The sequence below is a fragment of the Cricetulus griseus genome (assembly GCF_003668045.3).
Source record: "Cricetulus griseus strain 17A/GY chromosome 1 unlocalized genomic scaffold, alternate assembly CriGri-PICRH-1.0 chr1_0, whole genome shotgun sequence".
Lineage (NCBI taxonomy): Eukaryota > Metazoa > Chordata > Mammalia > Rodentia > Cricetidae > Cricetulus > Cricetulus griseus.
In genome coordinates this window covers 69,923,302-69,995,078 of record NW_023276806.1, presented here as the reverse complement: position 1 = coordinate 69,995,078, position 71,777 = coordinate 69,923,302, and the positions used below count along the sequence as shown (strand labels likewise).

At 46.8% G+C, this 71,777-nt stretch overlaps 1 protein-coding gene across 3 annotated transcripts; it reads right to left on the bottom strand.

Moving 5' to 3' along the window:
* Positions 1-32,660: 32,660 nt before the first annotated feature.
* Fhdc1 (FH2 domain containing 1) lies at positions 32,661-71,533 on the bottom strand. Of its 3 annotated transcripts, none has more exons than XM_027392964.2 (12): positions 71,396-71,533; positions 64,353-64,987; positions 55,037-55,098; positions 54,148-54,250; positions 47,330-47,415; positions 47,131-47,231; positions 44,959-45,029; positions 44,762-44,869; positions 43,399-43,469; positions 41,190-41,307; positions 37,485-37,649; positions 32,661-35,158 (listed from the first exon to the last, which is right to left on the bottom strand). In XM_027392964.2, exons 2-12 carry the CDS (start codon positions 64,848-64,850, stop codon positions 33,095-33,097), a joined length of 3,447 nt encoding a protein of 1,148 aa, XP_027248765.1. In that variant the 5' UTR covers positions 64,851-64,987; positions 71,396-71,533; the 3' UTR covers positions 32,661-33,094. The 3 variants fall into 3 exon arrangements, with proteins under 3 accessions (XP_027248765.1, XP_027248764.1, XP_027248763.1); XM_027392963.2 differs by lacking the exon at positions 71,396-71,533 and adding an exon at positions 70,490-70,605; XM_027392962.2 differs by lacking the exon at positions 71,396-71,533 and adding an exon at positions 69,450-69,758.
* Between the last annotated feature and the right edge of the window lie 244 nt (positions 71,534-71,777).

Genomic DNA, 71,777 nt, shown 5'->3' with positions numbered 1-71,777 from the left:
TTAAGGGCATAGCTTACACTAGTGGGGTAAAGAATGAATTTGTGGGGGCTGGCGAGATGGCTCAGAGGTTAAGAGCACTGACTGCTCTTCCAGAGGTCCTGAGTTCAATTCCCAGCAACCACATGGTGGCTCACAACCATCTGTTATGAGATCTGGTGCCCTCTTCTGGTGTGCAGATATACATGGAAGCAGAATGTTGTATACATAATAAATAAATAAAATCTTAAAAAAAAAAAAGAATGAATTTGTGGCATGTGCAGTGCTAGGGAGAGAACCCGGGGTCTTGTGTGTGTTGGGCCAAGTCTCTACCATTAAGCACAATACTTAATACTCCGAAGCACAATAATTAATTTTTTAAGTCTTGGTAAAAACAACAGAAACTGAAAAAGATATCAAAATGGCTGCCGAAGCACCAGCCAATTAGAAAACATTCCAGAGCATTGATGATGAGAATTAAAATGCAAGGCTGCTTTGAAGCCTGAAATTGTAGCAATGCTTTAGTTTAAATAAATCTCAAAGCAAAATAACTGCAGATTTAGACATAAAAACCTTTGTAAAACTTCTCTTCTAAAAAAAAAAGATAAAACTAACATATTTAAAGCTGGGCTGGAGTGATGAACACATGCTGTTCTTGCAGAGGACCCAGGTTCTCTTCCCAGCACCCACAGAGTGACTCCCAACTGCCTGTAACTCCGGCTATAGGGATCTGACACTCTCTTCTCACCTCTGTGGGCACTGCACACATGTGTACATGTAAACAAAAGACTCGAAAAAATAAAATTAATCTTTTAAAAATATTTAAAGCTATATCATGTAATGAAGGACTATAAAACTAAAATGTGTGCAGAAATCATCAAATTTATGAGAAAAAAAAATAACCAGACCCTAACTTACAGACCAAAGAGTATACAGTGACCTCTCACTATATGAACCACAGAGGCTGAACAAGCTACAAGTAACTAAAGCAGCTGCTATTTATTGCAGTTCCATTAGACTCTTCAAAAACAGTCTCAATCCCTACACAAATTCTGCGACAGAAGTCTGATTAACCCCATTTTATGGACTGGTAAACCAAGGCCTCATCTGACTAGTGGCTGCCCAAAGATATCACTGGGTCCTCATCTTCAGAACTTGGCAATGTTACATTATTTGGAGAAACGGGGCTTTGCTGATGCAATTGGAACTTGGAGATGAGAGTCGAGGCAAAGTATGAGGAGATGGAATCTGAACCTATGTCTCAGAAATAATCCTTGCAGGAAACTCAGCCATGTGCTGAATTAGTATTTGTTTTGTTTGCTTGTTTTTGTTTTTCCATACTAAGATGGCGAGATGTTAAAGATAGACAAGACACTTCTTGTTTTCTTGGTGACCTGGAGACCAAAAGAAGCAGGTAAAACAGTCCATTGTCAGATGGCAGCAAGAGGGGAAGCGTGTGAGGCAGTGGCCTCCCACAGAGGTACTGGCCTTAGAAGCAAAGTTTGAAAATGACTGCGATTCAGAGCAAAAGCCAAAAGGATAAATATGTCATTTGACCCAGTAAATCATACATGGGGATGGGTCTTGTGACTCAGAAGAAAACAAAACAAAAAACTATGACAAGATGTATACGTCAGTGGTGGGGACAGAGCCCAGGGGCTTCCACACAAGATAAACATGTACTTTGCCATTGAGCTATACTCCAAGCCATGGTAGTACAAGCCTAGCCTTTAATCTTCAGCTACTCAGGAGCCTGAGACAAGACACTATCATGTTTAAGATCTTCCTCAGTTACATAGTGAGTTCAAGGCCAGTCTAGGCAACTTGGTCAACCCATGTCTCAAAATAAAATGTTAAGAAATAAATGTAGGGATGTGATTCAATGGTAAAACAGTTACTTAACATGCACGCAGTCATAGGTTCAACCCCAGTACCATCAAAAAATCAAACCAACATGTAACAAAATAAATAGTGTCAGGGATGTGAAGACACTCTGGGACAAGAGCTTGAGAATAGCTGAGAGAAAGTTCCAAGGACAAGTGTTCAGTGGGCTAATCAGGCCCTCCAGGGGCCACAGGCTACCGAAGAGAATACCCAGGTGGGAGGGGACCAAAGAGTCTCCATTTCTCCATTCCTCATGGAAGAGGGCAGCCAAGAATGAGAGGAACTTCAGGCAGCCTTCATAGGGACCAGCTAAAGGTGGCTTGAGCCTGGTTCCTTCACAGCTCCCTGGAGCAGTATTACTAGACAGTTTATGAAGATGAGAAACAAACAACCAAAAACCAACTGCTGCCTCTACTGAATTTGGACAGTTGAAGCCCTGGCCCCCTGAGGATTAGGCCATTGCCACTGTCCCAGATTAGCCTGTCCGGGCCTCAGCAGGTGTCTCAGGGGCCAGCTTCCTTTCTGGCCCAGTCTGTGCTCACAGCAGAATGTCCAGCACCCAGAGAATGTGTTTTAATAGATGAGGATGATAAACATGATGAAATCGAGTTTGCCCATTACAGAGAGAGAGAGATAAGCAGGATGGATGGTTAATGTTGAAACAAGGAACAGATGCCTCCCACCAGAAATGCCTAGGTGACCAAGGGAAAGATGGGACAGGACTATGGGAAATCAACACAATGGAACGTCACAGTGCTACTAAACAAGGTCCATTGTGAAAGCCCTGTGGGGACACGGAAAAAATGTAGAACTCGATAACCAGCAAGTGCAACTGAGACAATCACCTGGGAGTGAAGGGTTATTTGTTAATAATACAATATATATGCCTTATGCATAACCCTTATTACTACCAAGTGACAACTGTAAAAAATGGAAATATAAAGATAATACTATGCCAAAGTTTTGAGTTTTGGTGGGATAAGTGATAGACAGCTTTTTCATTAACACTGTTTTGGTGGGTTTCCTTTTAATGTATGAAAAAGGCTTTGACAAGAGAATACAGTTCTAATTTTAGAAGAACTGCCCAAACTCAGTAGAGGCAGCAGCTGGCCTTTGGTTGTTTGTTTCTTATCCTCATAAACCATCTTGTAATACTGCCCCAGGGAGCTGTGAAGGAACCAGGCTCAAGGATGGGCTCTGAGTTTCCTGTCTGCATCCTTTGCTGGCTCCTCTGAGGACTGTCTACAGTTCCTCTCATCTTGGCTGCCCTCTTCCATGGAGAAATGGAGACTCTGGTCCCCCTCCCACCTGGGGGCCCTCTATTCTCTTTGGTAGCCTATGGTGGAGGTCCCATGCTTACAAGCCTAGTTTGTCCTCATGAAAGTCAGTTTCCCTGTAAACAAATTTGACTATTCAAGGAGGTGGGGGCAGGAAGGAAGAGGGCTCAACCAGCCCTCAGCTATTCCATCCACCCACGCTGAGGTGCCAGGCATGTGAATGAGGCCAACCAGCTTCTCCAACTGGAAACACCCCAGCCAAGGCTATATAGGGCAGAGATGAGCTGTGCACATGAGCCCTGCTCCACATGCAGAGTGTTGAGCAAATGAATCCCTGTTGCTGGTTTAAGCCACTAAGATTGGAGGTGTTTCATTATGTGGCAATAAGTAACTGAAACATCTCTAACCTCCAGTAAACTGAAGGATGCTAGCTAGAATCAGGCTCAGGTCTGTTCTGGCTTTGCAATCCCTTGTCTTGCTCAGACCCTGGCACTTTACAAATGTGGGCAAGGATGTGGGGTGGGGGAGAGACAGAAACGGGGGGAGAGAGAGAGAGAGAGAGAGAGAGAGAGAGAGAGAGAGAGAGAGAGAGAGAGACACACACATCGTGATGGCTCAACCGTGTACAGCATAATCTAAATCTAAACCCTTTCCCTACAAGGTTACAGCTGATTTTGACCACCTTGGTGCTGAAGGAGACGGACAGGAAGCTCACCCAAGGTCACACATAGTATGAGATTGAGCGTCAAACACTGGCAGTCCCAGCTGGTGCTGCAGCTGTTTTGTTGTGTTAAATAACATGATGAAGATTAAGGAGCCTAAGTGCTGGTTCTTCACAGGCCCTTTCCTAACTACAGAGAGAATCCGGACAGGATAATTAATGGGTGAGGGCCTATGGCTGGGTTTGGTCTTGGCATGGGAGCCCATGCCTGATTCCAAGGGGGGCAATTCACAGGACAGGCTCTGTATGCACCTACAGCCTCCAGATTTCTGGGTTTTGGCCTTTTTTTTTTTTCATGCTCAGCCTTGGAAGTGGAGTTAGAATTGAAGTAGCCTCTCTCACTTTGGCTTCTGTTTTACACAAACTCTGTAGTGGAGGAATGGAAAGAAACCTGAACATCTCACCCAAGGGTTGGGAAACCACAGCCCAGGGAGCTAAAGCCTGCCTGCCACCTGCTTGTCAATGCCCTATAGGCTAATGGTATTTTAACAATTAAAAAAAATTATTCATTTTACATACCAATCACAGTTCCTGTTAGGAATATTGTGCAAGGGACCTTGGTGGATTCCATGAGGAGTGAGGGACAAACATGCCAGGCAGACAGAGCTCAGGTGAGAAGGCAAAAGACAGAGACAGAGATGAGGAGGGAGGGAAAGAGAGAGAGAGAGAGAGAGAGAGAGAGAGAGAGAGAAGAGGGAGAGAAAGAAGAGGGAGAGAGGGAGGTAGGAAAAGTCCTATCTGCCCCTTCAGAGGAACAGTGGGAAAGAGAACAGAACAGAAGCGGTTGGAGCTTTCCTTTTAAAGAGCCAGAGTACATACACACCTGCCACTCGCAGGTGGGTGAGAGGCAGGACCAAGTTTGTCTGGATTACAACAGTTCCCCCTCCCACTCCTCCTCTTGTCCCCCCACCCCATATTTTAACATTTTTTGTGTGGTTTTTTGAGACAGGGTTTCTCTGTATTGCTTTGGAGCCTGTCCTGGAACTAGTTCTATAGACCAGGTTGGCTTTGAACCCACAGAGATCCGCCTTCCTGCCTCCCAAGTACTGGAATTAAAGGCATGCTCCACCCTCCTGTTTATTTTAACAATTTTTTTTGTTGTTGTTGGTTTTTCAAGACAGGGTTTCTGTGTGGCTTTGGAGGCTGTCTTGGAACTCGCTCTTGTAGACCAGGCTGGTCTCGAACTCACAGAGAACTGCCTGCCTCTGCCTCCCAAGTGCCGGGTCTAAAGGCATGTGCCACCAACGCCCAGCTATTTTAACAATTTTTAATGGTTGAAAAAAATGAAAAGAACAAGGGCTAGAGAGATGGTGCAGTTAATAAAATGCTTGTCACACAAACCCCAGTTTGGATCTCTAGCACCAGTGTAAAACGCCTGTAATCCAGCACTGAGGAGGCAAACACTAAGATCCTTGGGTCTCACTGGCCAGCCTGGCTAGCTGAAGCAGTGAGTCCTAGGTTCAGTTTCAAAACAGACAGACACAGATAGACAGACAGACAGACAGACAGACAGACAGACAAATAGGCAGACAGTAGGGTGGAGAGTAATTGACAAAGATACCTAATGATCTCTGGCTCACCAACACACATACACACAAATCAAAATAATACTGTTTTTCCCCTGTGAAAATAAGAAATGCAAATTTTGATGTCCATAGATAAAAATTTTGCTGGAATGTAGCCACACCCATTTGCCTATTCCTTTGGGTGCTTCGATGACAGAGCAACAAGAACCAAGTGGTTCACAGACTTACTAATAGTTACTAGTTATCTTTACAGGATCTTTGTATGATGACACTAATTTAAACAACTCAAAAAAAAATATAGTATGGATAAAGCCTGCAGGTAGACTGTCTAAACAGAAGACACCAGACAGGGACAAATTCCTGGCATATACACTTTTAGTCTCCCAAGCAGTCTGTCTTCTGAATGAATCATCACAGATTCTGATACTTTGTCACACTTTTGTCCCCAGATGAAGAAGAAAACAAATTGAGTTCTAGGAACAGTACAGGAGGACAGTTTTTAAGGGTTTCTGGCCCATGGAGTTATTTTCTTCTTCAGTTCTGGGGATGGAACCCATGACTGTGTTTGCTGGCTGGGCAGTACTCTACCACTGAGCTACATCTCAGCCCAGGACCATTGGATTTTGTGTGGTCAGGCCTACACCTACAAGGAAAGAACCAACTAGCTTGGTTGTCTGTTGATCAAGGTTTCTCCACATTGTCTAGACAGGTCTAGTCCATTTCTCTAGACAATACCACACTGATTAATGTAGGATGAGCTGGCCTCCACCATGAAGATACACTGTGGACACAAATGAAAGAGGAAAGCAATTCTTACCCACACAGAACATTGGCCAGTGGCCAGCAGGCACATCCAAACCCAGATCACTACCCTGGGTCAAGGGAAACTGGATAGGCCTGTGGCCCCTCCTACTGCAATTCAAACCTACCCAGGACAGGTCACCTCAGGTGCCTGGTAGAGATTCATTTGCTGTTTGTTTACATGCAAATGGCCCCCTTTCCTTAACCTACTGTCTGAGCCACTCAATGTTTTCAGGAACTCAGGTGAGCCCCTCCTAGGGCTGCAGTTGGCCTCTTGGGTGGGAGGCGCAGCAGGGACCAGTACTTACAGCTCCTGAAGCTGAGTAAAGCAGAGAGATGCTTACCTCCAACCATGCACGCGTGTTTTGAGGACTAAATGAGATGAAGCAGGGAATGTTCCTGGAGGTATTCTATGTCCTGTTATTTGCTCTTTTCTTTATTTTGGGGACTGGAGCCTCCCACATGCTATCCAGGAACTCTGCCACTGCACCACAGCCAGGCCTAGGGTGCTCATTTGGCTATTTCTGAAGCAACTGAGAAATCGTTGGGTCTCTCACTAGATAAGAAAGCGAGGGTGAAAACAGATGGGGCTCTAGGAGGGTGGTGAGCAGTCTGGCTGCTTGGACTTCTGGCCACTGGGATGATTTCCCAATGCTCCCATCCCACCTCCAAGACTCAAACACTCTGGTGGCAGGATGGAGTGAAGGGACCAGCCCCTTGTTTTAGCAGCCATGACAGGTTAACATGTGCTCACCTGACATTGCTGGGCCTGCCCTGGTCACTAGGAGGTCAGATGCCCTCCTTGTGGCAAGGAATCTGTCAGAGGTTAGCTGGCAGGGCTGTGTTTTATGGCTTTGGGTGTGCTTTACAGACGAGTGCACAACAGTGATGTGCAGAGCATAGCAACTGCCCTGGGAAGGCCTATGGGCCATAACAACCAGTTGACCAATCAACACGTGGCAGGTTGTCCAAGCCTGGAAACGCACCAGTCCTGAGACCGTGCATACCCCTAAACACTTCCCTTATGCTGCCCTATAAGATCCTTGTCTTGTGGTTTCTCAGGGTCTTTCTCCAGCAAGAAATGGATGGATGAAAGGCCTGAACTAATGGGGTTAGCTCTTTAAACAACTGCAATAAAAGGCTCTTTTCTTTTGCATCAAAATGGGCCTCTTGGGGTTCAGAATTTGGGCACAACAGAAGAATAGGGCTGAAGCTGACAACTCCAAAGCTCCGGCACCATAGCTGATCTTACTTAACGTTTTACCCAACTTCTAGTAAGAAAAGTTCTACAGTACAGCCTGCCCTGGGTTTGCCCATGTGGTCAGATAACCTTTGCTGTACAAATGTGGAAACCGAGGTAGGGAGAAGGTCAGTGGCCTGGTGCCAGCTTCCACAGCACAGATCTCGCCCTTTCCTTCTCTCTCTAAGATCAATGAACCTAATTATATAAATGAGGGGCATTTCCCAGCATTCGTCCCTGCAAACACAGTGCTCACAAATTATTTGTTTGTGGAGGGGGGTACATGGATGTAAAAATTCCCCGGTCCTGTGTGTGGGGGTACATGGATGTAAGAATTCCCTGGCCCTGTGTGTGGGGGCACATGGATGTAAGAATTCCCCGGCCCTGTGAGGTTCTTTTTGGTGCTTTCCTATCACACTTGTATCTGAGGCCACCATGGGCCCAGTGTTAGCACACTAGCATACTTCATCTGCTCTCTGAAGGGACACTAGCCCATTCAAATAAGTGGCTCTGGCAGGCCTTCTCTTCTCTCCCATTCCCTCTGCCTTGCTATAAACAGATTACATTTCTAAAGCTAGCCACCAAGGTCTACTCCCTTATTTGGCCACTTCCTCCTCCTGAGGCTGACTCCCAAGGTCCAGCAATCAAAAGTCCCCTTTGATTCACCTAATTAACCAACCCAATTAAAATTAAGCACCTCATCCTAACATGGGGTTTCCCCATTTATCTTTATAAACCATTTGCCTATGTGCTACATCTCTCTCCTCTCTATCCAGAAGCAGTCCTTTGTCCCTTTGGGACAAATACCCCTTCCCCCTTTCCCTTGTCCCCTTCCCCTTCTCCCTCACCTCCTATCTCCTTTATCACTGCGTCCTAGCCCATTCTAACACAGACCTCCCCTTCTTCTCCGCTTAAAAATGATACCTGCAAGGTCATTTGCTGCTGTTTTTCTGCCTGGGTCAGAAAGCAGTCACTTTAGCTTTTCTTCCTCACTTAATGAAAGATCTCTCTGTGAAAACAAATGTTTGGGTGTGGTTTGTGCCTAGTCCGGGATTCAGGAGGAAGCCCCACTGTTTGGGGGGGGGGGTTCTCCTTCACTCTTGAACTCCATAAAAATAGTCAGACAATAGGAGCCGTGTGTCCCTATGCTCACAGGTCCTAAAGACTCATCCGTATTGTTTTGTACATCAGTAGACGGCTTCTTACTATTGAGTAGTACCATTCCATTGTGTGAATACATCCAGTTGGTTTACCTGGTCTCCTGTTAATGGAGGTTTTGGTGTATTGTTCATTTTGGAGATTTTTGTGAATAGAGCGAACACAGACATTTCCAGATAAATCTTCTTGAAGACATGTGCTTTCATGTTTCCTGGTACATTACCTAGTAAGAACCTCTGGCATCTATGTATGAGTCAGTTTCTATTACTGAAACAAAATGCCCGTCAGTGGTTTTCAACCTGTAGGTCACAACTGTTGTGGAGTGTTACTTTAAGGTGTGTTAACATATGTTTATGCTGTGGAACATTTAATGATGCAAAGATGTGTTGCATTCTTTTATATTTCATTTGTTTAATTCTGTGAAGCTGCATTACTTTGCCTGTCTAAAACACCTGCTTGGTCTAATAAAGAGCTGAACGGCCAACAGCAAGGCAGGAGAAAGGATAGGTGGGGCTGACAGGCAGAAAGAATAAATAGAAGGAGAAAAGGTGATCAAGGAACGAGAGAAGGAGCGAGCAAAAAAGGGGCCAATCACCCAGCTACACAGCCAGACGTGAAATAAGAAGGAAAGAAAAGATTACAGAAACAGACAGAAAAAGTCAAAAGCCTAGAGGCAAAAGATAGATGGGATAATTTAAGAGAAGCTGGCTAGAAACAAGCCATGCGAAGGCCAGGCATTCATAAGAAAGAATAAGTCTCTGAGTGTAATTATTTGGGTGCTGAGTAGCAGGCCCCCAAAAGAACAAAGAGCAAAGAGGTAACTAGAGTAAGAGCAAAGAGTAATAACAACCAACAACCCAGGACTCATTTGGAGGTTGAATGACACTTTCACGGGAGTGACATATCAGATAGCCTGCATATCATTTTATGATATTTACAATATGATTTATAACAGTAGCAAAATTACAGTTATGAGGTAGCAATGAAATAATTTAATGGTTGGGGGTCACCACAGCATGAGGAACTAAAGGGTAGCAGCATTGAAAAGGTTGAGAACCACTGCCTTAGATAGTCAACTGAAGAAGGGAACAGGGCTGGGCTGGTGTTGTCATCATCGTCACCCCTGGGTGGGAATTGCTGATAATCGGTTACGTGACTTTTGTGAGGATGCCCAGGGTCCAGGTGCACCTGTGATTTAGAGACAGGCTCTCTGCACCATGGCTGTCAGTGTCCCTCAGCCTCTGCCCCACTGTCCTCCCCCTCCCCCTTTCTGCCAGATCTATCCTGAAGTTGCAATTAGGAAGTGACATTCCTGCCCTGCAGGGAATTCAGGTGCACAGCTGCCATTTTCAGGCTGCTGCCCAGCCCCTTCCTGGTGGTCTACTGACTCAGTCTTCCACTGGGAAGCTACGTGCAGTCAGGAGCTGAGAGTCAAGTTGCCAGTGCACGAAGGGGTTGTGAGGAGGCTGGCTTGTCAGCTCAGGCCTCGGTGAATTAACTTTCCAGGATTTCCCACTTCAGGCTGGTCTGAGGCGTGGAAGAAAGGAGGCTGGCTCATGCTGCAGATGTTCACTCCAAGCTAGACTGGCACGGATTGCTGCTGGCAGGATCCCTAAGGCATATACATCCAGCACTCCACGGTGGTACTGACAAGAGACCTCAGTTCCTCTGCACCCTGGCTCTGGTGCCATTTCTGGATACAGGAGTATGGACAGTGAGGCCGCAGGTCCTGGGCCAGCCTCTGCAGAGACCACCTGCCCTGGCTGTGCAGCTGTGGCAGCTAAGGCAGGCAGTTAAATGATTGAGGAGCCAGGACCCATGATGCAAATCTCTGGTTGTGATTTCATTTTCTTGGTGGAGGGATGTGTTATGGAGTACCTTGAAGAGGAAAACTGCTGAGAGGCCTGAATAAATCGATTGGAGACTATTTAGCATGAGCACAGCCCAGGCCTCCAGTTGCTTTGAGCTTTTAAGGGCAAAAACCACGATTGTGAAGTGTACAGAAAGCAAGTGTTTACAGAAGCTGTTTACAGAGGCAAAGCGATAACAGTAAATGGTCAGGCGGTTGACCTTTAGCTCAAGGTCTCATTGTATAGGAATTTAGGGCTGGTCCAGAGACCAGTTTTGCCCAAGGTAGTTTAAGTACTTAATATATTCTTGGGAATACTTCCATGAGGGGGCATAAGTACAGTTCAGCGGCCCTACAGCTGGAGCCTAGTACCTCAAATACTGAACAAACACTGGACCACAGAGTCACCTGCCTAGTCATGCTGAGGCTTGGAAACAGTACCTTCTCTCTCTAAGAGGTATATTCAAGGAACCAGAGTGTGCTTCCTAAAGTGCCCAATGGAAAAGGCGTCCCAGTAGCCAGCATATAAAACATCCTCCCCATGTTTACACAGGCTCTGAGAAATCTGAGGTCAAGAAAATGGTGTAGCTAGTTTGTTTGCTATGACTGCAATTAATAAGTACCATGAACTCTGTAGTTTAGAAAGATGCAGGACTGAAGATACAGCTCCATGGCAGTGTTTCCTTAGCATTTGTGCAGCCCTGGTCTCCACCCTCAACACAAACACATATGCAAACATAAATCTAGGTGCAGTAGTATGACCTATGGCCTCTGCTACTTAGGAAGCCAGGCAGGAGAATTGCTTGAGCCCAGGAATTTCAGGACAAACTGGGCAACTTAGCCAAATGCAGGCTGCAAAACAAAAGAGCAGAGTATGTTGCTTCCCTGTTCTGGAGGCTGAGACTGAGGCAGAGGGGCCGGCAGGGCTGGTTCTTCACAGGCAGGCTCAAAGGGAGGACCTGCCACTCCAGTTTCTGGTGGTTGCTGGTGACCGTGGGCAGCTCTTGACTTGTAGATGCACTGCCAAGCTCTGCCTCATCTTCACATGTGTGGAAGTCTTTGTCTAAATTTCCTTTTTATAAGGATGCAAGTCATATTGCATGAAGGGGCTACTTCCAGTGTGAGCTCAACTAACTGCACCTGTAATGACCTATTTCTAAATTGGGTCACACTTGAAGGTCTTGAATGTGTATATTTTGAGGTGATTCAATTCAACCCACTGCACTAGAATTTCCCACCTGTAAATTAGATTTTTTTTTGGTAGGAATCCAAAAGTTTGATGATATAGTTTAGAGGAACTGGAAAACAAACTCCTAGGGCTGGAGAGAGAGAGGGCTCAGTTGATAATGTGTTTGCTGGGAAAACAGAAGGATCACATTTGACTCCACCACCCACCCAAGTTTAAGAAAAAAAAAAAAAGGAGTTTAACATTTGTAATCCCAGTTCTTGGGAGGTGGAGGGAAGAGGATCCCTGGAGTTTGGACAGAGATTAACGGAATTGGTGAGCTCCAGGGATACTGAGAGACCCTGTTTCAGAACAAAGGTGGAGAGTGATTAAGAAAGATACTCAGTGTTGAACTCTAGACTCCATGTGCCTAAACACGCACGCATGCACGCACGAGCGTGCACACACACACACACACACACACACACACACACACACACACACACACACACACATACTTCATATCTAGAGCCCTACCTTTGAATCTTCCTAAAGTCAGGTGTTACTGGAGAATCTATCATTGCCTAGAGGAGTCATCTAGACATCCATCAGCCTCTGGCTGGCAGGTACAGATGTCCATCTAGACATCATCACCCCTGACTGGCAGGTGGAGATGTCCATCTAGACATCATCAGCCCCTGACTGGCAGGCAGAGTTGTTCATCTGGACATGTCCTCCCTGACTGGGAGGTGGAGGGTCATCTCAGATAGGGGACTAGGAGAATGCAGACCAGCCCCTGCTCAAAGACAAAATGATGACTCAGCACTTGCTTCTTCTTCAGCACAGGCCAGATCTTAGAAGAAGGCACTATATCCCATAGTGTGCCTTCCAAACTGAGCAAAACAAACTCCATTTCTCAATTCACACTCTGAAGCCCTGGGCCCTGTGTCCCGGTATGCCAGGGAACTTCCACTCTGGACAGGTGGGAATTTGTCACATGTCTGAGGCATGAATTTGATACCCAGTCCTAGTGCAAAGGGGACATACCCAAGTTACCAAATAGTGAATGGAGCTAGGTGAGCATTCACCAACACAAACACTTCCCTCTTCTGTCTCATGCACTCTGAAGAAGTGACCCAGGCTTTCCTGAGAAAGAATAGCCCTGTTGGAACACTCCCTTCTGATTAACTCGGGGAACCCAGAGAATAGAAGGGTTTTTATTAAAACTCTATGTCCAGCTGGTTCTCAACAAATCACTGAATCTGACATGAGCGTCTTAATAACCAGAGGCTCACTCAAATGCCACAATAGGGGGCTGCTTTGACATCTTATTGACACAAAGAGTCACATTGAAGGAGACCAGACGGGTGACATTTAGATGCATTTAGATGAGAATCAACCAGGCAGACAAGAGCAGGGACCTTGGGTCCAGAAGAAGGTCGGAGGGAGACTGTTAAATTTAAAATTGTAAAGAAAGATTTCATTAGTCCAGTATATAATGCAGGCAGATGGTGTGATAAATAAGTTTAAAGAGTTAAAATCAATAAACAATGAATATGGAATAGGCTTAAACAAGTAGGGGATAGCATGGCTCAAGGGGTTGATGGGTAAGGGTCCTAAAATTTCATCGGCTACAATCCTCCTAGGTATCCATCAACAGAAGGAAAAGTGGAATGAACAGACCAGAGTATTAGTCCGCCATAAAGGAGAATGGAACCCAGGCATTCACAGCAAAACAGATACAACTGGAAGATGTTGTGGTAAGTAAAGTAAGGCAAACATTAAAGACAAGGACCATGTGTTTTCTCACATGTGAAAGCTTAAAAAGTCAATTAAATGTAGAATAATAGTCACTACAGGTTGGGGAGAGTACAAAATGGTAAAAGGTAGTAATATTTCAGTCTTTTTTTCTAATTAAACATTACCCCTTCTGTGTGTGTGTGTGTGTGTGTGTGTGTGTGTGTGTGTGTGTGTGTGTGTGTGTTTCTACTGTGTGGGTTCTAGTGACTGACTCAGGTCATCAGACTTGGGGAGACTTAACCTGCTAAGCCACCATGCATTCACACTGGCCTCCACAAGCTGCCTTTGAACCCAATCCCAAAGCTAACCCATAATATTTATAAACATGATTCTATCATCTTAGAGATGCTTTTTCCCCTACCCCCTACCTCTTCTGCCTGGCTTCACTTCCCTTTAGCCTAGGAACTATAGCACGGCTATATTGGAAAGAGGGTCCCAGGCTTAGGGATAGGAGGTCAGTTCAGATCCTGTTGGGCCCCTCACAGGTGGGACTTCAGGTCAAGCAGGGAGGACCTGAGGCAGGGACCTGTCAAGGCCTTCCTTAATTATCAGGTCACAGGAGTGTGGGACACGGGGAGGGGACCAAGGGAAGGAAATGGGTCATGGCCATCTGTGCCTAGGCCCCGAATTTTCAAGTGGAAGAGCAAGAGAGCAGAGTCTGTGAGGGTGGTTGGTCTCTGGCCGCCTGGCCACAGGCTGGTGGGATCAGAAGATGTCCAAGGCAGGAAGAAGGCACAGAATTCCGAGTCTGGGTAATGCAGCACCACCAAGTGCGGCCCCGCTCCCAACAGCACATGCATGGCTGTGCAGCTCCTGCAGGAAAACCTGCATGTGATCCCTGGCTTCCTGGTGGGGGTCAAGCAAATCCTGCTTTTTTCTTTCCATGAAGATACAATTGTCCAAAAGCACTTCCCCGTAAGCTGGAGTGTTTAATAAAAAGGGAATTAATTAATTTGTTAATTAAGAGCAACCCCACTGTGCCTTCCTTTCAGCTCCCTCCCCCCCCCCACGTCTCCACTGAGCATCTAGCCATTTGGGACTTTCTGGCCCTAGTGACAGGAGACTCAGTTTGCCTTTGTCTGTCTGTCAGTCTGTAATCTGCCGTCTGTTTGTCATCTGTCTTATTATCCAGTAGTTCTGGGGATGGAACCCAGGGCCTCACATGTGCCGGGCAGTGCTCTGTCACTGAGCCACAACTCCAGTTTGTTGTTTCAGATACTGTCATAAACAATATTTCTTCATTCGAGGATGGTGGCTCCCCTTAAGCTGAGCCCCCAGTTTCTGCGGCAGTGAGAGGACCGGTAGGGTGCCCAGCTCATCTGGCTTTCCTGGGCTGCCCCATTGAAAGCAGTAAACCCGTGCTCCTCAGTCCCGTGAAGCACACGCCATGAGAACCCCCAACTCCACCAGAACCTCGAACTGCCATGCACTGGAGGCTGTCCTGAGGGCTCCTTCAGGCACTATGGTGTCCTAACCTCCCATGACAGAGTCTCTTCCGAGGACCTTGACAGGCAAGTTCCTCAATGCGTGACTCTGCACTGCTCCCTTCCCACCCTGACTCCTGGCCACTCTGTCATGGAATGTGGGGTGTTTGTGTGTGTGTGTGTGTGTGTGTGTGTATGTGTGTGTTTTTAATGCTACCTTGAACTCAGAGCCTTGCACATGCTAAGCAAGTACTCTGCTGCTGAGCTACAGCCCAAGTCCAAATGTATATTTATACACACATACACACATATGTTTGTTTGATTTTTTTTTTCTGAGATAGGGTCTCATGTAGCCAGAATGGCTTCAAACTTACTCTGAAGCCTAGGACTTCCTGAACTTCATCTTATCTGACTGCCACCTACCAAATGCTGAAATTGCAGGTGTATGCCATCATGCCTAGTTTAAGCAATACTAAGGATCAAACCCAGGGCTCCATGCATGCTAATAGGTCCCCAAATACATGTCTATCTTCAGATGCTAGAGCACTTTGCCACTCCTAGCTAAGACTCATGGAAGGTTCTGAACCTTCTAAATAAGAAGAGATGGCTATGAGCGTCTGTACTATGCTTCATCTTAGGCTATCCCATGTCACTGTAACAGAACACCACAGACTTGGAGAAATACAAACAAGAGATTTATTTCTTACAGTTCTGAAGGCCAGAAGGGCCAAGATTACTGGGTTGGCATCAAGCAAGGAACTTCTCACTGCTTCATTCCAAGGTTGAAGGCAGGAGAGAATTGGGGGGTAGGAAGGGGCTGAATTTATCTTCTCACCAGGAACCCACTCCAGGGGTGACCACCTCAGTCCCATGGTGGAGTACTAATCCAATTGTGAGGCACAGCCTGAAGACCCGGTCCCTTTTGAAAGGCCTGCCTTTAACACCATTGGCTCCTCCTGCGAAATACTTCTCCAGTGTGTCAACTCTGCAGGATGCATTTGAACCACAGCCATTTAAACGTCTACAACTACAAATCTCCCAGAGACATTCTGCAGCTCCCTTAGGGTTTCTACTAGTCATGTCACATACCTCCCATTGAGGATGGACCATGCTGAAGGTGGAGTATCCCAAAGACAGCAATTGCAAATATTCACAGAAACATGATGCCGTGCAAGTTTCCTTGGGGTCTAACTTGAAATGGTTGCTCTTGAAAATGAGCCAATCCCAAAAGTCCAGAGGAAGTTACGTTGAGCCTTTAAAAGCAAGAGTCAGGCTGTGTGCCGGGGTGACACACGCTTGCTATCCCAGCACTCTTAAGCTGAGGCAAGACAATCCTGAGTTTGAGGTCAGTGGGCTACATAGCAAGAAACTCCCTCAGAAAACAAAGAAGAAATTAAAAATAAAAAATCAGAGTTGGTCTGGGGGGTCTAAGCTTGGTGGGAGTGGGGCTCAGAGGTAGCATGGATGCTGAGCAAGGGCCCCGCTCTAGGCTGTAGCTCTGAAAATGAAGTCACAGTAAAGGCCATGCCAACTCAACTAAAGGCATTCTTTTTTCTCAACTTCCTCATAAATGTGTCAATGTGTGACTGATGTAGACATTTTTAGGGGTGCTTGGAGTTCAGTTGTCACCAGCAACTGGGCATCACCAGGCCTAGGACCTCAGGTCAAATTGTCCAAGAATCTCTTTTTGCTACAAAATGATCATTCTGGGAGTCTCTATAAACCAAGGGAAGAGTTTCTTTAATAATGTTTAACTCTTATCATTGTAAATCTGAGACGTCTCCATTCCTTCCCATAATTCCAAAACATTCTTTCTTCATGCATTGCACCTGCCTTCCAGACTGCCCTGGGGCTGTGGCCAGCTCTTAAGCTTCCCTGGCTTCCTGAGTCCCCTCACCCAGGGCACTGAGTGCCTGTCCAGGGCCTTTCCACTCTGTCCATGCTGTGGCTTCTTTCACTTGCTCTGAAGTGCCCTAGGCTGGTCACATGATTAGCACACACTCCCAGTGTGGCTTATTATTGACCTTAGCATGAGCCAATCTTTATCAAAACCTTGAAGTGGGCGACTCCTTCAAGGTGCCACTGTGGCTCACAGCCCAACTCCTTACAAAGTCATAGGCACCACAGCTGGAATTGTGGTGTCACGGGAGGGTGATCTGAGAGCTTGTTTGATTGGCTTGTGTTTGATCGCTGCTGAATTACTCACTAGTCCTCAGACTGCCGTTATGAATGAACATGAATCAGATAGCAGCCAAAGTTCCCCGGGGGTAGCTTCCTTTTTCCCCTAAAGTGAAAGCATGCCATGAGGTACTCTCACCTCCTTGCCTGGGCATCACAACTGTGGGGCTCAGGAGGGGGACCATAATCTGGGTGGAACCACCTGTTGAAGTCTACAAAGTTCATAGCACCAGACCCCTGGGCATGGAGGCCTCTTCCTAAGCAACGTGTGACCCTATGAATTATAAAAGGAAATCATATGAGTCACTGCACGTTACAGGAGGGAAGGTGGGGCCTCTCCACTCCTTCCTCTCATCTCTGGTTCTCAAGACCTAAACGGGTCATTTTGGCCAAGCAAGATTTTCTTGGTGTGGCTGAACTTGGGTCCCCTTGTGGGCTGGCCCTGAGAGCTCTCAGCAAACCAGATCTGCTCCTAGGATTGTGGTGGAGCCACGCCAGGGCATTGCTTTGGTGGAGTCAGGATGTAACAAGTGGCTTGGGAACCTCTTTAGCCTGTGGGACTCTGGGTCCTCAAAGCTTCTGCCACTCTCTTTGACAGGGCCTCCATAACCTTCCTCCCAGTTCTCAGGGCTCTGCCTCACCCTGTGTTCACTGCTCTATGTTATCAGTTCTGCCTCCCACCAGGGCTTCTAGCAAGTTGGGTGGGGCGGGTGGTGGTGGTGGTAGTGAGGCATGCAGCCACTCGGACCATGTAAGGTGTTGATTTGGAGCCTGGGCCCCTCTTCTGTTGGCCTTTGTCTCTAGAGTTCCTGCTATCAATGGATAAAGGATTTTTAACAAAGATCCTGCTTCCTAGAGGCAACCATGAAAAAGATGCTCTGGGAAGAAACAGCCACAGCACCCAGTGTTAAGTTCTTCCGTGCTCTCTATAGAAGGAGGCTTGAGGTGACCTGGCCCAACACCCTCATTGTACAGGGGAGGAAAGGGATGTCCGGGCAAAGAGATGGTTTGTATCATGTCACATGGTTAGTTCTTGGCTAGAGCAGAGTCGTGGGTCACCCCTTTAAGGGGCTCATTGATTCACTGAACTCATTTCAGTCCCAAAGACATGTATGCCTTCAGGATTAGACTGGCATGGCACGAAAACTACTCCCATCCCCATTACATCCTCTTGCCAGAGCAGTACCTGACACACATGAGGACCTCAAGAAAGGTCAGCTGTTGGTTGACTGATGAGCTCCACTCAGTGCCCTTTCTATGACTTTGCCAAGCTTGAGTCAATAGTCAGACTTCTGGACTCTTACTGAAATGGATCAGGTAGACAAACAAAGAGGGTGGCTGTGACTCACCTCTCCTGCCTTTGGCACACAGAGAGGTTGGTTACCTCACCCACCTCCAGGCAGAAAGAATTGCTGAGTTACTCATTTGCTGTAGAACCTGGTAGGGCTTTAAGTTCTCCATGACCATCCATGAGATGGTTGAGAAACCAAAGACAGTGGCCGAGCCAGATGGGTGAACACTATGCCACTATGCAAAATGGTCTACACTCGAGATCTGTGGCTTTGTGCAGAGCCGAAGAGATACGAACGCCAGCGAGCACATGGTGGTGACGCCCCTCAGGGTTAGCTTGATTTGCACCTGTGTTCCTTCAGGGAAGGTGACATGAGTTTGTGCAGTGTAAGCTACTTCTAGCCTCCATTTGAAATACAAATTAAATATATATGTATATATATATATATATATTATATATATATATATATATATATATAGTCTCCCCGAGAATTCAAAACGGGTTTTTCTGTCTCACCTCCTTTTCTGGCTTCTCTGTGTCTTGCTTCTCTTTTCCTCTTCTGATTGGGCTGTAGCTAGTAGACCTGGGGGTTCAAATGTCTGGTTTACTCATCGTAAAATGGCCCAAATGAAGTCAGTGATACAGAGGACAAGTTGAGCTTCAGATATTGGACCCCTAAGGAATGAGGTCAAAGGTTTTGTCAGCTAAGAGACCACATAGCTTTCTGATTCCATGGACACAAATTACTCCTCCAACCAACAACCTTCTTTTTAATGACCTACTTTCCCAGGCCGGCACCCTCAGTGACACAGGTCGTTTAGCATCTAAATGGCTGGGTCTTCTCCTGGCAGTGCACAGTGCCACTTCTAACACACCAAGAGGCAGCTGTCTGAAGTTGAGGATGCTTCCCAGTTTCCCTGGGGCACTTTTGCTCTGATTTGCATCCTTATTGACATCCTTATTGAGGGCCTCCCTCCAAGGGGAAGGTAGGAAGTGAGAGAGGAAGGAGGGGGAGGAGAAAGTGAGGCCCACAGAGGACCAGACAGTGAGTTGTTTTTTTTTTTTTAAAGGAGGCAACTGAATTTGCCATAGTTTTATTTAATAGTAGTGCTCTGGACATCTCTACCCAGAGTTTCTGGGCTTTTGTCTCACAGGAACCAAGATGGACTGAAAATGTCCCCATTCTTGTCCCCACAGGTATCTGGCATACTTAGACCTCCCTCAGGAAAGCCCCAGGTACTGGAGGAGGCTGCAGAAGGATGAGTGCACTGCTGAAGGAATAGTAGAGACTAACTTTTGGAGCCTGCCCTCTCTTCCTCTTCCTTTCCTCCCTCCCTCCCTCCCTCCCTCTTTCTTTTTTCCTTCCTTTTGACCAGTTCATGTAGCCCAGGCTGTGGTGTCACTAAGAATGACCTTGGACTTCTGACCTTGCTGCCTCCACCCTCTGAGTTCTGGGATTCTAGGGATGCATTTCCACACCTGGTTTGTCTGGTGCTGGGGGTTGGGGAGTGGGGGTGGAGGTCAAACACATTACTTAGCCAGCATTCTTCCAACTGAGCCTCATTCGAAGCCTTTTGGCACAAGTCCTGAGCAGAGGGAGTTCTGTCCGGAAGCTGGCTGGAGTCTGTGCTTCCTGGTCAGGTAGGATTTTAGGAGTCACCTGACTTCAGGGCTTTCTCATGAAGGAGCCTCGGGATTCTGCTCCTGGCTGCTGTGGGGTGGGGAGGGTTGAAGAGGTAGGGACTGTAGAGGGTGCATAGATTTGCAACTGGCCATGAACCTGGCTGGTCAGGGGACAGAGCAGAGATTCAAATGGAGCAAACAGACCAAGCTGAGGCAAGGGGGAGGAACGGAGACCTGTAGGCTCCACAACCTGCACCACTCTCACCTGAGCCACAGAGCCTGAAAGGCCAGTTTGGTGAATGGGTGGAGAAGAAAGACTTCTCTTCAGCTGAGGGAAGGTTGAAGCCAACAGGAAGATAATTGCTGAGGCTCCCTCTGCTTGGTGATGTCCAGATGGGCCCTCTCATTCCTGCTTCTTTCTCCCAGGCTGAAGTAACAATTTCAGCCTCACAGAAGAAAGCACTCTACCGGGACCTGTTTGCAGAGTCAAAGAGGGGCCTTCCGCTGTTTGCAGACAAGCTTTCAGAGAGCTGCCTTTGCCCAGGGCTGTGTCTAGGGCCTGTGATGGCCTCTGCCTGAGGGTATGGGGGGAAGCCAGATGACCTTCTTTGGGTCTAAGTGAGGTAAAGGCTTGTCCTCCATCATCTCAAAAAGACTGGACACCTGCCCAGGGACCCTCTCTCATTTCTGGACAGATTTGCCTGTTACAGTGGAAGTTCCACCCAAGCCGCATTTCCCTATCTACCTCCAAACCCTGCCATACCTAAGAAAGCCTGCAAAATGATGGCCCCATCCCCCAGAGATGCTCAGGCCACTCCCACAGGGTATTTAAACTGCCCCCAGAAAATAGACTGGTGGTTTTTCGGGCCTCCCTTTCCTGTCATCAAAAGAGAACAAAGTGATGGGGAAAGAGGAAGGTTTTAGACTTAGGTAAGAACTTTTCTTAGTTGTACCTGTAGGTCATTGGCAGACCTGGGATAATGCTAGAGATGCCCACTGTCACTCCTGCCTGAGTGGGCCAGCCTCTGAGAGAGTCCCTCAGTGCCACGTCTTAGCCTTTCTTGCCCTGCTCTAGCTCCTGCTGACCCGGGTGCAGCTTCTCATTTATTCCTCCCAGCTCAAGCATTCTCCCCAATACACCTGCTGCACTGCTCTGTCTGAGGCAGGATGTAACACAACTGTGGTTGGGGGAAGCCCCGGGCCAAACCTAGGAGGGCTCATAGTCTAATAGAGGAGTCAGGCCATGGAATGGTAACTTGAATCACATCTGTTTATAAACCATTGCATGGCCTGAGGGGACAGTGGCTCTTAAAATAAGGGCCAACCAATTAAAACATGCACCCTTTACAAAACACCGAGCAGCCAAACAATGGCTCTTGTTCATCAAGCCCTTTGCCTGCCTCTGCCACCCCAACTGTGCAGCTGCTTTAGCTGCCACTGACCCCAGGGCATCTGGCAGTACTTGGTGACAGTGAATATATCTCCACTTAATGAGGACCTCCCTTGCAGGTACTGGGAGAAGAGTGAGGAATGCTCACTGTGGCCCTGTGTGTCATGGTGTGGTCTGCAAGAAACGTAGATGTCTAGTTGTAGGAGGAAGGGAAGAACAATGGGATAGATAGTCACAGGCAAAGGGACTGTGCATTAGTAGGAGTTAACGGACTCCATATACGCACAACACGTATAAAGGTCATAGACACATGCAAAATGAAGGGGCAGAGCAGGGAGTTCTCTTTTTGTACACAGACTCTGTAGGTTGTCTAGGCTGGCCTTGAACTTATGATCTTCCTGCCTCTGCCTCCCAAGTGCTGGAATTATAGTAATGTGCCACCATGCCTGACTCATCTACATAAATTAAAGATCACCCCAAACTGTGCTACGTTACTTTCAAGGCTATTATCTATATGGAGACATAGAGATGCATGCACATTCTACAAACACATGTATATCTAAGAACAGGCATCAAATACATTATAATACATTGGTGCGTGCTGGTAGAAGATGGGAGTGGAGATAAGAGGTAAAGGGTAAAAATGCAGTAATACCCGCTTGAAAGGGCTCTGCACAGCCTGGTCCTAATTGTACACACACCACAGCTTCTTCCTCTGCTGTCATGGCATCACACAAAACAAGGCCACACAATTCTACCAGTCAACCTGAAGCACCGGAGCATTTCAGGGGCATCGGAATTCTACTCTCATGTTTTAGAGGTCGTGGGAATGACTTCACTCAATACCCCGCATGAGGGCTCAGAGTCTTGAAGCTTAGAGGGCAGGAAAGCTGTTCAAGCCATACAACTTCATGGCAGTGAGAGGAATGAGGGCTTGCGCTAGCACCCCCTCCCACTTCCTGTCCCAGTCCCTGTCAGGCTCCATTTGCAATCACTCAAGCCAGTGTTCCCTTGTGTTTGTTTGAAGGGCTTGGCTGTGTTTGTCTTAACATGGACACCCAGTCTGAGCAATGCCTTGTGCTGGTGTGCAGTTCAAGGAGAAGGTCTCTTAATGAGTGGGGCTCTGTCCTGCTCTATCACTGTTGTTGAGTGTTTTTCTCTTTCCAGGACAACGGCCCTCAAAGCTCAGATGAGCTCACCCTCTCTGGACAGGTGAGAGCAGAACCCAGGCTTCAGTGGGAGGGATTCGGGTTGGAGGGTATGATGTCACCACGGTACTGAGGCACAAGAAGGGATTGAAGGGACCATCTTTCCCACAGCCTGTTTGGTATTCACTGGCTCTAACTGCAGCAGATCCAGAACCCTTGTCCTGTGTGGGCACACCGTGCTGATGTCAACAGTTTGCTGGGACTGCAGGTCCATAAAGCTACTGACAGAAGAATTGCACAGGTATCAGCGTGGGCCCTGGTCAAGGTTCATGACTGTCATTTTCTAGCAGATGAGGTAGAACAATAAGTTCTCAGAGAAGCAGCTTTCACAATGATTTCTGTAAGTGCCCCCTTCTGTAAGTGTCCTTCATGAATCACTTGCTTGTTATTGTGTTGTTGTTGTTATTAAATCACAGGGCATGTACTTGGGGGGAATTGTACATATCAAGAGAATGAGTTTCCAGAATCTATACATGCCTATGAAATTAGCACAGAGCATTCCCAGACCTCAGAAGCCCCTGCACACCTGACCCTTTCACAAGACTGCTTACTGTCCCTTAGAACACCACAGATGGGAACAATTTGTGTGTGTGTGTGTGTGTGTGTGTGTGTGTGTGTGTGTGTGTGTGTATGTATGTATGTATGTGTGTGTATGTATGTTAAGTGTGCATGTGTATATGTGTGTATGTATATGTGTGTATGTGTGCATGTGGTGTGTGTGTGTGTGTGTGTGTGTGTGTGTGTGTGTGTGTGTGTGTGTACTGCAGGTTCCTGTGTGCATGCATGTGAAGGCCAGATGCCAGCATCAGATGTCTTCTTTTATCCTGTCCCTCTTATTCTGGGGGACAGGATGTCTCACTGAATCTCACTCATCAATTGGCTACACTGACTGGCTAGTATGCTCAGGGATCTACCTGTCTTGTCTGCGCAGCTCTGAGATTATAGGCCTACATTGTCTTGTGAGTGCTGGGGATCTGAACTCCTGTCCTCATGCTCGTACATCAAGCACTTTATCCAACGAGTTATCTGCATAGCCACCCCTTACCTCAGTTTTGACTTTATCAGCATCAGGGTCAGAGAAGTCAACAGCCAAGAAAACCTACACCACCTGACTTGGTTATCCTGATGGATTTGGGAAAGCCAGCTAGCTTTACCGACATGGATGAGACAGATGGCCACTGGTTCTGTCTGTGACCACCCAGAGATGCAAGTGTCTAGGGGAGAAAAAATGAACCTCTGGAGAAGGTCAATTTAGCAACCAGCAGAATGAAAAGGAAACAAGCCAGCAATCTTTCTCCCACAGGCTGTTTGTCTCCAACTTAGAACTATTGCAAAGTATGCCCAGTTGGCTCTTGGGAAGAATAGCACTCAGTTCTAATATGCACATATCATTCAAGATCAAAGTCCTTTGAAATGAGCTCCCTTGTCCACACTGCGCTGGATGGGAGATATACAAGGGACCTGCCATATTCCTAACCTGGGGCTGCTGAGGCTTGCAGGGAAATAAGTGACTGACATAGTCACAAAGACCCCCCCCCCACACTCCCACACTGAGTTGGCAGGAATCTAGCCAATCAACATGGGACCCAGGGCTTTGCTGAGTACACTGGCCATCCTGGGGGAGGGAGTCTGCATGGATGGGACAGACATGACTCAGGCTTGGGACATAGACCCCCCCTCCCCACACTGAGGCCTCCAGAGGAAAGTGCTTCCCTCTATGGTGTGGCCTCTGAACTTTAAAGATGGGCTGCTGGAAAACTGCTGGCTTGCTGTGCTCAAATTGCTCTCAGACCTTCCATTCTGGAAATTCTCTAGAAGTAGATGATAAGCCAGACTCCTTTTTATCTTAGGAGTGTTTTTCACTTGTGAAAAAGAGTGACATAAGCTATTTGACTCCCACTACTTTTCTTAAGGGTGTCCTTGTCAGAGTGCTGAGCCACAGCCAGTCACAGAGCACTCAGTATATAGCCACAGGACAGACTTTCCTCATAGCCCAGTCACCACTTACTCAGCAGCTTCTGGACTCCAGGAGGTTTCTTATTTTATTCACTGCCTCAAAAGGTAAAATGGCCTTTTCTATTTGACACATGAGGAACTTGGGTAACACAGTTAGTAAACAGCAACATTGGGATTTGACCAGGGGCATATGCCTCCAATGCCCACATTCTCCACAGAGAACATGACTGACTTAAGCACAAATGCTGGTATGGGGTGGGAGGTGGGTGGGGGGAATCTTTGTACCTTAGTGAAAGTCCTCAGGGTAGCATAAACCATGAAGTTAAGAAGGCAGACTCGAGGACGGTGGTGGCTCATACCTTTAATCTCAGCACTTGGGAGGCAGAGGCAGGGAGATCTATGTGAGTTTGAGGCCAGCCTGGTCTACAAGAGCTAGTTCCAGGACAGTCTCCAAAGCCACAGAGAAACTCTGTCTCAAAAAAAAAAAAAAAAAAAAAAAAAAAAAAAAAAAAAAAAAAAGAAAAAGGCAGATTCAATATCCCTAACACTCTTACAAGAGCTGTCCATTAGCATCCAAGAACCACAGCCTTGGGGAAGCGTGGGGGGTCCCTGAGCCCTTCCCTCATTGTATAATGAGAAAACCTACTTAAAGAGGATATGCAACTAGCCCAGGCCTAACCAGTATAAAATGAGGGGTATCTCATGAGTCCTTACCCAGTATCCTAGGGCCTTTGCCAGTGGCCCTGAAGTCTCTCTTCCTCTGTCTTGTCTTCCTTGCGGCAGGGCAGGCACATTTGATGTAGGCAGAGGACACACCAGAGTAGAGCTATAAGAAAGCAGGGGACCCTGGAACAACTTACAGGGCCCCAGAGCTGAGGCCTCTGTACTCCCCGTGATCCTAATGAACTTACTGACTTTGAGAGTGAGCTCTGGACACACTTTGTTCCTTTGGCCTTTCCTGGCACCGGCACAGTGCTCACTGCTATGTAGAGGGCACCTTGCTCCTTGTAGATACTGGGTAAACATTGCCCAGGAAAGAGGGACTCCAGGACACCTGGATAGGAGGAAATCTCCTGAAGACTTTGACCTCTAGGATGAGATCATGGGCTTTAGAAGCAAAAGCATTTTATAGATCCAATAAACGCAACACAACCTGGCTATTATATACTGTCAGGTGTCGTGGTACTTTGCCATGAATTCTCCACTGGAGGAGGAAGCAAAAAGAAAACCCATTTCAGGACAATGACCTGCCCAAGGTCTCAGCCAGATAAGGATGGCATCAAGGATAGGTCACGGGCCAGTTATGGAGCCTGCTGGCCTCTCTGCCTGCTACATGTAGGTCTCTCAAGACTTCTCCATCCTGCAGGCATCCTGAAGCCAGCCTACCTTACTCATCCTCGGGGGGGGGGGGAGGTGCTACCCCAATGAAGATGTTGTCATACTGGGGTTCTGACCTGGTACCAAAGACAAATAATCCTGCTGTGAGATAGTCATGTGCCATGGAGCTGCTCTGAGGTCAGACATCTGTGGTTCCTAAGCACAGAAGCTCAGCACAGTTTGCCAAGGTCATGCAACTACTAAATGACAATGCTGACAAGAGCCAAATGCTGGTGAGACTCGGCAGCTCCATGAAGTACAGTGCTGGCAGTGACAACCAGGAGCATCTTCTCAACACATGTGACAGTGCAGCTGTCCTTCCCAGGGTGTATCCCTCCCACAGGAAAAATGGCCTTCAGATACTTCTAGATCAAGTCAGTTATTGAGTTGTGGAGAGTTCCTCCACAGGGCTGGAACATTCCAATAGAGGGGACACAGAGGCCTCTCACCTAGGGAGGGGGACACATAGCTTTGGCATTAACTTGAAGAGTTGTCATCTTTGGGATGACACAAAATAGGATGATTCAAGCATCCAGTTCTTCAGTTTAAATGATCTCAGTGGCCTCAGCTAGGTATCCTTGGGCAAGATGGCTAGGGCCTGACTATCCATGTCATTCTGTCATGCCCAACCTCATGAGTGTCCTTCCTGGAAGGTGGGTCCCCACCAGGATAAAAACAGTGTCTAGATAGACCAGCTGTTCTTACCCTTGTACTATGGCTGCATGAAGGTTAAAGGTAGTGCTTTGGTAGCCACCTGGCTCACAGAGTTCCTCTGTTGACAAGAGGAATTTCTCACTTAGTGGCTGGGACAGTACAAGTGTGATGACTATTTGCAAAGCCATACACTTTGGGAGAAACAAGCTGTAGCCAGAATTCAATGTTACAAGCTAGTGACAGGGGTTTGGGAAAGTACTATGAGCATCAGGCCTGATAGCCAGCTGCTTGCCTAGCAACTCCAACTTCTATTGTTATTAGAGTTGATCTTGAACTCAGGAGTAGGAGGCCCTGTGGGGGTGGAAAGGCCGTTCTGCTATCTGTCTCAGCTGAGTGAAGAAGTCTGCCCTGCAGGCAGCCCACTGCTTTCCTCTCCTCCCCGGAGATGAATCAGCTGCTGGGGAACGCTTAGGCCTTGGGAAACAGAGAGATAGCCCTGACCGGTGGCCACAGCTGAATGGAGGTACTGTTCCTTTTGCTGGACCAGTTTCCAAAGCTGCCCTGTCATTTTCATCCAAAGAGCTCAAGCTTGTCTCCAGTGCTTGCCCATCCAATCACTGTCCCTGAAAGTAGTAAGATTGTCTATGTCCTGTCAGCAGCCTTCTCAGACCAGCAGGGAGCCACTTACAGCAGGGGAGTGATGACAGGTGAAATATCACGGGTGATAGATTTGGGATGAGGTAGGTCTATGCTTCTGTTCAGGGCTTGGGGCTGCCTCTATCCGACTTCTCACCTACTGACTGGTTGTGGAGAACCTATGGAGCCTACCAAGGATGCAAAGCAAGCACCCTGGAGAGCTGTGCCCACCCTTGTCCTGTAAGGGGAGGTCAGCAAGGATTCTGGCCGGCCTAGCTCCAGGCATGCAGCCAGACTCTCAAACTCTCAAATATCCAGTTGAAGTGACCCTCACAAAGGCTGGGGAATGCTGCAACATGAGAGAAACCAGGCAATAAAGAGCAACTTTGTAGACAGTCTTACTGTGAGCACTCAGGCAATGCTTGGCAAGGTTCAGCTGTGTTAGCACTGCTGTTTCCATGTACGAATCTCTGCTCTTTCTAAAGGCCTGCCATGGCAAGCTGGAGTGAAGTGTCACTTTCTGGGCTCCCTAGAACTGTCGTCACAAAGCTCTAATGCTGCATAATTGAAAGTTCCAGATTCAAAGGCACGATCAAGTATACACAATGTGTTTGGGAAGTGAGGCGCCTGCAGTGTCCAACACAGGCTTCCAGAGGGACCAGCTGATCAGTTCACCTCATCTTGGAGGTGATGCCCCAGAGGGACAACACAAGCATTCAGGCCACAGAGGAGAGACCATTTAGCCTTCTGGTCTACCTCAATGGCTGAATTAGTAGTGAGCCATTAGGAAGTTGCTTAACATTCAACATTGGGAACTCTTTGGGAAGACCCTGACTCAGTAGGTCTGGGTAGAGCAGGGATCACTGACTCCTAACACTTCCGTTATTCACAGAAGGCCTCCACACAACTGCTGGGTGCCCAGATGCCATTGGTCTGAATGGCTCCAAGGAGAGCTCACTGTCTACACGGAACATCTTGTCTATTACCAAGGCCACCTTCTAGCCTAGCTACCAACTGACAGCACTGGCTATTTTCCCACCATGCTTAGTACCTTCTCAAGGGTGTCCAGGCAGCAAAAGGATAAATCTAGCCTTCTTTCTGGAAAATGGAAAACAGGGAGCAATCTCCTTTCTGCAGGACCAGTGTGTGCCTTATCAAGAACAAGTCACAGACAGAGAAATGGCCCATGTTTCCCGAGGCTGGCCTAGAAGATAGCTACACTTCTGCCTGCCCTTGCATTTGCCCTGAGGAGATGATTTTGAGTGGGGAAGTTAGTTCATTGGTTACTTGTTCCCTCAGGTCGCAGTGCTTTAGCCTCTACTTGCTGTTAGGAAATAGGGGGCACTCCTGATACCCATGGAATACTGTACTTTGCCCCAGAAAATGCTGCTATAAGTGGGGTTCTTTTTTATGGTTGTGTTACAGTCCTCTTATAGTGTCATAGTCCACACAGGTTGCTATGACAAAATACCATACACCACAAAACAAAACAAAACAAAACAAAAACAAAACATGAAGAACAGAAATTTACTTCTCATAGTTGTAGAGGCTACAAAGCCCAAGATCAAGAACCCAGGAAACCCTGCTTCCTGGTGCATGATGGTGCCTTCTCCCAGGTGAGTCCTCACACAGTGAAAAGCTTTTTTTGTAAGCACACAAACCCTGTTCACATAAGCTCCATCCTCACACAAAGCACTTCCCAGAAACCCTGGCTCCTAATACCACCATCTTGGCTTTAGACTCCATCAGATGGAATGAGTGGGGGCAGAGGTGTTCAAGACCATACAGTGGAGGGTCTGCCCTGGGAAACTGCTTCTGGGGTGAGACACAGTTAGCAAGGGAAAGTGCATTCACAATTCCCCAAATCGAACCCAGATAAACTTGGAGAATACCATCTGTTGGCAGATTAGACACTGTCTGTGTGATCTGGCCCTTGGAAGTGCCTGGGGAGGCCAGGGGCAAAGACTAGGATCAAATTCCAGGAATCCCCATGGAAATCCAGAAATGGCAGCTTCAAGCAGATTTCTTCATTGGAAGGTCTAGCACCTTCACCCCACGGGTGCCCACGATGCCAGATTCCTCAATGGCACAGCCACAGGTCCCGACATAAACAGACTGGCTACTAAGGCCATGAAGCTCTTTGGGTGCAGTCAATTTTCCCACTCAAAACTTGAAAATTCTGTTACAGAACTTTGGACTGGAAGGCAAAAAAAAAAAAAGCCATTGATGTCTACTCTTGTCCTCATTAGGTGGCCCAGTGAGGCATGACATATGCTAACTAGAAGACACTTGGGGATGTTAAAGCCCAGTAGAGTTTAGGGTTATGTGCTCAGTCCATACCATGGAGTCAGTCTGAGATATACATTCCTACCCCAAGGATGCTAAGAATGGTGACTGTAGACCTATTATACTCACAGCCCAAATCATTCTAAGAAACTCGCCAAATGATGCAATATCCCTTACTCAGATCTTATTTGATACTTATATTTGTGCTCACTTACCCCCCCCAAAACCCCACCTTATTGTTTTAAACAGGAATTGAACGTAAGTAAGAGTATAATGAAAAACTAAGAATAAAGTTGCACAGCAAATTCTCTACATTTACAAGATGGCGTCCTTGCTGGAGGGGCAGACATAGGAGAAGGACACTGCATGTTTGGAAGCAGATGTTCATGAATTTGTACACTGCAGAAAGGGCACCGAGTCTACTGAAGTATCCCAGGACCTCTCATCTTAACGCATGGATAAGTAGAATCTTGGATGCTGATGCCTGGGGACATTTCTCTATCTTGCTCTCAGACAGAGAAGCTAGGAATACAGTGTGATGTAAACCTGAGGTATGATGTGCCACCTACCCACAATGCTCCTTTCCCAAATATGCACCCACAGCGAGTTTCAGATCCAACACCTCCCTGCCTTGGCTCATTCCTGGGCCAGACACAGAAATGAGCTGCGATTTCCCAACAAATGTCCCAGTCCAAAGAGGACACATGGGGACAGATCTAGACTTGCCAGCCTCATGGAGATCACACAAAGCCTGATTCTGCATGGAATGAAAGCCCCAACAAGCATCAAGTATTCCAATGATGGCTTGTGGGAAAAAGCTGTGTCTGGGTCCCTATAGGCCTGCAGCAAAGCCTACCCCAAGCCCTCAGTTATGTGTGCATCATATGGAGCCAATACCAAGATACACCATTGAGTCTTATGCTGACTCTCGAGTCTTTGGAGGTCAAGGCTGCCACATCCCAGCCCCCTTCTTCCTGCATCTCACCTTCCTTCTGGGACAGAAATTAAACACCCTCCTGGCAGGATAGCTAAGACACATCTACAAAGGCAGCTGAGATCAAACATAACTCCTACAAACAACTTTATTAAACTCCCTGTTCTGTAAAGCACATAGAAATGGACCTTTAAATACATTCAGTTCATCCTCAACAAACCAGTGTAGAAATGTATTTACATTTTCCCACTGCATAGATTATTCCAACATACTGTACATAAAAGGGAGTAAGGGAGTGACCACCTGTTCACACGGATGTGCACAGGGCTGGGGATACCATCCCTGCTCAGGGCACCCAGCCAATGTGGTCTGACAGCACCGTACTGACAGGCTTCTCTGGAACCACCTTGCACCTCAGCTTCTGCTTAGGATCCTAGAAGCTGCTCCAGGGGCAGACACTGATCCCAGACAACTGAGATGGAAGGTCACTGGAGACCATGTCTCACTTCTGTGGACCCAGAGACAGACACTTAAGGAGAGGAGATGCTTGCAATATGGTGTTGGGGTACAGCAAGGATTGGGCCCCTGGGGGTCCTCCAATGGGCCCTACCCATTCACCCTCCACAAATCCATAGCATTTGATGTCTTTCACCCATTTCCCACCCACCCACAGGCCTTAGGCTTGAGACAATTTTATCTACCTGCTTCTAGAGCAGTGGTTCTCAACCTTCCTAATGTTTTGACCCTTTAATAGAGTTCCTCATAAAATTACTTTCATCACTATTTCATAATTGTGATTTTGTTACTGTGATGAGTACAATGTGAATATGACTTCATGGGGTCAAGACCCACAGGTTGAGAACCCCTGTTCTAGGAGTTCCTAGCAGATTTTTTTCAAGAGATGGTGACCGGGACCTTCCTTCTGCTACTCTAGTGTTCACTACCTCAGCTCAGGTACAGAAGCTCAGCTTCCAGCCAAAGCAGGAAAGGCAACAATTCACCAAAGGGAGACCATAGCACCATCCACAGTCACCACACAGCTAGTCCTCACCCGGAGTGAGTGACCCAAAGTGTATGAATGAGGTTTCTTTGAGAGAAGGGGGTTGGGGCTTTAAAAAAAAATCAAGAATTTCAAACATGTTTTCTATTTTCCAGGTTTAATGAAGAAGTAGTGTAAAAACAAAACTTTAAAAAAAAATGTGTGTGAGGCTGCTGAGGAGATGGGTTAGCAAGTAAGAGCACTGGCTGCTCTTCCCGAGGACCTGGGTTCAATTCCCAGCACTTACATGATAGCTCACAACTGTCTGTGACTCCAGTTTCAGGTGATCTGACAACCTCATACAGACATACATGCAGGCAAAACACCAATGTACATAAGATAAAGATTGAAATTAAAAAAAAATAAAAAGTAGTGAATGAACATTGGGCAATAGCCAAGCTCATGCTTGCATGACACCTGATCTCTGGTACACATTTTCCTGATATTAACATTTCTGAAATCTGGTTTTCTTGCGGGCGGGAGTCTGTTTAAAATGAATAAACCAACCTCAGTTCAGCTTTTCTTGGGACTTAAGAAGTACTGTACCATGAAGAGAAGGTGCCATCACAAAGCTGGAGCTGGGTGCTGTGCTTTGTACCCACTGATCCAGCACTCAGGAGGCTGAACCAGGAGGATTCCAAGTAAAAAGGCTAGCCTAGACTGCACACTGAGACCCAGTCTCAAAAAGCAAAACAAACTAAAATAACGGGGTGGGGGTGGAGCACTGAAGCTCCAAGAGAGAAGGAAGCTTGGACCACGGAAAGGGTCATTTCCTTCTCCATCCAGAGGGACAGGAGAGAGCAATCACCACTCAATGGCATAGATGAGAAGCTGAATGGGAAGACATGCTCAGCTGAGCAGACCCTTCGGCCTTCCCAGTAAAACACAACGCAGACTGTGAAATATCCAACACCCTACAAATTGGCCCTACCTTCAGCGTGAACTTCCTTACAGCCATGGGCTCCCCCGTGAGTCCTACACCCACGGGGCCCCCTGACCTCACAGTAGCATCAGATTTCTAGTCTGACATCCTATTCATATAAAATCCTCACCAGACTCATTTGAGAACCCAAACAAGCCATAAAGTCCTCAAGGAGCCAGACCCAACCCTATAAACACCCAAGAGCCTGTGAGAGGCCACTGTTGGTTAGGAATGGTGTGTGTGTGTGTGTGTGTGTGTGTAACCCAGAGGCTGGGGGCAATAAGGTCCAAACATCTTCATATTAAGGATAATACCCCCTCCCCAGGGAGGCATTTCACTCTGAAAAAGGAACCAACTAAAACATCATTTTATTTTTATAATATTAAAAAATAAGTCTTTGATATATAAAAACTGGCCAGAAATTGTTTTTTACTTGTTACATAAGAATTGTCATCTTACATGTCCAGACTATCACCGGATCTTTGTCTTGGGGTAGGAGTTAGAGTTAGGGTCCTGAGTATGAATGACAGGAGGTGCTGGGGCCTGGCAAATAGAGCACTGTGCAGAATAGAACACTCTCAGCCTTAATTTCAAAGCAGAAGTCTGCACAGCAGGCTATAGATCTCCATGTACCTTTAGTGACGTGACCTTTAGCAGGTGGCACCTGTGAGTTGCTTAATGTGTAACAAGACATTAAAGATTGGCCTCTTGTTGTCCTCACCCCAGCAGCCAGTCCTGGCAGGTAAAATCCCAGAAGACAGAGATGTAGACAGGCCCCATCACTTCTGTAGGGGATGGAGGATCCTCCCTATGGTGGCCCGCCCTGAATCCTTCAGTTTGAGAGAGGCTCTTTCTGAAGTCCCTCTACCCTTCAGTGGAGTCTCTGCATTGGCACTCGTACCCCCAGAAGATTCAGGACACTTCTTGGAGGCCCTGGCGCTGCTGGCCCTCTTCAAAGTGCCACTGTCCTTGGAGGCAGAATCCTCAGGGCCACCTTTGACCCTAAGCTGCCGCTGCGAGACTGTCCTGGTGATGCCAGGGGCTCTGGATGCCGGTGGAGCATCCGTTCGCATGCACCGAGATGAGGAGGCCACTGTATTTCTAGCAAAGCTTGGGACCGGGGGAAGGGCTCGAGAGACACCGGGAGTTTGAGGAACCTTGGGCTCTTCCTTGGAGCTCTCGGGGTCTTCCGAGTTGGGGCTGCTGACCTTGTTTTCTTCGGGTTTCTGTCTGGGAATGTTTCTGAGGGGCTTGGCACTGGGCTTCCTGAATGAAGCCCTAGGCTGCACCGGGGCTTCCTTCCCTGGCCGCCCACTTATGCTGCCACTCGAGCGGGGCAGCCTGGGCTCCTCTGCCCCAGGTCCAGTCACGTGGGGCCTCTTGGGTGAAGTGTCGGAGGTCCCCCGCACAGAGCTCCTTCGTGATAGCAGTGTGTCTGTGCTGCTGGGTGTCTCCCGAGGGGAAGCCCTGGATGTCAGCTCAGGACGCTTCCAGGGCCCTGCTCCTCTGCTGGATTTGGAGATGGGCACCACCTTGCGCATGTGTTCATTCTCAGAGGAGTTCAAGGTTCTCACAGGCTTGGGTGCTGCCCCTTGGCTGCGCCGGACACTGGCAGGCTTTGAGACCCCCGGTGATGCCTCTTTGAGGGAATTTCTCTTTGGTGCTATGGCATCCTTCCCTTTGCTGGATCGGTCCTTTGGAAGGCCACCCTGGCAGCTGGGCTCACTCTTACTGGAGTTGGGAGCAGACAACTCCCCAGGGGGACTAGAAGCAGGGTTGGAGATCTGGCTACTGCCTGTCTCTCCAGCCCCAGAGGACACTGAGCCACCCCCTTCTCTTTCTTCCTCTTGCTCTTCTCCTCCTGGTCTGGAGTCAGTTCCCTCTGAATAGTCCAGAGTCAGTGAGCAGTCTGTGGTATCCGAGACATATAACACGGGCCCAGGGTCCTTATCTTCAGTGTCAGTGACAACCACAGACACAAGAGCCTCACTGCTGTGTTCATCAGAGCCAGCCTCGTTATTCTCCCCAGCTGGGCTGAGAACCTCCTGGGGAACTGTGTCCTTGGGTGTGAGGCTGTCACTGACAGTATCAAAGGACTGTGAGCTCTGATCCCCTGGAGACTGCAGCTTTGTGGGACAAAAGTCATTCAGAGTCAGTTGGGATGCCTCCTCCAGGCAATTGGGACTCTGGAGGTCAAACTGGGCCAGCCCTGTGACCAATTCATGCTCCCTAATGCCCAGATCCAATGGTAAGAGAGGAGGGCTTTGTGTGGGCCCCAAGCCCACAGGTTCACTGTTCCTTTTTCGGAGGATGCTCACCCTGCCTCGTCTAGCCAGTGGGAAAGGAGATGCAGGCTCCGCTCTCTGGGGTGTTGGAAGTTGACTCTGCCAGGCAAAGCTAGGGGCTTTCTCCTGGTTCTGTGAGGCCTGAGGCTCATGTGCAAAGTTAGGGTCATGGTTCTTCTGTTCTCTGGGCTCCATCCAGGCAATGATGGGCCGGGCCTGTCTGGGACTGCTCCGGGGCAAGCTGTTGAATTTGTTGGGGTCCTCTGGACTGCTGGTGGCACTCTCCAAGAAGGTCAAAAGCTCTCGGTCAGCAGAGATGCCCAGTGAGAGGCGAGAGCGACGGGTGTTGGGGGGCCGGTAGGAGGGGCTGGTGGGCCTGGGCTTCAGAAAGGATGGCAGGTCTTCTGTGCCCTTATTAGCCAACATCTGTACATCATTCTCGCTGCTGCTCCTGCCAAAGCCCCCGAGCTCCCCAGTTGTCCAGGAATACCGCTTCTGTTCCAGCTCCTTCAGCCTCTGTAGCTGCTTCCGCTCCTGTTCTTCCCGGTCATGGTTGTCCTAACAGAGTGGAGAGAAGCCAGCATGAGACACAGAGAGCCTGTATGCAATACTAGGCCCATTCACTGTGAGATTTAATGAGAGTTGCTTTCACAGACAGCCCAGGGTGCCACACAGACTCTGCCTTCTCCTGCACATGTGTTTGTGTGTAGGGTGAAAAAACTTCCCAAAGCAACTTAGGGATCTGACAAAGGTGCATGCTAGTCTTAGCTCCAAAAATCCATCTACAGTTTTCATTTGATTCCTTGGCCCAATGTCCAGCTTCCAGTGTGGGCTATGATTCCATATATGTATGCAGTCTCAACCCCAGCAAAGCCACCTAAGCAACTGTAGAGAGGTAAATACCACAGATGCTAAAAGAGTGCACACAAAATTGTCAACCCAGTTGCGTGGCTCTTTCCATCTTCCTCCATAAGTCAATGCACATATACTCATAAGTAGGACATTCTATTGATTTGGGTATATAAACATATGCCAAAGACATTGAGAAACACTTTTCATCATGTTCTTAGAGAGCTCCCTGAACAAAAATAAGTGAACAAATACAAAAATGCCCTAGTGGCTCTGCCACACACCTGGAGCAGAGGTGACAGCATGCTCCTCATGCTCAGGCCCATCCCCATAATCAGACAAGATAAATGTGTGCTTTACAAATTCTTCAACCATCTACCCTGTTGGTTCCAATGACATGGAGCCAAAATGGAGACACCAAAGTGTCCTTCACTTTGTGTCTGTGTGATCCCATATGCTGCTGCACCTCAATACATCCATGGTATTTAGTCCTGGTTCCCCCTTGGATACCAAATCTGAGGATGCTCAAGTCTCTTATGCAAAATTGAACAGAATTTGCACATAGCCCATGCATATCCTCATATATGCCTTAAATCAACTCTAAATTACTTATAAGTAGTGCAGTTTAAGAGTTACATATGGATTGTTTAAGGCATGACAAAGAAATCTATAGACATTTAGCATAGATATAAGTTTTAAACACTATTTTCAACTTGTGGCTGGCTGAATCTGCAGGCGTGGATATGCAGAGACAGCTGTATTTGTGTTATAATTCGTGAGTTTCTTTGGGGTTCTGAGGCCCACATAATCATGTAGTTATGCGGACACCTCAACTTTGTTATTGTTAGCAGTTTTTATTTGACAATAAGTTTCCTCTTCCAGTAGGCTTTCCTTTCCAAGTTCCTGTGGAGCTCTGCCTGGGGAGTCTTGGCTCCTCCTGCAACTGTAGCCACAGCCTCCCTAGAGTCTCCAAGCTTCTCAGCTTTCTCATTTTAAGCCTTCCCATAGTGGGGGTGGCCTAGGCCCAGACTCTCATGATAACTTGGCTGAGAGCATCTCACAGTGGCCTCACAGGCCTGCAGTATCCAAATGGAGAGTGAGAGTCTCAGAGGCAATCCATTTGACTCTGGCCAACCCCACAGCCTCCCATAGCTGAGCTCACTGCTTGGACAGCAGCATGTTAACGTGGCTGCAGGCTCAGCTCCCTTCTCTCAGCTAGCTGGAGAAAGGAGTGGATAGGAACCCAAAGGGATTCTAAATTTATGAGAAATTTGGCCAGTTCTTTCAATAAATCCATCTATGGGCAAGCCTGCCTTCCAAGCCACAATAGTGTGAGCCCCAGGTTGAATCCTACACAATAAGTAAATGAATAGGCAGGTAAGTAAATAAAATATGGTCAGCAGATGAATTAGGGGTAGCTGGTTCCTCGGTATCACCTGAAATATATGGAATCTGAGGTACTTTTGTGTTTTTATCGACAGATAAATGTTTCATTTACCAAGGCCCAGCAAGCTAACAAGTTTTCTGGTTTCTGAATTCAACTAAGAGACCACAGCCTGAATGGTTAAGGTGACAGGCCCCCTCAATCTGGGAGACCGTCAAGGTCTTGCTACTAAGAACAGCATGGTCCCCATGGTGCTGATGGCTCTGGAAATAGGCAAGAGGAAGGGCTCTTTTCTAGGTGACTCAAGCCTCGCTAGAGACTGACACTTCCTCCTAGGGAGGGGCTGAGAAAAACAGTCAGGTGTGCAGGAAACTTCCAAGTCTCATCAACATAGGCTAGCAAAATGCTTCTAGGGTATTCCACATGCTATGTGATCAGCGAAGGTCAGAGTCACTGTGACAGACTCCTGATGCTACAGCATAGCCACCTCCCACTCATCCCTACCGAGAGGCTGGCACAACACCTAGCCAGATGGTTCTGAAACCAAAGAACCAATGGCCATCTTTCTGCCATGGGCAGAGGACTGGGTCAGGAAGCAGAAAAATGAAAATCCCAAGGATCCTGGAAATAGGGCAGTGCCAACAGACATACCTTAACTGCTTTGTTGAATCTGGTACAGAAGTCTCTGAATATCTGGAAGCATTCATCCAGTTTCATCGTTTCTTTGTCTTCACAGAAAAAATCTATAAGGGTGTGAGCCTCACCCTGCAGCTCCCGTTTCAAGAGTTCCAGCTCCGACAACTTTTCCACGGCAAACTAGAGAGAAGCAAACAGGGACACGTGGTAAACAGGGCCTGCTGAGGTGGACATGCTGTCAGGACTTGATTTCAGGTCTCTGGAAAAGGAAGCCTGCAAAGGCCACTCAGAGCCAAAAGGAAAATGAGTCAACCCAAAGCAAACCTCAAGAGAACAAGGTAACCTCCTACCTTCGACCCAGAAGCCACAAAAGGAACTGAAGGAGCCAGGAATACTAGTGTACACCTGTAATCCCAACATTTGGGAGATGGGGACCAGGGGATTAGGAGTTCAAAGCCAGCTGATTCACATAGCAAGATGCTGTCTTTAAGTAAATATGAGAGCCTTAACCCATAGAACGTCACTGGCCAAAGTTCACCGTTAAGACCACTAGAAGACTTGCCAAGGAAAACAGCCTGTCGTCATTAAGAAATTCTGCTGTAGTTGTTTTTCCTCCTCTTAGATTATTCTTTGGGCCAAGGTCTCAGAAGTTAACTTGTCCTGACAAGCTGCCCTCGTTGTCCAGCTGAGAGGGGATCTACACTTAATCCCAAATAAACTCTGCTGGGTCACTGTCCTCACTGCCCAGGATGGAAGCCTGGAGCGCTACCAGAGACAGATTGCCCCACATGTAGTAGGTTTGGGGTGTATCATAACTCCCCAGTTCTGATTGGCGGGTCCCATTCCAATTCCCACTTTACTGTTTGACTTTCCCGGGTTCCTCTGGGATGTGTCAGTTTCCAAGGCCACCACAGATTTTAGTGCTACTTCAACAAGTAGTGGGGGGTGACAGAAGGTCGCACATCCCCAGCATGCTTCCGAGCCATCTAGAATGGGGTTTGTGATGTCCAAGGATCACAAGCAGTTAGTTCCCTTATACAGGTTAGTGACAGGATACGAACCACAATGAGGGAGCAGTATGGGGAGAGGAACGGGACTGGATGTTTGAAGTACCTCGTGGAAGTCTTTCACTGTTGGCCTTGTTTATAGGCTCCTATGAGGAAGGGATGTAGGGAGTGTACTATTTCATGAAAGGACTCTTGCGTTCATATTTTAAGGAAGTCTATCCATGAACAAGTTCTTGTGGAGTGAGGGGCTGGGCCTAAGTTGTGGGAAAGAAACAGGTTCTCTGCTTTGGGGGAGGGGAGCTGCTGTCTGTGCGCACTCAGCCAGCTAGAGAGCACAAATGGAAATTCCTATCAGACAGAAATTCCCACCAGTCCAACCACTTTCCCCTTAGTAAGCCTTTACTTAAACCAGATACATTCTAGGGGTGGTGGGGAACGAAAACTATTTAGGAAAGTGAATACCAGAGACAGTAACCTCTGAGTCAGTGGCCCAAGGCAGTGAGAGCCTTCCCCGTGTATTTCCTTCATAGAGAAGAGGGTATTCACAGAAAGATAATTCTTTGTCATCCTTCTGCATGGGGGAAAAAAAAGGACTCGAGCCAAGAACAGCTCACTGTGGGAGAGCGGACCTCTTGATCAGAATCTGCACCTCCTATGACTGATCTACAGATCCCATGGGGATAGATGGGTACCAGGGTGGAAAAGCCTGACAGAACCCAAGTTGCCCTCAGCACCTGGGAAAACCTCAGTCTGAATGTCAGCCTGAAAACAACCGCAATGGAGTTTGACACCATAAATTCCATAGCACTTTGCACAAAACCAGAACGAAGCTGTGCCAGCCAAGGAGCTGACAATTTAGCATCTGTGAGGTGAACTTGCACTTTCATCACTAACTGGCTGGCCTGCTGTGTGTCAAAGTTCAAGGCCCATATGTCTCACCCAAAGAAGGTCAAAATGATGAAATAAAGCAAAAACAAACAAACAAACAAACAAACAGAACCCTAGGAAATGTTTTCTGTACCTTTCTGCTTAAAAACCTTGCATAAGGGCTGGAAGGACTTACCCAGCATGTGTGAGGTCCTGGGTTTCAATCCCTGCACATACACAAACAAACAAACAAACCCAATTGTCAAACAAAAGAGAAAAGCCACAAGTCTTAACCAGCTCTGCACTGCTCATAGCAAGATGTGTTGCCTTGACTTTAGACTAGTGTTCAAGGGCCAGTGACCTGAGCCCCCTCCTCCAGCCCTGTTCCAGCCTCATCTCACTACCTAGAAAATGCCCATCTGTGTGGTACCTTCTGTCTATGCAGGTTATAAAGGCCACTGAGGCTAGAGCTGTCACTTAAAAGTCCTGTCCAGCAGAAACAAGATTCCAGTCTCCACACTGTTAAAACAAACATGACCAAAAATAAAAATAAAATGTTTAAAGAGCTAAAACAAGGTTGCCTCTGATCAGCAGCCCAGTGGTGAAGAGTGGGCAGCCCAGTCTTTATATTGGAGATCTTGTACAAGATTACGTCTAGAGGTCTATTTGGGGTTGTGTGCTTAGCATGTATAAAGCCGTAGGTTCAATCCCCAGCACCTCCAGGACAGAAAGATTTAGCATAAGATCTTAATACTTAAAATAAGAACTGGGCTGAAGGAAACATCCAGAGTCTAGATTTTTAAGTGTGAGAGTTCTTCTTCCATGATTTTGGCTTTGTTTCATGTACCTGGCCACACTCATTACTGCTCTGTATTCAGAGATGGCAAAGGCAGCCTCTGCATCGCTGCGGCATTGTGGGTGGCACTGGGCATGCCGCTCAGGGTGCAGCACCTGCCTAGCAGGCATGAGGCCTTGGGCTCCAAACCAGTGGAGGCTTGGATGGCCACACAGCCTGCTCTTGCCTCCTGCCTCGGCAACCCTGCTGTGGCTCAAGGGTCTCACAGAAGGCTGGGTGCACCAGGATGAAGGTATCACTTTGTTTTTCAAATAAGGAAGATAAAAAGAAGTACGTCAGACTATGTGATTAGTGAGTCACACTGAGCTGTCACAAACAGATCCACTCTACTGGTTTTTGTTGATGTTGTTTAGAGTGGTTCCTGACACACCCTGTGGGCTGATGTATTCGGGTGCTAATGGGTGCTGAAGCTGTCTGTGTGTGCCCTGTTGCTGTCAGGAGAAATTGCCACAGGTTGCCTGCATATCAAATGTATTAGCTCTCAGCTCCTTCTCAAGCACCGTGCCTGCCTGCACACCACGTCCCACCATGATGAAAATGGACTAAACCTCTGAAACTATAAGCTAGCCCTGATGAAATGTTTTCCTTTATAAGGAAAAAAAAAAAGGAAGAAAGAAATCATGACAGGTATAATCGGTCTCTCTCTTCTACAGAAACACACGAAGGATCATCAGCCGTAGCTCTCCGGTGTCAGGATGTTCTGCGGAACTCTCTCCTATTGTCCAAAACTATAAAGGGTACAGAGCCAAACCTCAAGCTGCCAGGCAGAGTCCCAGGGTGAGAGGCCTGGACTGCCACCATTCAGCAGCAAAAGCCCTTTCCCGGAGCAGATTCCATGCAGATCAGCATGACCATCCTCTGCCATGAAAGGACAGTGGGACACAAGGATCCTTGTATTCACTTGGGGGAAAAGCATGATTGAGCTCTTGCTGCCTCCACCAAGCACATAGGCCGGCCTGCTGAGACTGCCGGTCGATGAGAGGGACTGACCTGGAGGAAGTCTTCCATCTGCTGAAACAGCTCCTGGTCCCACTGGATGTTTTCCTGCAGCGATTTTGTTCTGACAGAGAGTGAGTACAGCTCTGCCTCAGTGACATCCAGGGATAATCTGGAGAAGGAAGGGCAGAGTGAGCAGCTGGCACCAAGACATCATGCGTCATGTGGCTATGCCAAACAAGACCCATCTTTGGCCAAGCCTGGGACAGGGGAGCTGCTGGGATCGAATCTACCCACTCCCATGTTTAGACTCCAAGCGAGTCCCCACCCATTTTTTAAAGAGGCAAGTGCTTCCTTAACACCCAGACTTAAGCAAAGCAGGCTGCCAGCCAACCCAGACCACAGAACTGCGGGAGCTCTTCAGACAGGCAGGCTCAGCACCTCTGTGCAACAAGCATCAGAACTAAAACCCCGTGAGATTCAGAGCAGCTGCTTTCCTTGTGCCAGGAGCTAGGCAATGGAGGCTGATGTCCACACTGCCTCTTGTGGGTCACGGGGAGCCAGATTCCACCTCCCTCGTAAGTTACAGAGAAACTAAAACATGGCCAACAGCGCTGCAAATGAGTGATTGGATTGTCTACTGTGCATTTGTTCTACCCATCATTCCAGATCAGCAGAACAAACACCAAGATGGTTTTGTCTCCAGGGAGGGGAGAAGATGAAACCCCAAACCAGGGGAACTTTGGACATTTGGATGCATTTATGTTGCTATTATGAATTTTAGGTGTTTTGCTTTTTCCAACTCTACTGGTCTTTGGAAGCACCTAAAAATTCATTGTACTTCGCTTGTGTATGTCATCCACCTTTCATTTCAAATAAACAAACCTGACTGGGAGATGATTCTCTAAGACAATGGTGTTCTGCTAACACTATCCAGTACCAACACGAAATGCTAACTCAAAAACATAACATTAATTTTCTTTACATATGTGCAATACTTCTATAGTATTAATAGTATAAAAACACTTGCATATTAATTTCTTTTAAGAATTAAAAAAGTTTGTATGTTACGTCTGTTTTTTTCTTGGAGCATAATCTAGTGATCTGTAAACATGAATTATGAAGTATTTAGTCTTTGCACTGGTAATCCTCCTGTCTGAAAGACATATTATCTGTGGTTGGATGTCAATAACAGATACTGTCTAATGACAGGACTATGAGCTGTGGTTTATTCCTTTATATGCATATGGTTCATGCTGTCATGGCTGGCTATAGTCACTCATATAATAAGGACATTGTATAGCCAGCCATTGTGTCATTTGCCTGTAGTCCCAGATACTCAAGAAATTGAGACAGGAGGATCATTTTAGCCCAGGGATTCCAGGCCAGCCCAGGAAATATGGTAATGGCTCACTTAAAAAAGTATATGATATTATTGGTTGATACAAACAGTGGTGAGCTGAGCCAGCTCATCAGAGGCAATCGTGTGCATTTCTTCCCAATGCTGTATTAAGTAATTCTGTGCTGGTGGCCAGAAACCAGCCAGTCTAGCAGTGTTAAAGGCACAGACATCAGCAAATATGAAAAATCAAGACTTTTTTCTTGAAGAACTGGCCAACTCTAGTGTTTACTGGAGGATGCATGGGTCTATTATAAGTTAAATAACAAAATGGATGTAATATGCACACAGAATCCTGTTGCATTAAAACATGTATCTATATTAGGTTTGGAAGCAAATTAGAGCAATACAATTAGGGCTTCATGCTTGGTAGACACTTTCTCTGTAAAGCTGAGTGACTAATTTAGAATCAAGTCCTTTCACAGGCCTTGGTGTGGTTCCAAACGCTTTTAATGCAATAAAAAATAAATGTACCATGTTGGAGTCCATAGGGAAACAGTGATGTAAAGTCCTACAAGTTTGATTCAAACCAAATCCCAAGGTCCTAAGCTGTGCCCTTTCAACCTCTTGGGTGTGGGAGGGATTTGATTGTCTGATCCCTATTTTTCTTATCCTGGATGGTGCTCTTTAGAATAGGCTAAAATGGTTTCTTTTAGTGTAAAGATAACAATCAGTTGTTCAAAATCCCCACATTTCAAAGGTGTGCACACACTGTACCAAGCACATGGAAAGGAGGAACAAGAGGAAAGGAAGGTTTCAACAAGAGAAGCCGTCTCAGAGTTCAGACTGCAATCTGAGAGCACTCTGTCTTTTTCACGGGAAGGCAGTCAAGGAAACCAAGTCGCACTTTGTCTCTGTGCTCACCTTGACGTCTCCTGCACATGCTGCAGCTTCTCAGAAAAGTGTAGAAGTTTGGCATCTTGCTTCTGGGCTTCCTGGAACAAAAACAGACTTCCATCTTAATAAATCTGGGAGGGAAACCTCGCTCCCTTAGAGCTGCAGAGAGCCTTGGAAACAATACTTAGTTTTCAGTTTGTTACATTGAAATCCATTCCCCCAGACATGAACTTTGATACTCCTAAGATTTACCAGAACTGCCCCCCCACCCAGGGTTCAGGTACCTTTAACCTTCCCAAGACAAACAATCCCACATGAAATTCAACTCAATGTGCATTGAAACTCAATGGAATGAGGCAGCAGCTTAGCGCCCATTGTTTCCAAGAGAACCCAATATACCCTGCCTAAATGGCAGGCATCTCGGAGAGCAAGCTTTTCGATAAGGGTAGGAGATGGATGCCTTTGACTGTTAAACCAGTTTGCAAACCAACTTTAATGAGAGGCACAGAAGCCAAGGAGGTGTCTGGATTCTTCAGCTGTTTGGAGGCTGACTTGGGAGGGACAAGAGGGAAGGAACCTAATGAGGGGATTCCTTCCTACAGAAGTAGGGCCCAAACCACCTAGAGTCAATGCCCACATCTGTCACATAGAGCCCCACCAGAAGTGTTTCAGGCTGGATAAGGAAACAGTTTCTTACTTCAGTGCTTTGAATACTGACTTTCCAATCCAGTCCTGAGGACTAGAGGCCTGGGCGGGGAGACAGTCTTGGTAGACTGCTTGCCCAGCATGCTAAGACCCTGGTTTCCATCCCCAAATTCCAAAGAAGACCTACAGATAGAGCCCGACTCCAAATCCTACAACAGTGAACAGCACTCTCATGCACAGTTCTCAAGAGACTGGTCACAAATCCTATTCATCTTACTTGAAGGTTTCAACACCTAGCCTGCTACTCTCTACCTTTACAGGGGTTATCCCTTCTAGCTTGCACCAAACAATTAGACAGCTATGGCCAGGATGTCTCCCCAGACCTCGTCCTTGCTCTTCTCCAACACAGCCTTCACCGTGTTTATTTTTTCTTAAAACAAAAATCCTGGTCATGCTATTACTGTGCACAAACTTCTACCTGCTTCCCGTGGCTAAACCATGACCTCTAGATAGCACCTCTGATGTTTGAATCTTTCCCTACTTTCTGAACCAGACTCATTGCCTCCATTGTCCATCCACTCCCCTCCAGTAGCTCAAACTGGGAATCCACAACAGAATCCCAAACCAGAATCTTCTTGGTATATTCCTTGTCCTTTTTCTGATTGAGAAACCTTCTCTTGCCTGGGAAAACCACACTGTTTCCACCAGGTATACACAGGTGTTCCTTTCTCTCTAACTCACTTACCTGAGCGACAAAATGCAGAAGATTCATCCCAGGTTTGTTGGCCTTTGTGTCAGCCAATTTGAGTAAAGAAGACAGTTTAAATCCTACAGCATTGCCGGCATACCCTCCCTACAGAAGACAAGGCAAGAGAAGAAACACGTTGAGCCTTCAAACAAATGAATGTGGCAGACACACATCTTGCTTTGGGTTCTACTTACTGCATTCATGATATTCCCAGCCTGGAGCACCAAGTGTAATATTGAATGTAGCTCCTCACACAACATCAGCTCTGTCAAAAGGAACACACCACTGCGCCTTAGAAAGACCTCCTATGCACAAAAGACAGCTACCACATCCAAGTTCAAATGTTTCTGCAGTAAACTCTGACCCCAAACCAAATACACTCTCTTCTGTAATCATGTTTATGATAATAGAAATATAATATGATCTATGTCCTTGAGTTTAGCTGGGGATCAAACATGTAGGGCAGTTAAACACCACAAAGTCATTCACTGACAATTTTCAAGTCCCAGAAAACACAGCAGCCCAAGGAAACACTGTGCTGTGGAAACTGACACTGCCTGCCTCCTCTTCAGTAGTTAATTCTTTGAGTTTGTTTCCTCCTTTCACTCCTTTAGGACTGTATTCATGAAACATGAAAACCAATAGCCAGCAACATTTTGCTTAGCCAATGAGTTATGAAAAGATAAAAAATAAACAAGCTGGGGTGTCATGTAAATAACTTGCAAACCACCAACCCTCAAGTCCCTGGTATCCAAAATATCTTTCCATTTTATTCAAAACATATTTCGTTTGGATTGGCTGAAGGCTGTAAAAGAGAACTTATGGTAATATATTGGTAAACTCATTCTTTATTAACACAAAATCTCTTATACATGTCTATAAAGAAACACAATTAAAAGTATATATTTGGAAAGCTAAAACAAATAACTTAGATATTAAAATGACAGCACAGGTAATAAAATGTCACCTATGATATTTGTAGGTCACTATTCTCCACTAAGTCTGGTATTACTTTCAAAACATCACATTTGGATGAGTGCCTGTATTTTGTTATCTAAGAAGGCCAGTTTGGGAAGGTTACAAAGATAAGAAACGTTTCCTCCATGCCCACAAATTTATATTGCTCAATACGAAAACAAGCTTTTCCAATGCTGTTTGAACAGGAAGCTCGGTCCTTTCACAGCTGCTGCAACAAATAGCCTCGGAATGGGAAGAACTGAAAGAGGTCTCCTGATTGGAGGAAGACAAATTCCTTTTCATTCTTAGTACTGCTCCAACATGAAGAAAATGTGACGGACTGGAGGGAGAGCTTTCCTCTCACCACAGGCAAGAGCAACTGAACAGGAACACCAAATAGGAATAGACAGTTCCAGAAAAACAACAAGAGAAGTAACTGGAGAGCTGAAAATGGGAAGGTGGGTGGACCTGCCTGTGCCAGAGTGGAGAGTGCCAGGGAGCTGCAGCGCTGGCAGCCTACACTTTCAAGACACTCAAAAAGTCAGAGACAAAGGCCCTAGCCCTGGGAGGCAGACCCCAAGAGAGGAGGCTGGGCAGGAAAAGCTTAGCTGTTTTACGAAGTGAAAGGATGAGCTGAACCAACTCAGACTTAGCAGACCTTCAACGCTGGAGTCTAGAGGGGTGGGAGGTGGGAGAAGCCACAGAACAGAAACCTCAGAAGCCCTGCCAGGAAAAGGCACAATGCTGCAGCCTGGGAAGGAGGCCTGCCTGTTTTTGGAAGACTAGTCCCAGTCAACAGAGAAAGATACAGACAGTCCAGGACACAGGCATCGTGCTTCCATGTACTACACATTGGTACATGACATGTACCATACACATTCACCAGCATCGCATCCCTCATAGTATATGCCAAACTCCACACGTAATATATAGTGCACACAGTACATATTAAATACCACAAACTCCACAGCACCACACATCAACATAATACAAACACTTTATACCATATACACAACACACACTATACTACATACCACAGACATCACATACACACACTTTCACACCACAGAGAGAGAGAGAGAGAAATAGAGAGAGAGAGGGAGAGGGAGGGAGGGAGGGAGGGAGAGAGAGAGCAGGGAAAGCTAACCACATTGAGAAGTAAGACAGGCTGCTACTTGCAAGGTTTACTCTGAAGCCTGAGATGAAAGAAACTCTCTTCCATGGAAAGATAATATGCAAATGGATGTTCATTACTTGAACTGCATCCCTCCTTACACCTTTTTCCCTTTTTAGGTGATCCAAAAATGGGATTTTCCCATTTTCAATTTTATCTGAATTTTTTTAAAAAAGATAAACAGCTACCAAAATTGATGAAAACAAACTATATGCGAACACACATATTCAATTACCTTTTGTAGCCGTTCTTAGAATCGTTATGTCTTTGAACAGAGAAGAGCAAGACGGCAAGAATTCCTTTTTTAGCACCATGGCTTCGATCCGAAGTGAATAGCTAAAAAAACAATAAGAAAATAAAATGAAGTAAAACAGTAGCAGGAATCAGTAACAATCCGCTCCACAGGGAACATTGGCCAGGGATTGCAGCCTTACTTTGGCACCTGAATCAAGCAGTACAGAAAGGAGTCTGCCAGAGAGAGCTTGGACGCATCACCGTTAAATGTCTTTAACTTCTTTACCTAAAAGACAAAGAAAAGGGGAGAAGACAAAAAAAATCATTGATTAAAATTTAGTATTACTTGAAATTTTGTCTTAGGATCATCCTAAGAAAATAATGTTTCAGTGCTAAATTCAAATTAATAAAATGTAGATCTAAGAAAAAGGAATCCACACCTACTACTGTGTTATTTTTTGCTTGCTTGTTTATCCATCTTCAAATCTGGGATGAGCCCAGGACCCTGAGCATACTAGCCAACTACCCCACCACTGAGTTCCAGGTCCAGCTCTGCTGCTGGGTGGGTAAATGCTGTGGCTGGGAACCACGCTGACAGAGAACCTAATGGAGAGATGGAGAAGATTTTCTAAATTCTAAAGGCACACTAGTGACTGCTACACCAAGAGAATGGTGTATGTAGAGGACACAGCCTGTAAGAATGATGAGATGACCTGGGGTCCAGGTTGCCTTCCCTGAGGAAGGGGCAGGTAAAATATCTTGCACACCAGTGGGGGAAAAATTAGGTTCTTTCTTGCTGTGGAATAATCTTTTTTGTACACTGTAAATATGTATTGCTCTCATTGTTAATAATGAACTGACTGACCAGTAGCTAGGTGGGATCTTTGGGGCAGAAAGAATGCTGGGAAGAAGAAGAAAGTAGTAAAAGAATTTCAAGGAAAGAAGAAGATGAACTTTCAGTACTGAGAAGAGGTTAATTCAAAACGTAAGAGTTAGCTAGCAACAAGTCTGAGCTATTGGCTGGCATTTATAATTAATAAGTCTCAGTGAGTGTGGTTATTTGGGAACTGGCTAGCAGGACAGAAAAGTCTGCCTATACTTTCTCTCTTGGTGGCTGAACTAAATAAACTCATTCTTTTCTTTACTAATTTCTTTCGCAACAAGGCAGCAGGTTGTGGATCTAAGGGACAATAACTATTGTTTTTGTTTGTTCATTTTGAATAGGGTTTACTATTTAACCTAAACTAATCTCAAAGTTTTGATCCTCTTGCGTCAGCCTTCGGAACGCTAGGATTACAGATGTATGTCATCTGACCTGGCTACTGCTTCCCACCACCCTGTGATGGGATAAAGGCCAGGGCCCAGGCATGGGAAGCTTGTGCTCTACCACTGGGCTACCCCAGCCTGGACTATGCTATTGAAATGAGTACAGGTTGGCTCTCCAGCAGGTAATGAGAAGGAAAAGAGCTTCAACTGAACAACAGATGTTAAGATAGCTTCCTATGGAGACATTATAGGTTTAAAGAGAAATCAGGCACTAGGGAAATGTATGGAGAGCTACAAAGATGACACCAACTAACAATCTAAGCAACTGAGGAGAGGCTACCTTAAATGACCTCTCCTGATAATGAGATTGATGACTACCTTACATGCCATCCTATAGCCTTCATCTAGCAGCTGGTGGAAGTAGAAGCCGACACCCACAGCTAAACCTTGAGCTTAACTGGAATCCAGTTGCAGAGAAGGAGAACTGATGAGCAAAGAAATCCAGACCAGGCTGGTGAAACCCACAGAAACAGCTGGCCTGAACAAGGGAGAGCTCTTGGTCCCCAGACTGATAGCTGGGAAACCAGCATGGGACTGATCCAGATCTCCTGAATGTGGGTGTCAGCGAGGAGACCTTGGAAATCTATGGGGCCCCTTGTAGTGGATTAGTACTTATCCCTAGCATAGGAATGGACTTTGGGAGCCCATCCCATATGGAGGAGGGATACTCCCACACAAGGGGGTGGGCCTAGGCCTTATCACAAAGGATATGACAGACTCTGAAGACCCCCTACAGAAGGCCTCACCCTCCCTAGGGAGCAGAAAGGGTATGGGATAGGTAAGGTGTTATTTGGGGGAGGGCAGGGAAGGAGGGGAGGGAGAGGGAACTGGGGTTGACATGTAAAATAATCTTTCTAATTCAAATACAAAAATAATAAAAAAGATACCTGCCTATGATGTAGCTAAGGAAAGAACTGGTCTAGATGCCAATCAACAGGCAAACAGATAAAGAAAATATGAGATTACAGTCAATAGGGTATCACTCAGCTATAGAAAAGAGTTAAAGCCTGTCTTTTATAACAAAATGGATGGAACCACATGTCAAGTAAAGTAAGTCGGATGCTGAAAGACAAATACTACGCATTCTCTGACCTACAGGAAAGCTAAGAAATGTCTTACTGTAGAATGGTGATTAGTAAGACTTTCCAGGGGGAGAGCATGGGTAAAGGGATCCTGGATTTGATCAGTGCATCATGTTGTGCACATTATATGGAACCCATCAGTATATACAAGGAGTGCACTTACCTAATCAAAAGTAAAATACATAAAAATTATTTGTCCTATAAAGAGACAGGGAACCAAAGTCTATACAGTATGCAGATCATATTTCCATAAGTCAAGAAGAAAAGACCTCTACAAATCCCCCCAAACAATGTTACCAGTCGCTTTTCTTTCTACTTGCTCTTAGTTCTAGTTATTTTTACATATCTACAACGAACAGATTGCTACTATTTAAAAAAATCAAGCTAAATGAAGGTTTTTAAACACACGCACCCCCCCCCCGCCCCGTAGTAAAGAGTTATGATGTAGGTGTACGGCCAAACAATTAGCAGGCAGAGGTGGAGGCAAGACAAAGCTCTCAAACTGCATCAGACAGAAAAATCCTGCCTTCTCCACACAGAAAACTGGACCAAGCCACCACTTCTAAAGACACTCTCAGGAGTCTTTATGTGAGTGGTACCCTAGTTCCGTTAGTGACGGGCATAGCCCCTGCTTGCAGCTAACTGGTGACAGGAAGTACTGACCAATTTTACATTTTCCTACATGGAAAGGAATGTCCTTTCCTGGCTATTCAACCCAGGGTCTTGAAATGCTAAATACAAGATCTGCCGTGGAGCCACACTCTGAACCATGCCATTCTTCACAATGCTTGCTCTCTATAGCCACTCTCCCCCATCGTGATTGGCAACATGAGTTCAAGCCCTTTGAAGTAGTGCAAACTGCAATCTGTCCTGGTGGTACCCAGGAACCCAGTAGGCTGAGCTGAAGACCAGCTTATGCTGCATAGGAAGACCCTGCTTAGAAAAATCAAACACAAAAACAAAAAGGAAGATAAATAAAGGAGAGAGGAAAATAGAAAATTATAATTAAAAAACATGAAGGTTTTATTTTTTAAAACCTGCTAATTGACATTTTTATGTCAACTGTATAAAAATATCAAATCTAACAGTACAGATTCACTCTCTAGAGTCAGATCTCTCCGAGCTGTTTCTTCCTCTTCATTTTCCTCTCTCTGATGCTGGGATGGAACCCAGGGCCTCATTCTTGCTAAGCAAAGGCTCTGCTGCTATTGGTTTTGTTTGTTGTTTGGTTGTTTGGTTGATTGGTTGGCTGGCTGGCTGGCTGGCTGGCTGGCTGGCTGGCTGGCTGGTTGGTTGGTTGGCTAGTTGGTTAGGGCAGAAAACAGCCATTTGTAAAACTATATTTGACTCACTTTCGGAGAGCCATAAAGTGAATTTACCATTTTTAGCCTCGCTACACCTAAGGACTCAGGACACTTCCGGTTTAGCTCAACTCGAATTAGTGCCTGGCTGGTGAACTGAGACAGCCCTAGGCTGCAGTCTGATTCCTCCTGGAGCAGAGTTTAGCAGTTCGCTATATATGGGCAAGGGCAGAGTGAGGCCAAACCTTTTAAAAGACCCTGTGCTCTGTATGTGTGCAAAGCTTAGGAAAACAAGAGCACAGATTTCAGTCTGCAGCACAAGAACAGGTCATTCAACTAAACTTAAAGCACTTCTATTAAACATACACTAAACAGTGACTGAGCAAGGATTAATCTCCTTCACTTACGCAGAAGGCCAAAAATGTTTATAGATCTTAAGGGAATGGAGATGGAAGACAGAAATTTAAATGCCATGTATATAGTTCCCAGCAAGCCTTGTATTCATTAAGAGGGATTACTGTGCCTTCCCAATGGCAGGAAAGGAAGAGGAGAGGTGAGCAAACAGTAATTACTATGCATTCTATCATCATTATCAAAAATCACTCCTTAAACACTGTTAGGCATAATTTTGCTGGCTGAGCCAAGGGCCTCTCATTATGACCCCTGCTGTGCCCAGTTTTTATCCTAAGAGCCAGAACAAGCTCCTGAGATTCACAAGGCCAAAGGAAGGGTGGCCTCCTCATCCTGCCCATTGCACTTGCGCAGCCTCAGAAAGGCAGGACTGCCTCACAAACGTGGTGCCGTCTACAGGAGAGCCGGTGGGCGGCCAAGGAATGAAGAGGCACCAGAAGAGGGTGCACAACGGACTGCCCCCGTATTCAGAAAGCTTAGATTTCTTCTTCAGCATGGAGTGCTGGAGTGACCATCAGAGCAGGCAGCTCAACCAGCACCTTCTAGTTGTGTTCACAGGACACTGAGATGGTCAGTGGAGCAGCAGCCCACAGCAGGAGCAGGGCTGGCCAGCCTAGGTGCCTCCCACCCCCACCCCTGCATCCCTGGCATGGGAACCACTGGCAGACAAAAGCACACCCAGAACTTTTATTTGGGGCCCGCCTCTTCCTCTGCAAGGGCAAACCACATACTGGAAGAAAGATGAACAAACATGCCAGATAAAAGATAAGTGGTGAAGGGCAGAGAAATTCCTGATGACAAATTAACCTTGGCTTGGGTTAGCCTGTTAGCTGAGAAGGCAGGGCCAGGAGACAAAACGGCTGTTTCCGCTCATATTTTTCAGCATGCTGATAAGGTTACTGGAGGATTCAAATGACACTTGCTCACACCGGCGGCTGTGATAGCATAAGTGATGAAAGGGCTTCAAGACCACATGGTGTGAGGCACACAGTTTTGACAACCTTTGCCCTTCCTTCCTCCAAGAAAGGTAGCAGAAGGCAATGGAAAGAACTACTCAGGGTCAAAGAAAATTAGGGTTCAAGTCCGCCTTCTCTTGTATCACCCAGCAACCCTGAGTCACCATGTAACCTGTGAGAGCCGATGCAATTTGCAAATAAGGCATATTTCATGAGGTTCCTGAGAAGAGAAAATGAGGGAAAGGCTACAGAATAATCACCTCTGTGACTGATGGGCTTTATCTGTGTTCGTCACTGGACTAAGCCCTGTAAACACAGCACCACTGAATATCATTTTGTCTCGGCTAGTGCCTGGCATAAGAGGGCTTCAGTAAATGTTAAGGTCTTTGCCGTGCTAAAAATGAGTTCTGTGTTACACCTGGGGCATAACAGCAAATGGCTGTTATGCACACACAAACATTTATTAGTGTATTTCTGCCACAGTTTCACAGTTCCAAACCTCTCATTTGGCTCAGCTTCCTCCCTGACCTCACCTCCAGAGACAAAGATGCTGCAGGGTCCTCACAAGTCCTCACAGACCTCAAAATATTCTTAGGGCAGCTTCTGCTTCCCCTGCAGCCCCTTGGACCCCTGGGAGGGATGACCTGGCAGGGTGTTTCTGCTGAAGTTGAGTGTGGAGGGTGTGGTGAGCTGTAGTCAAGAGTCAGTAATGTAAACAAGAAGCATGACCGGACTGTCACACATTTAGACTGAGGATGACCCTGCACAGGAGACTGTGCTCTGGCCTGTGTCAGGGAGCCCAAAAACATTTCAGGAGTCCTACTTCAGGCTTCTTTGCAATTAGCTCACTAACGGAGGGGGGGGGGCGCAGAGGACCCGGTGACCTGGATAGCTTTCAGGTGCTTTTTCCTCACTTGGCCCTGGACAGTCCTGTTCCAGTGACATCCACAGAACTCAAACAACAAAACAGGATCACTTTGACAGCTATTTGCTCTTTCGAACAACTTCTCTGTGTTTTCTAATCATTTCTAAACTGGACATGAAAAATGCCGATGTTAAGAAAATGGTCCTCAGCCTCCTAGCTCGTCATGGCATGAAAGTGCTGGCAGCCTCCCTCAGGCCTCATTTACTGTGAGGAGCCTTCTGAGCACTTCCACGTGCACTGTCAAATTTGATATTCCCTTAAAAAAAAAAAAACCGATGAGGTCAGTTAGTGAGCACTCAGAGAAACCCCAAGGAGAGTGAGGAAAGAGGCCATGCAGGAATACAATTTCAAGAGCAAATTAGTCTTTCCCCACCTCCCTCGGTGCTGGATCTCAAATCTAGACTACTCACATGCTAGGGAGGCTAGTCTGTCCTCTTATGACGCTCCTAACTACCCAGCAACTGACTATTCTGGTCCAAACACAATACTTTTCTACCACGATACTTTCTGGGACCACAGCAACATCCCCCTTTGAGTTCACTACACCCTGTGTTAATACTCACCTACATTTACACTCACTTTATCCAAAACAGCTTTTCTTTTCCCTTCTTCAAATCAAAACAAAAAACCAAGGTGTAGGTACAATAACTTGGGTTCACGCTAAGCAAAGGTCAAATGTTAAGATGATGGAAAAGTGTGCCAAGTAGCATTCTGGCTGCATAAATAGGGCTTAGTCATCTTGGGAACCGATGAGGTAAGGGTCATTGTCCTCCTTTTACAGGTGAGGAATCTAAAGTTCGCAGGTGTTCAGAACTTTGCCCGAGATTCTCAATTATGGGACGGCAGGCACCATCTGAACAGAGACTGACTCTGTAAACCTGGCTTCTTCTATTGGATTAGTCACCTTTGAGTGTGTGCAACCCCCTGTCCCCAGGAAGGACAGGACTCTCACACTCAGAACATGAAGCTTCTCTCACCACTCCAAACACACAAAAGTCAACGTGCCAAGTCCCTCACCTCTTCTGACTCTGGCAAAAGCTTAAGGATTTCTCGAAGCATCTCTGATCCGTAGTGCTCACTCTTTCCTTGGTGGATATCTTCTACAATGGACTGAGGAGACCTTGAAAAGATAAGGAATTGCATTTGCTGGTGTACCACCAGGGACACAAGCCTATGGAAATTAAAGCAAACACATCTCTTTGCCCTTTCTTCCCCATGATTCTTCCTGGTCCAGAGGCCCCACCAGCTCCACTACTGGAAACCACCCTAAGGTTCCTTCCTCTAGGAAACATCCCCAGGAATCCCAGGAAGGCTGACAGACAGCAGCACCCACCATGGCATCTTTGAATGAAAATTTTGCCCGATGAGGGGTTCATGAGGTCTCGCCCCTTACTGAGGCACTGTGAACAATTAATGGGTGCTGGGGCGGGGGTCATTTTCCTCAGTAGTATAGCCACTGATAAGCTGGACACGTTCCTGTAAATAACCCCTCACTCATGTAAGCAACCATAATTAAACTCAAGAGGTTAAAAAAAAGACATTAAAGTCAAAGAGGACTTGTTGGGGAGAACAGTTTTAGGGATGTGGGAGAGTGATGAGAGAGGGTAATGGGGAAGAAATGCCCTAAATTCTGCAGATACGTATATGAAATTGTCAAAGCATTTAAAAGACACACATACTTCCTTGACATACAGGCCCTCCATGGACACTGCAGGGCATTTCTTCCTTACTTCAAGATTGTGAGCTCACAGCAAAGACACACTTGTGGACCCACGGAGCCACCCATCCAGGAAGGACTGGAGGAGTGTGGAATGCCCCTAGCTCAGATTATAATTTGAACTTCAGCGCAGTCACACCTTCACAGCAGGCATATGGCTAAAATTCCAGACATGTACAAAAATCTTACTTTTTAAACTGCTTAAGAAATATCCCAATGTTCATACTTCGTTTTGCATCCAAGACGGTAACCTGTAAGAAAACAGATATGTAAAATGTTTTAAATATAAATAAAAACAACTGAGCTGAGGCGTTGTTGGTGCACGCCTTTAGTCCCTGGAGGCAGAGGCAGGCAGATCTCTGTGAGTTCCAGGCCAGCCTGGTTTATATAGTGAGTTCCAGGACAACCAAGCCTCTCTCTATATATATAGAGAGAGACCCTGCCTCTAAACATCAAAATAACTAAATAAAAATAAAATAATAACAGCTGGAAAAGACAAGAGAGTTAAAAACCCACTTGGTGGGATATTTGTACATTGTGTGAAGATACATTGCTGTGATTGGTTTAATAAAGAGCTGAACACCCAATAGCTAGGCAGAAGGTATAGCCAGGACTTCCAGGCAGAGAGAGGAAGTAGCAGGAAATAATTAAGGCACAGAGGAGATGCCAGGCAGACTCAGAATAAGTAGAACACACAGAATGAGATACAGGTAAAAGCCACATGGTAGACAAAGAGTAATAGAAAGATGCATTATTTTAAGTTATAAGAGCTAGGTAGGAACAAGCCTAAGCTATAGGCTGAGCTTTCATAATTAATAAGAGGTATCCATGTAGTTATTTGGGAGCTGGCTGCTGGGACAGAGACTCATTACAAACCTTAAAATATAATACTAATAATGTACAAGGGAAAATTTCTAATATGTAAATCTGGTAATTAACACGCTCCTAATATAGTTTAAGAATATTTTTTATCATCTCCCAAAACTTCTACTAGAACACTGTATTTATTTCCTTAGCAGTAAGAATGACACATACCACTGAGTGTGGTGGCACACAACTGTAACCCTAGCACTCAGAAGGCAGAGATAAGAGGAGGAGTTCTAAGCTAGTCTAAGCTACATAGTAGGTTGGAGACAAGCCTGGGCTACATGACAGTCTGTCTCAATCCTGCTTCCCCAGCACCATAAATAAATAAATAAATAAATAAATAAATAAATAAATAAATAAAAATTCATTTTGGGGCTGGGTAGTTCAGTGGTAGAGCACTTATTCAGCATGCCCACGGCTCTGGGTTCTAGTCCCAGAATAACACACAAAACATGTTTATTATACTAGTATATACATTCAAACAGATAACTTTTTTTTTTTTTTCGAGAAAGGGTTTCTCTGTATTGTTTTGGAGCCTGTCCTGGAAATTGTTCGGTAGACCAGGCTGGCCTAGAACTCACAGAAATCCACCTCCCTCTGCCTCCCAAGTGCTGGGATTAAAGGTGTGTGCCACCAAAGCCCAGTAAACAGGTAACATTTTAATTAAAAATTTCTTTTACATATAGTCCATACCTAAAAGTAGATATATTAGCATAGCAGGAATCATATGAGAGTTGAAATAGCAAAATAAAACAATGGCTCTGCTGAGTTCCAGTTCTGATTCACAGACATAAATCATCCATTCAGGAGGAAGTAAGGAAGTACTGTAGCCATGGATGGTGCACACCTGTGATCCTAGCACTCAAAAGGCTGAGGCAGGAGGATTTCAGAAGTTCAAGGCCAGTCAGAGACTGTCTCAAAAAAAAAAAAAAAGTATCCTACATTTTGTTTACTTGGAAGTTAAAAAAAAAATGTCTTTTACCAGGAAGTCTCAGATCCATACACTTATCTCCTCATTTTCCTGTCTCTAAGTTAGAAGGCACCGAGTAATACACAGTTTTATTGTGTAGACCAGGCTACCCACAAAGCCCCAGAGATCTGCCTGCTGGAATAAAGCATATGGACCACCATGCATGGCATCATATGGAGTCTTTTGATTTAGCAGATGCTGACATAGTTATCTCATTGTGCCATCAAAACCCAGACTGGACTGTAACAAGTTTGAAATGTTCAAAAGTAATAATTTGAGACAATCTTATTAAACTATAGATTACAACTCCTGGGGGTTTGCTGAGAAGAGATCTCTACCTCAAGAGGTAGATATCCATGGTAGAGGATGGAAGATAACCTAAAACTACTGACATCTTTTCCAATTGTCTTTTAGTAAAGAGAGGCTAGATGAAATAGAGACAAAGGGAAATTTGTTGAGAACAAATGAGAATCAGGTTTCAGGCCAAATTCTGCATCTCAGGGTTGCTTCAAGTTTGTAAGTAACAAGCAAGACCGTTAATGTCACTTCCTGGCTATAAGGTTAAATTTTTACAAGGTATGGTTGCCTCCTTTTGAAGACTAATCTTAAACAATCTCATTATTTACTAACCTATGGGTTTATTTGATGTTAACACAATCACCTGCCAGCCATAAAACAAGCTTCCAAGCTGAGAGGACACCCTCCTTACTGGGATCCTACCCAGGGACTGTGGTTCAAGTTCAGTGTGAAGGAAGAGAAAGAAAGGGGAATAAAGCCTGCAAAACCTAACATTCTAAGGAGGAAAGCTCCTGCTAGAATGAGGAATCTCAATTGATTAAGACAGAACACTGCTCATTAAAACTTGTAAATGAAAAGGCCACACAAAAGGCCACACGTACAGACACGTACACTGATACAGTTGTGTTCCTGTCGACACAGAATGGAAACAAACCTGTTGTATAATTCTCTTACTAAACTGCCACCTCTTGCTGTTTTTAACCCTGGACTGTAGCATCCTTCCTCCCCATACACTTCCAACTCCACCCTCATCCTGTTCACCCTTCCACCCTCTGGGGTTTTGTACACTTGGCATAGGTCCACACAGCCACCACTGCTGGAAAAGCAAGGGGAGAAATTACTCTTATCCCTACTTGACAGTTAAGGAAACCACCTCAGAGATGTCCTTTTGTGGCTGTCCCAAAGCAGTATTGGAACAGAGTGGGAGCCTGGTTCTCTCTGACTCCTCTCACCTCTAGTTCCTGTGAGCTTATACTGGTGGGTCTCCCATGGCATCAATAAATGTAGCTCCCTCCCATGCCAAGGTGGGAAGGTCCCGCCAGAAAATGGGGACAGGTATGTGAAAAGCAGCCAATCACAGCATCTGGTTGTTAGTGTGGAATGCCTGCTGACATCATGTTCTCACCAGGTAGACCAGTCTCCAGGAGCCTAATCCACCCCCAGAGAGACGGCCAACATGCTCAAGTCACAGGCAGCTCTAGCTTGTAGGGAGATGTCTCCAGAGGCCAAGCAGTTGCTGAAATTGGTCACAGTTGGTCAGTCCCTAGGGAAAAGCCTGGGTTGGCCATGACTGATCAGCTTACCAAGAAAACAAAGGCCAGTGCTTCACCCAAACAAAGAACAAGAGACAAAAACGCTAACACTTCAGGACAGCCCTGCTCTCAGGCACCCTTGGCTTTACCTAGTGCCTGATTTGGCCTTATCAAACGGGAGTCTTATAACAGTTATAAAGGTGTTTGTTAAAGCCCTTCAAAGAGGGTTATCAAGGCCCATGTAAGGAGCTTATCTCACTTCCCAAACTCTGGCTGCTACAGAGCTAGTGTTTCAGCTTCGAAGCCCTTTAGGACTGGATGGAGCCACACACATAGTGGTACTTGAAAGAGATCCCAGAGGGCTATAAAAGCTAAGTCCGAGGAGACAAGCTACTAAAGCTAGGGATCTGCCAATCCAGCCATGAAGGCACTGTCACCTCCCCCTCCAGCTCTGTCCCACCTGTATGCGACACACCAGGTCCCCCCTTACTACCCCCTTTCTCTCAGATAGGCATAGAACCCAAAGCCTGGAGTGTCATGCAAGACAAGGGCCCTACCACAACGCTTGCTAACCCCCAGCCTACAGTTCTAGTGTTTTTTCCCTTAGCATCAGTTGTTACAAAGCCCCACCTCCTGTATCCTTTAAAGAAGAAGAAACTTGTTTAGACTGTAAGAAACTGTATAATATTTAGCATCGTGACCATTTCTGGGTGTACAAGTCAGTAGCACTGTGTGTATCCACATGGTATATATGATGCCATTCAGCTCCAAAGTGCTCACATCTTGCAAGACCAAAGCCCTGAACCCATTAGACAGTAGCTGCCTGTTACCACACCTCGTCCTAGCTGATGATCCTGACTGGTACCTTCTATTGCCATGAGTTTTTCCGTCCTCTTTCTCTATTTTTAAGTGCGTGCATGCATGGGTATGTGCGTGCGTGCGTGCGTGCGTGCATGCGTGTGCGTGCATGCGTGTATGTGTGTGCGTGTGGTGTATTTATGTACATTGGTATGCAAACATGTACGTATAGGCCAGGAAACAACTGCCTGAGTCATCCTTAGGAACACTGTTCACCTCCTTTGACACAGGGCCTGCCATTGGCCTGGAGTTCACTAGTTAGGATAGACTGACAGGCCAGTGAACCCCCGGGATCCAGCTGTCTCCACCCGCTACTTGTAAGGATCACAAGCATGCACCACCACATCAGCATTTTCATGAGGGTCCTAGGGGTTGAACTCAGGTCCTTGTGCTTTTGAAGCAAGCACTTTACTGACTGACCTATCTCTCTAGCCCGTTTGGTACTTCTAGGCAGAATTAGAATTCCTCTGTGTGGTGGGCTTGTTTCATTTATTTCATTTAGTTTTCAAGGTGAAAGAAAAACTTCAGTCTCTTGGTATGTTTCCTTGGTGGTGGGTTTGGGTTTTGTGGTTTGGGTTTTTGGTTTCCTGTTGCTGGTGTTGAATCCTGGCCTTGACTTTGCTAAGCAAGATCTCTATCACTGAGCCAAGTCTCAACCCTTTAAACCACTTTCCTTTCACCTTATGAAAGGGGACATCTTTACATTTGCCAGTCACCTGAAACAGTGGCTATATCCACCCTATTCAAAACCTCAGAGCAAAACTATTTTAAATCTTCTTCCTCTCAGTACAGGCTTCACTTCACTTTGGTCTCTGACATTTTTTCACTGTTTTAGTTTTGGTTGGCTACCTATTGGAACCCCTTATTTTATGAGGGGCAAAAAAAAAAAAGAAAAGAACCTGAAGCTTATATATTGTTTTAATCTATCCACTATCTTGTTCTACAGTTCTTGAGTGCGAGCACTTCCCAGAATCTCAGAACATACTGGGAATGTAATCATGACTACAGGAGAATGACCGGTTCTCAAATGAGGGCGTGGGAGGATGAAGCAGCATTGCTCATGCATCTAGAAAGAGCCATCATTCTTGCAGCCTCCTTTCTTGCTCTGACTCCTCCTCTTCCCTCTTCTCTCATTCCCATCCTCCTCTTCCATTTACAATGTGTCAAGAGTCACTCACTGTCACACCACGGTGAATGACAGATGGTGAGCTCCAGTTCCAACCTGTCCTTGCCTAGGGTGATGGGCACTTCCAGCTGGGTCATTCTATCTGTTTGCTTTAGAATTCACCAACTTGATAAATCATATTGTTATCTTAAAGAGTCACTCAAGGGGGCTAAAGAGATGGCTCAGTGGCTAAGAGAACTTACTGCTCTAGCAGAGAACCCAGATTGCATTCCCAGCACCCACATGGTGGCTCACAACCATCTGTAACCCCAGTTGCAGGGATCTGAACCCCTCTTCTGGCCTCTGAGTGCTCCTGCATGTATGTGGTGTGCATCCAGACAAGCAAACACATACAGTAAATAAATAAACATTAAAATAAAATATTTTTAAAGAACTGCTCAAATTATAAAGGGAGACAAAAACCCAACCCAACTAACACTAACTAGCATTGGGAGACAGAGATTCAACCAACACCAGTGTTGAGAATTCAAGACATCTGTGATGGATGGACAGGAACTTGGCAACTTCTCAGGGATAGCATCAGTGAACTGTGAAATGAAGTCTGAGCTGAACCTTTTATTAGGAGCCCAGTATATATCAGTGTATCTCCAATTGCTTTATTACAGCTTAATTACTATGACACCATCACATCTGTGATCTCCCAAGTTAATTTTTAGTAACAAGTATACAAGGATGGTAGCATTTCATAACCTCCTCCCCCCAATTTACTATTTTAAGTGCTGCTCTTCCTATGCCTGCCATTCCCAAACCAACATCTTCCCTACCCTCCAGCAAATTCTTCTTCTGGAGCACAATGGAACTTTCTAGTAATGCTCTATAAGGCTCTTTAAAATGAAAACCAATCATATAATATCAGGCCATTTCTATGTGAGGTTATTATACGACAAGGTACCTACCCTGCTCCTCTGCACGTCTGAACCTCCAGAATTATGGCCTGCTGTGACGTGCTAGTGTCTGGGCTCAGGAGCAGGCCCTCCAAGGAACACACTGCTCAGCATGTTCGCCAGGGCACCCGGACAGAGGGTGAGGATGATTGCTTTTGACCCTGGACTCTACTCACTGCAGGGTGAGCTGGAAGATTTATGGCTAATCTTTGTCAGAGAGTACCCTGCTGAACTATAGCTTCTGTAGGAGATGAACCCAGTCAGGAAAGAAAATGGCACACACCAGCTTATTTCCAGTCGTGTTTAAGGGAATGTAAGGAATTGAAAATAATCCCCAGTGATCTCTTAGGTGGCAATATCAACTAGCATGAATGTAAAAGGACCAATCTAAACTCCTTACGGTGAAGAGCTGAAGGGCTGTCTCATCTCTTGGCCATGCTAACTTTAATATGCTGTCTCTCAGAGTCAGGCCCATGAAAGTCACAAGCACTATCTCTGCACCACAGCATCATTCACAAATAGTAGAAGTAACACAGCTGCTATCCAAGGGATTTGTAACAAATGTGGTATAAGCATACAACGGAATGTTGTGTGGACTTGATTCTGACACATGCATGCTGCAGCTTAGATGAACCCCGAGGACATTGTGCTAAGGGAGATAAATCAGTCAGGAAAAGACAAAATACTGCATGATTCTACTTCTATGAGGTCCCTGGAGTAATAAAATTCACAGAGACAAAAAGAAAAATGGAGCTGCCAAGGGCCAGAGGGAGCAGGGATGAGAAGTCCTTGTCTAATGGGTATGCAGCTCAGGATTTTGGGTGGAAGTCCTTTGGAGGTGGATGGTGATGTCTGTACCACAATATGGATGCACTTGATACTACTATTCAACTAATAGTTAATATAAATATGTAATTTATAATGAAATATATACTTTTAGGGGGGAGGGTTCAGCTCAGTATTAGAATAATTGTCTCACATATGCAATACCCTGCATCCCATTCTAAGCATCTAAACACTAACAACAGATTCAGGGGCTGGAGAGACAGCCCAGTGGTTATGGTCACTTGCTGTTTATATAGGGGTTTATACCTGGGTTTGGTGAGCACACACAGTGGCTCACAACCATCTGTTAATTCCAGTTTATTCAAATGCCTTCTTCCAAGGGAACCATATACACATGGCACACAGACACACAAGTAGGTACAAACCTTAACACATAAAAATCAACTGAATAAATCTTTTAAAAATTAAAAATAATCTTTAGAGCTAGAGAGAGAGCTCAGTGGGTAAAGTGTTTGCCAAATAAGCTTGATGACCTCCTGAAATCCATCATTTGGATGGGTTCCTCAGAACCCACGCAAAAACCGTTTACCACAGTAGCCCAAATTCCAATCCCAGCAGAGACAGGAAAATCTCTGGAAGCTCCAGGACCGGCTGTCCTGGTATTGAGTTGTGGTGCACAACAAGAGAGACCCTGTCTCAAAGAAGATGAAAGACAAGGACCAACAGAGAAGTCTGATCTCCACCCACGCACCACGGCATGCAAGCACTCCTCAATTTAAGTGAACAGGCACACACACACAAGTTAAAAATAACTCCTTTAAAAAGGAAGTTAAAGAAAAAAACGTGAAGTCTGACGTAGGCTGCAGTGATGGCAGAAGGTGGACAGAAAGACATTTGCTCCTGAACTTAGGATCTGGCCTGCAAATGGACTACTCTGTGTCTGTCACAACTGAGCATGGTTCGCACGAAGCACAGCTTGCCTGCTTCCTCTCTCAGGAGCTCTACCTTGCTCTTTGCCTCTCAAGTGGAAAGCAATAAATTGCCCTTACCACTCTGAAATTTCCCCAACTCCTAGAGGAGGCCGCTTCTCTCAGCTGAGGGCTGCCTCCCCAGGGACACACTAAGCAGAACCCCTCTGTCAGGTGCTCCTCTGGGACATATACCCCAAGTCCACACACACCTGTCCAGTCACCTCAGCGAGGAGAACTAGGAGACAAGGGTGAGACGTGACCAGCTGTGCAATCAGGAACCTCTGTTGGGAGCTGGGCCAAGGCTGGGGCACTAAGGAAGTGACTTCTGAGTCCCTTCCAATAAGGAAAGAGCAGTTGACCAAATGAAGGGACAGACAGAAAAGCCTGTGATCAGTACTGATGACACCATGGCTTCTGATGACCGACTTTTCCAATTCGCCCACAGTTTATTAGATGCAACAACCCTGGTCCCTGTGCTCCCTGTATTTATAAGAAAGCTCTCAGCAGTTTCAGGGAGATCATACAACCAGCTTAAGGGACCCTCAGGGCCTGGTGGAAGAGGTTAATGTGTTCCTAACCCAGGAAGAGAAAAGAGGTCAATACTGTTGGCTCAAGAATTCAATAATGCATGGAGTGAATACTTCACCCCAGGGCCCCGCCCACTTCCTTATCTGGGCAGCTCCATCGATGACCTATTTTCTCTGCTCCTTTACAACAGAATTAAAGCCAAGGATTTATATTGAGTTGTATTTGTGTTTGGTAATTTAGCAGCTGTTTCCCCTTCAAAGTAACACATTTAGTGTTAACTGGAAACATGCTTCATATAAAATCTGTCTCAAAATAGCTTGATGTTTTGGCTCTTTAGAAATCCATCTCCACAAAGGCGGTAACTGGATTCAGAGATCTGAGGCATGGAGGCCATCTCAAAACACATGCTGAGGGCACACTAGAGGAGAAGGAATCTCAAGGCAGTCTAGTAATTATGTCACTTAATACAAGGCATTTGATCTCAGATGGCCCCAGTTCATCCCAGATAGCTAAGCTCTGGAGCCCTCAGCCGTCCATCCCAGGGGAGACTACAAACTCCAGGTTCCAGCTGAACTTCTCTCCCTGAGAAAACTACAGCAAGTTTGCTAGCTACAGGGTGGTGCTGAGGCCAGAGCCCAGCAGCCCCAATTCATGTGTTCTCTGTATGAGGTCATAATCCATGGGGATGCTTGGGAGGATCCTGCGAGCACTCCCTGCACTTTGCTGCTCAGCTCCAACTCATCGTGTGAGCCCTTCCTGTGCTTTCCACAGCACATCTAGCTTGCATGCTCTCATTTCTCAGTCAAATTTCCCAAATTATCTGAAACACGCAATTTCAATACAGAGTGGCACGGCCACAGGCCTCTGCCCTTTCCCTTCCTCCCACCCTCACGCCCCCTTCTCACCTCTTCCCGGGCATCCCTGAAAGATGAATTCAGAGCTCCTCCTCTCCTGGGAAGCGAAGCCTTGGAGGTGTCTTCTTGCTGCCCAAAAAGCTCCTCAATGGTCTTCTTGTCAATCTGGTAGTGCTGCTGCTGCTTGGCTGCTAAAGTCCAGATGTTGGTCTTGCCACGAACTTGCTCCTCTGGAATGGTTTTCCAGAAAAAGCTCCGCATCCGTTTCTTCTTACCCAGGGAGCTGTAGCCATTCACCTGAGCAACTGGGGGTAGTCCAGGAGGAGGAGGGGGGATAAGTGGTCCCCCAGGAAGTGGGGGTGGCAGAGGAGGAGGTGGGGAGGGGAAGAAGCCCTCCCCTGAATGTGGACAAGGTGGAGGTGGAGGCGGTGGAGGAGGAGGTGGAGGAGATGCAGAGGGTGACGTCTGCCCAGTCATGAATGCAGCTGCCGTGGCAAGAGTCCCATTTTCTTTATCGCTGGCCAGGGAGACACAATTCATAACATGCATAGTACTGTTGCCTTCTAAGGAGCTAATTCCTTGACCTTGGAGAAGCAGACACAAACATCAAACTCGGGTTGTACTTCTTGGCCCACGAGTCTTCTGCCAGAAGAGAAGGCCACTGTGCCTCATGCCAGCTTGCAGACCTGTGAAGACACAGCAAATTCAAAGTCAGTGCTGGCAAAGGCTTTCACACTAGCTCTTCCCCCTTCAGGGGCCAGGGTCGGCTGGCCCACAATGGGTAGATATTCATGTCGAGAGGACATCTCAAAGCATACTGGAATGAACACATATTCTTCTAAACCCAAACCACATTTTGCTACTGGGAAAAGCTGCCAAAAGATCAGCAATAAAAACCAATTTGGAAATCTCCCATTAATCAATGAAGCATGTATGTAACCAGTGCCTGCTGTAAGATCAGGAGTGTTCCCTTTATGAATAAACTACTTGTTTACTGAGACGGTCCTTCCTCTCTTGGACGATGCATCCCAGCCCTTAGGGAAACTGCCCAAATTGCTGAAGCATTAGCTGCTTAGTGACCCTGCCTTTTTCCAGTCTGGACATGCTTTCTCCAATCACTGGGTCAAAAGGCATCTTCCATGTTGAAGGGAGCAGGTGGGGCACTTAAAGAAGACAATAATAGCTCAGCTTGTTTCCCTGGAGCCAGGTCACCATGTTCCTGTTCCACAGGGTGATGTGGTTCCCCCAACTAGAGAAAAGTATGCCAGGACTATTACATCACCCCACTAGACTTGCATTTTCTCCTCTATAAAATTACAGTACATTAAATGACTCCCATCACCCCTTCCAATGCTGTCATCACAGAGTCTAGAAAAGCCACTTCAGAGACCCTAAACTTGTCACCCGCCTTGTCTGCTACTGTGACACTATTACAAAGAGGAGATGCACAAGGACACACTGCCTCTATCAAGTTCACCACATGTCTAGCCCTTATCCATAGAACTCACTTATCTTGGAGACCTGTATTTTTATGGACCTACAGATGTTTGTTTTTGCCTTTATACTTGTCATTACTAACCCAGTGAGAAACAGGGTCAAAATAACCACATTTCTCATAAGGAGGCAGGTGAGAGAGGGGGTGAAGATGTGAAGAGGAAACTTTTTACATGACTTTTCTGGCTGTAATTATCCACTTATGTCATCACTGTTGGAGCCTCGACTTGCAGGCACAAGTGGATCACACAACACCGGGCTACACAGAAGTAAACTGTCTGCGATCACTAATTCAGACATTATGAAACATGGCACATGCAACCAAATATAAGAGGCAGGACTCCCTGGGGAGCAGGAGTGGAGTCTAGAGACACTGTCCCCTCAGAGCCCAGCTCTGCAACTCCCTCGAGCTGCAGTCTGAGCAGAGGTGGATGACCTCACCTACATTTCAGCATTTTTCATCTATGAAATAGGAGAATACCTTTTCCACCGGCTTGCGTAAGAAAAATGTGCAAATTCCAGAAAGTCGTTAACTCTTTCTAATAATATGCACTGTTTCCCTGTATCTTTCCAGATAATACATTTGTTTTTAAAACACTTCTAGGGGAGGGCTCTGGATAGATGGCTCTGGGGCTAAGAGCAAATACTGCTATTGCAAGGACTCAGCACCCATGTCAGGTGGCTCGGAGCCACCTGCAACTCCCGCTCCAGGGGATCTGACTCTTGGGCCTTCAAAGGCACCTGCACTCAAGCACACATACTTGTGCAGATACATACACATACATATATATGTACTAATACACATACATACACTCATCCATACATATATGCATATCAAAAATAACAAATTTGAAAAAAATATGTCTTAGGTTTATAGATGAAGTGCCAAAGTCCTGGCTGCTAGAAATATATGTAATATCTTCACTTTGGTACCAAAGGTTGTAAATAGTGAGATATTCCCCCCTCTCTTAATATGCGGTGGCCACATGTTAAATTGTTCGTCTCTGTTAGAGGACAAATACATTTATGAAACATTTAATTGCCTAAGGTTTGTTTATCTATTTATTTTATTTGTGATGCTGGGGATTGCCCCTGGGCCTTTTTGCATGCCAACCAGGTGGTTCGCCATCAGCTGCTGAGCTTATAGCCCTTTTTTACTTTGGAGCTGGGCATTCAACCCACATGCTAATGTTCTACCACTAAGGTTCCAGTTCAGTCCCTGAAAATTTAAGTACTGAATAGAAAATAATATTCCCAATTACTAATTTGATACTTTAAAAAATCATCTTCATGATTTCCTGTGTACAGTCCAGGGGTATCAGTATATTCAGCTGTCAACACTGGGTAGTAGCTAAGTAAAGTTATAAGCATGTATCTAAGCTAACTTCTGGTTCACTAGCGATGGAACTGGCTTTTAGAAGGAGTTTTCATAATTATCATTAGGGGCATAACTAGGCTGCCTTCATAGCTGGCACCCCTAAAGCAATCATGACTCATCGTCAATTACAGTTTATAGTTACATTTGAACTCCTCTTTTTTTCAAGACTGTGCAGGTAATTCTGGCCGTTTATTCTTACATATTTTATATACTTTCTGTGCATACAATAACCCTTAAAAAGTTGCTAATTCTCCAATTCACTTCCGGTTCCATATAGACCGATGTATTTTTATATCAACCTACCCCTCACCCCCATCTCAGTGCTGGGGACTGAACACAGAAGCTTCATACATGTCCGGCAAGTCCTCTAGCCCAAGGCCCTGACTTGCATCCCCAGCACTGTGGGAGAGGGGAGAGAGAGTAAGCTAAAGCACTGTCTGACCTGGAAAGTAATAATTCATTCTCTATCAGCTAAGTAGACTTAAAAGTGTAGTGCATATGTAGAGACACTAAGAAGGTGAATACTCAAAGCCACTATGACATCATCAATCACTGTCTTCTGATGTCTACCCCACAAAGGACTAAGACTTTTTGAGTACTGTGCTGTTCACTTGCAATAGTTAAGAAGTGACACAGGAACTGTGCATTGATACAATTCTATAACCACTTCTCACCCTGGGAGAAGAATGTCATGTTAAGAAGTTAAAGGAACCAAGGGAAATGTACCATACTGTCCCTGGTCCCTTCATCTGGCACCCCCCCCCCAACATTCAAAGATCTCAGTTCCCCAACAGCATCTAATGAGTTGGTTCCCTGGCAATGATTAGCTAGCTGTATGCTATATGCTTTTATTCCCATTACTTCAGTAGTGCATGCCCACTACCAACACTAGGCAGGTTTCCAGTGCTGAGGTGGTGGGAAAAGGTGGGCACAGAGAGCATTCTAACTCCTTCCAGTCACATGCAGTATTAAAACAGAGGATGCAGAAAACATATTCTATGGTACTGTCCACAGTAGAGGTGACACTGCACACTCTCAAGGGCGCTGGGAGAAAGCAGGTGATGCAGACACCCTGACAGATGACACCCCTTGCCTGTTTCTCACAGTTGGCAGTTGGCAGCAGGGACAATGGAATCAGCCCTGGTTCTGTCTGGGAACCATCGAGTATCCCATCAATCTCCCCAAGACAAACAGAGGCAAGCTTGTATTTAACATCTCCCCAACATGGGGACCTCAGCATCAGCAGCAGGGAGGAGGCTGTTAAATGTGGGGCTGTCACAAATAGGCTCTCTGAAGACAGAACCCACCTTCAAGTCCTCTGAGTGATAACCATGGCCCTCGGGGGCGGAGGCGGGGCGGGGTTGTTGCTGTCTCTCCCTCTGGAGAGGATGCTGCTCAGTTGAGCATCTTTTAACTCGGATTTCAATATTTCGGATTTCACATAAGCATATGATCAGCCAGCACCCAGAGTTAGAATAAGAATGTCCCTAAGAATTCCTAGAAGAATTGTTTGGCTCCTGCCTAACTGCTAATCAGGGCTTTCTCAAAGGAGGGTCTATAAGGCTGTGTTCAACAATAATAAAAAGTGACACAGAGCCAGATGGCTTTCCTCTTGCATCCTGACATGTGTCACAGATGAGGCCTAGGTTGGAAGTGCAGGCTGTACACCTGATGAACTGAGAGGACAGAAAAAGCTCGAGCTATACAGTTGGGAACAGAGGGACAGGGCTGGGGAAAGTTCCTGTCTTTCCAAAACACTATTCCCTTCTTTCTACTGCCTCCTTAAAACATCCCTCCACCTCGTCCTGTCTTTTCAAACCCTTTCTTGATTAAGAAACAGACTATCAGTTTGCCAGCAACACAGCCTGACTTGGCACTTCAGCCTTCAGCGAGAAACCATGACGGCAGGTTTAATCTGTCACATCACATAAACAAACATTCACAGCTGCGGGAGAACGCCTGTTTCTGAATGCACATTTTCAGTTACTTCGCTCGCTCCCAGTCCCCAAACCAGGAAGAATAGGCCTGAGAGTGCCAAAGGATGCTCCTGGAGGGGCAGAAGCTCCGGACGGGCAACTGGGGACCAGATAGTGTGTCCCGCGGAGCAACCAACTCAAGGCAGAATTTCTTTAAACACTATTAGCTCCAGGTCTTTATGAAAGTCGCCCCGACCAGGCAAGAAGGGAGCAGCCAGGACACGATTTCTTTCCAGTCAGGAAGTCTTTGCCCACCACCACCTTTGGTCTCTAGTACCACGTTCTGACGGATCCACTCACCCAAAGGCCACCGGCTCTGCCGGCTCCCGCTGCGCTTAGCCGGAGTCCCCAAAGGCCACCAGCGTCCAGCAGCCTTGCAGCCTAGGACCCGAGACGGCAGGCAGGCTCCGAGTGGGCGGTCCCCCGGCCGCGCTAGCCCAGAGGCCGCCTTATCTGGGCCGGGAAGGCGCGCGTCGCCGCGAAGAGACGCCCACACGCGCCGCGCAGGCTCCGGGCTGGGACAGTGGGAACAGCCCTCTCGAGAAGGGTTCGACCCTACGCCTCCAGGAGGGCCCGGGACGTCCCAGTCCCGGACCAGCTGAGAGGCCATTGGAGTGTCCGTGCCAGCTGCGCAACCCCTAGGGGCTCCCCCGGTGCCGACCCGACCCGGGGTGGTTCGCCCTGTCCCCGCCGATTTCGGGTGTCCAGTTCTCTGCGGAGCCCGTGGTTCTATGACCAGTGGTGGCCCGACTACGGCTGCGGCGACACCGTGTGGTCCCCAGGGCGGACTCCGAGGAGAAGGGCTCCCGGCCGCACTGCGGCTCTACACCAAGAGAGGGGATGAGCCCGCGACAGAAACGCAAAAAGGAGACCGGGGTTGGAGGCGGAGACCCGGCACGCGCAGGAACCTGGGGTGACTGCCAGCCCGCCGCTTCTTCCACGCGCTTCTACAAGCGCTGGTGCCACTTCGGACGTGAACTTCCAGGGAGGTGTTCAGGCGTGGGAAGCCCCACAACAACCACTGTGGCAGGGGCGAGTCCTGGATGAGAGGGATTCCTGAGATCTGCGTGACCTGAGCCACCCGCGTAGGTGCCAAGCAAGCTAATCGAACCTCCTGAGGTCCCACCCGCGGGCAGCGCCGCACCAAGCTCGGGGTCCCATGTGGGGCCAGCCCGGCGCGTGTGCGCCTCGGGGCACAGGGCCTGAGCTCACAGACCGGGTCCCCGGACTGGGGTGCAGAACTTGCGCTTCCTGGCATCCTCGCCTCGCCGCCGCACGGCCGGGCATCCCCTAAACACATCCTCGCTGCCCCCGGTCACCCAGTCCAGCCCCGCACTCACCACGCCCGCGCTCCCGGCGCCCGCGCAGCCTCCGCCCGCTGTCCCGGCGCCTCTGTCTCTCCGCAGGACTGCAGGCCAGGGACCGCGAGGGGGCAGGGCGATGCGGAGGGGCGGGGCCGCTGCAGGTAACAATGCTCCTACCCGGCTGCTGCTCCAGCCGGCCGCAAAGGGCAGCACGCCCTTTCCTGCTCGGCTGCCTCCCTCGCTCCCCCTTCCACCCGAGCAGCACCGCCACCGTGCTCGCCCTAGCCAGCTCCGGGGCCCCGAGACTAGAAAGCCGCCGCCCAGCACGCTGCTGCTGGCACCTGAAGACCGGCGCGGAGCTGGGCGGGCAAGCACAGAGGGAGATGGAAATTGCTGCAGGGCGAAGATGAGCCCTTGGTGTCCTAGTGGAACGAGGGAGCGAGGGGGAGGCGCCACATTCGCCACTGAGCAGGTCACCGCCTTCCACAAAGGAACCTCTGCGGCCGTCTCCTGGACACCCTCCCCGGCGCACACGCACCTTCGTAGGCACGCACGCACCTTCTTCACACACATTCACACACCTCCGCGCGCCAGCACACTCCGCTCCACGATAGCTTCTCCCCGGAGCGTTTGGGCAGCGCTAGGAGAGCTCCCTGGCGGTCGCTCCGGAGTATTCTAGAGGTCAGGTCCTCTGTACCGCACGCCAATTTTTTTCTCCCCCTTTCCCCTTCCCTAACTCTCCCCTTCCGTCCCCTCCCCTCCCTTATATTTTTTCCTCAATGATGGTAACAAACTTTTCAGCTTTATTAAAGAAAAAAAAAAGTATGGCAGACCTGGCTGAATGAAGGCGCTCTGTCTGGGAACTGGGAAGAGCCCGCCCACTCATTAAAAGAAACAGGGAAGTCAGTCTAATCGCAATTTTTTTTTTTTTTTTTTACTTACCCTAGTGACTTGCGACGCCAGGCAGGGAGAAGTTGAGTAGTCAGAGAAAACTTATCCTGGACAAACCGGCTGCTGGCACCTCAGCTGCTGGGGCGGGAAGCGCCCTCTGCGGGAATGAAGTCATCCTACTCTTTTCTGGGTGTGCCCAGATAACTGAACAGTTTTCCCAAGCTCTAAAGCCCAAGGACTTCCAGTTGCTCCACCAGGTCTCCAGCTCCTGGACACCACGACACAAATCCTCACCTCCTAACGCAAGCCTTGCACAGGGAAAGAGAGAGTACTAGTTCCAATCAGCCCACTATCCAGACCCCAAACTGCCTGCCTATTTCTTGATGTTCACGATTCAACACGCCCACTCACAAACACTGAAAATATCAAGGCC

Bases quoted from the DNA above. Each gene is read 5' to 3' on its own strand.
- Fhdc1 (XM_027392964.2), bottom strand. From the start codon at position 64,850: ATGCATGTTATGAATTGTGTCTCCCTGGCCAGCGATAAAGAAAATGGG. The intron at 47,232-47,329 runs GTAAGGCTGCAA...TTGTTTTTTTAG, and splicing joins TGCTTGATTCAGGTGCCAAA to CTATTCACTTCGGATCGAAG. The intron at 35,159-37,484 runs GTATGTCTGTTG...CCACTCTGTTAG, and splicing joins GATTCAACAAAGCAGTTAAG to GACAACCATGACCGGGAAGA.